This window comes from Vairimorpha necatrix, chromosome 9 (assembly GCF_036630325.1).
Source record: "Vairimorpha necatrix chromosome 9, complete sequence".
NCBI classification, from domain to species: domain Eukaryota; kingdom Fungi; phylum Microsporidia; family Nosematidae; genus Vairimorpha; species Vairimorpha necatrix.
Genome location: NC_088824.1, coordinates 564,007 through 627,329, shown reverse-complemented (window position 1 = coordinate 627,329; position 63,323 = coordinate 564,007). Strand labels below are relative to the sequence as shown.

At 32.2% G+C, this 63,323-nt stretch overlaps 6 protein-coding genes across 6 annotated transcripts; 3 read left to right on the top strand and 3 right to left on the bottom strand.

The window, feature by feature from the left end:
- Nucleotides 1–21,567: 21,567 nt before the first annotated feature.
- VNE69_09115 (endonuclease) lies at nt 21,568–24,058 on the bottom strand (the record flags this gene model as incomplete). The annotated part of the gene is made up of 2 exons (XM_065474633.1): nt 21,568–21,588; nt 21,644–24,058. The coding sequence occupies 2 exons, from the start codon at nt 24,056–24,058 to the stop codon at nt 21,568–21,570; spliced, it is 2,436 nt and encodes an 811-aa protein (XP_065330705.1).
- Nucleotides 24,059–24,111: 53 nt separating this feature from the next.
- Nucleotides 24,112–27,969, bottom strand: VNE69_09114 (reverse transcriptase; the record flags this gene model as incomplete). The annotated part of the gene is made up of 3 exons (XM_065474632.1): nt 24,112–24,310; nt 25,396–25,725; nt 27,905–27,969. The coding sequence occupies 3 exons, from the start codon at nt 27,967–27,969 to the stop codon at nt 24,112–24,114; spliced, it is 594 nt and encodes a 197-aa protein (XP_065330704.1).
- A 12,971-nt stretch (nt 27,970–40,940) lies between these two features.
- VNE69_09113 (ABC transporter) lies at nt 40,941–42,806 on the top strand (the record flags this gene model as incomplete). Its single annotated transcript, XM_065474631.1, has 1 exon — nt 40,941–42,806. One exon carries the CDS (start codon nt 40,941–40,943, stop codon nt 42,804–42,806), a length of 1,866 nt encoding a protein of 621 aa, XP_065330703.1.
- Nucleotides 42,807–48,524: 5,718 nt separating this feature from the next.
- On the top strand, nt 48,525–49,067 carry VNE69_09112 (ricin B lectin (RBL4e); the record flags this gene model as incomplete). Its single annotated transcript, XM_065474630.1, has 1 exon — nt 48,525–49,067. One exon carries the CDS (start codon nt 48,525–48,527, stop codon nt 49,065–49,067), a length of 543 nt encoding a protein of 180 aa, XP_065330702.1.
- A 950-nt stretch (nt 49,068–50,017) lies between these two features.
- Nucleotides 50,018–50,365, bottom strand: VNE69_09111 (ricin B lectin (PTP6g); the record flags this gene model as incomplete). The annotated part of the gene is made up of 1 exon (XM_065474629.1): nt 50,018–50,365. One exon carries the CDS (start codon nt 50,363–50,365, stop codon nt 50,018–50,020), a length of 348 nt encoding a protein of 115 aa, XP_065330701.1.
- An 8,550-nt stretch (nt 50,366–58,915) lies between these two features.
- Nucleotides 58,916–59,510, top strand: VNE69_09110 (uncharacterized protein; the record flags this gene model as incomplete). The annotated part of the gene is made up of 4 exons (XM_065474628.1): nt 58,916–58,978; nt 59,035–59,145; nt 59,214–59,349; nt 59,395–59,510. The coding sequence occupies 4 exons, from the start codon at nt 58,916–58,918 to the stop codon at nt 59,508–59,510; spliced, it is 426 nt and encodes a 141-aa protein (XP_065330700.1).
- Between the last annotated feature and the right edge of the window lie 3,813 nt (nt 59,511–63,323).

Below are 63,323 nucleotides of genomic sequence, written 5' to 3'. Positions count from 1 at the left end.
AACGCCTGCACGGTGTTGCAAATACTAGGGGTCAATACTTGCACGGGATTGAAGTTTCATTGAGGATCAATGCTTGCACAAGCTGAAAATCCGGATCTAGTTTGCTACGCGCCCGGAGGGAAACCTAGTTTGTTATACGCCCGGAATAAAAAATTACACATTTTTAAGAGAGAATAACTTTTCTAGCATGATAATAAAAAAGCAGCATTGTAAAAAACAGGCTTGTTTTAGAATTAATTAATTTTATTGCTTATGGCTAGTAAAGATAGAATTCTGATGAACACAGTCTGCTTAAACTCATCTCTGAACATCAGTTCAGCTAGAAGACCAGGAAGTTGTGCTTTTTGAACACCATACATTTTCTTAATCACAATCTTCATCTTATTCCAGAATGACTCTATGTTCTGGGTATGGGCTCCAGTTATCGGATCAACGAAATTTGTCTTGTGGTTTACAACCAGATGACGGAACAAGAGCTCTCTTTCGATATTCACATATGATCCCCAGCCATCAGAGTGAATGATTGTGCCAGGTCTACATATCCTAGCAATGATCGGAAGTAAAACAGCAGCTGTTCGATTGGGAACAATCTCCATATAGCACTTCGCAGGAGAGAAAGAGGTGTCTGCGATCCCCAAAACCCACACATCACTTGATGGTGCTCTACCATGATGATGTTTGATCTTGTGGGCGAACTGGCTTTCGTCGATCTGGCAAACAATACCTGGACCTCCCAATCTCATAGAATCAGCCTCGAAGTATCCTTTAAGAATAGTTCTCAGCTTGTTTATATTGACCAGAGCTGTTTCTTCTAAATCCATGCTCGGAAATGATCTCTTTAATCTGTTTTCCCTTGCTCCAAAGCATAATCATAGCGTAGATCCCGGACAATGGCAATTTAAATCCCTCAAAAAATGATCCAGTTCTAATGCTCTTTGTGCTTCTGTAGAGCCTGCACACTATATTATCACAAGTCCAGCATATAAGGTCCGGGCCTTTCTTTGATCTCTCAACCATGCCAGATGAACACTCAGAACAGGACATACTGGTCAAAAGAAGGTTTTGTTCTCGCAGAACAAAAATCATCTCTCTAGGTGGCATTCTACGGATTTGTACGTAACTTTCAAACTGCGACACACCCGTTCTCATAAGGGTAAATTTTTAAAAACCTAGTTTGTTATACGCCCGGATAGGGCGTATAACAAACTAGATCCGAAAATCCCAGGGGGTCAACGCTTGCGCGCCACAATTATTGTGCTAAATTTATAAAAAACAGTCACGGGGTGGTAGCCCACTATTTGATATAATTAGGCTCAAAGATGAGGAGGCAGATTGTTTTTGGAAAAATATGGAACAAAATGCTAAATATCGTAAGAATATTAAAGAGGTAAAACAGGCCATGAAGAGAACGGCCTTGTTGACTATCTTAAATTTGAAGGATAAGTTTATTATGACTACAGACGCATCAAACGAGAGATGTGGTGCTACATTAATAAATAATTGGAGGAAAAGAAAAAATTGTTTCTTATTACAGATCATTACACTCGAGGACAGAAAAGAATTACTCCGCAACGGAACAAGAACTATTGGCGGTTATAAAATTCATCCAAAATTTCAGAGAATATTTATTATTAGGTAGTTCACATTAAAAACTGATCATCAAGCTCTGAAATACCTGTTCAAGTCTAGAAATGGTAAAGCCAGGTTGGCTAGATGGTCATTGATTTTACAAGAATATGACTTTGGTTTTGAATATATAACAGGACCATCAAATCATACAGATCATACAAGCAGAGAATATAAAATGGAAGCAAGAATGTTATAATAATAAAAATAGTACAAAGGTGAGCAATAAAAAACGAGAAAATATTGGTATTATTGAAGTTTTATCATGATTTATTGGGCCGCGGATCAATACAAAACATGAAGTACAATATCGAACAAAAATACTCATGGAAGCATATGAATAAGGACATAGAAGACTATATTGACAATTGTGAAGTTTTTCAAAAGAAAATACCTGAGAGGAAATAAATGATATTATACCAGTGGTGGCTAATAAATTAAGAGAAATCTGGCAATTAGACATTGTGGGCCCCTGAAAGAGAGTAAGCAAGGATATAAATATATATTGTCACGAGCCCAGCTGGTTACAAAAAAAAATTTTTTTAAAAGAAACCCCCAAAAGGTATTTAAAATGCTCTGTGGAGTTGTTTAACTTGTTGGGCATAAAACCTATTTCAATAACACTCAATATTTTTAAATTGAATAAAAAAAAATATTCGAAAAAAATAAAGACATTTTTCGGTTAAGTTCTCGACTTGCCCCCCCCCCCCCCACCCCTAAAAAAATAAAAAAAAATTAAAAAAAGGGGAAAAAATAAAAAAATAAATTATTTGACCCATAATGAGAATTAAAGAATTCAGAAAACTCATCTATAAAAAAAATGAGTTAATGCAATTTTTAATTGCAAAAAACATTTTGAGGGTCCCTATGTGCAATAAATGCAATATACCAATGACTCAAAATCGGACAAACACTGAAAACTATCGTTGTTATTTAAGACGTGGTGGTACAAAATGTTCTAACAAAGGTACCATAATGAAACAAAGCGTTTTTAAGAACTCAAAATTGCCTATTGAGGATCTTTTAATATTGCTTTGCGAATGGGTAAAGGGTTCAAGTAATTTGGCCGCCACGTTAGAACTTGATATAGGTAAATGTACGGTATCAAGATGGTTTACGCGTTTTAATAACGCCGTGTACGTCTGCTATTAAACATATATAAACAATCAAACGATTGGCGGCGTCGGTTGTAATGTTGAAATTGATGAAACTTTACTTGTAAAAAGTAAAAACCATGCGGGAAGGGTTCTTCAATATCAAGTATGGGCAGTTGGAGGCGTTGTGAGGGGGGATGCGAATTCTTTTTTCTTTGAAATCGTAGAAAATAGAACAAGAGCTACTCTTGTTAAATTAATCACACGAAAAACTGCTCCGGGAACTACAATTATGACAGATTGTTGGCGCGGCTAAAGTAATATTCAAACAATCTGTGTAGAATATGAGTATCTACATTTGACTGTGAATCACAGCCAAAATTTCGTTGATAATATAACTGGTGCGCATACTCAGACTATAGAGGGAATGTAGCCGGTTCTTAAAAGAGAACTAAGAAAAAGCGGAACTAGTCATGGTACTATTATGAATCTTGTAAGGAAGATTTACATTAATAGATTCAAATTAATATATCGTATAAATCTATTAGATAAAATGTTAGAATTTTTTGAAATAGGTAATTTTAGTATTTTAGAATATGATATTATTCCTGAAATAGATTTTACAATTGTGGAATAATTTTTTTTTTAGGGGTGGGGGTTTAGTCGAGAATTAAACGTTTTTTTATTTTTTTAGGGGTGGGGGGGGGGGTAAATCGAGAACTTAACCCATTTTTCTTAAAAATTTTCACTACTTTTATTATCTAATTTTTATAAAAATTTAACTTCTATTTAGTATTTTCAAATATAACAAACTATCAAAATTTTCAATTAATATTTTTATCACTATAATTTTTATTATAATACGCATTTTAAAATTATACAAATATTTTCAATTTTTAAATTTGTTTGTTATATATTTGAATACTAATATTTTACTTAAAAAAACTATATTTAAATTAATTAAAACGGTTTACACGTCGAATTTTTTTCAATTTTATTTTAGAATAGTTTGTAATTGTGGAAAAGGTAAAAATATAATTTACACAATGAGTTAGTGAATATCAATGATTAGTCTTGAGCATCGTAAACAAAGATTATAAATCTAGATTTCTGTAATTAAATTAATTGTATAATGAAAATAGGACAATCTATAAATATTATCAGTTGTTTATATATAATTCGATATACTAATTACACATATATTTTTTATGATGAATTATATTAACGCTGGAATAGAAATATGATAAGTATTAAAAAAATCTAGTTTAAATTTAAAAGTAAATTATAAAGAATAATAACTCAATTTAACTTTGCTTAACTATTTTTTTAATTTTTTTACCAAATTTATAGACACAATTTCTTCAAAATCTTTAAACTTAACCTTTAACCTATTATTAGACAAAATTTCTATTACTTCTCCTGGTTCAGAATAAAACGAGCTTAAATTTAATTTTTTTGTTTTGTAATGAGCAAAAAATCTTTTTTTAATATTACTTAATCTTCTATAACAAAATTATTGATAGAACGATGAACGCATTTTTTGTCCATTCTTAAGAGATATTTTTCGTCTACCATAGATCTATTTTCTCGCCCAAAGTCGAAATCCAAGTCTTTATCTTTGATTTCCTCATCGTTAATACTGCTTTTAGCAGTATTATATTCCTTCGTTCCATAAAATAATTCAAATGGAGATTTTTTTGTTGCAGAATGTACTGCGACGTTGTATTGATAAACAACTGTGTCAATGAATAAGACCCAGTTTTTATTATTTGGACCAAATTCTGCGTAGAGGTGTTTTTGTAAGTATCAAGGAATTGTCTGATTTAATCTCTCAACTTGACCTTGACTCTGAGAATGCCCGAGTCTGCCATGAACTAGTAAAATTTTATTCTGATCGCAGAATTCACAAAAAAGTGAATTTCTAAATTCATTACCATTATCACACTGAAGTTCACTAGGAAGCCTGTACCGATTGAAATTAAATTTCAAATATAATAAAACTTCCGAAGCAGTTTTAGTTTCCATCACAGAAGTATATGCATACTTAGGATACACATCTAAAGCTGTTAGTAACCAACTATTTCCTTCGTATTGGTCGACATAAACCCTCATGTCTACCAGTCGATAATAATCCTCTCAAATGGCCTTTTAAGTAATATATGCTTGTAGGTTTCCTTTGTTTTTTAAGGTTGTGCCTGTGAACAAACATTGCTCTCTTTTCAAACCTCCCGCACAAGACTTCTTGAGATAGTTAAGTAAAATTGCTGACACAACTCATATAAACGATTGTGTTCATAATGATACTAACTATGTAGAGTTTGTACTGGCAATTTCATTGACTGTACCTTACTCTCTACAACTACCCTTTTATGTAAGCCTGAAATATCTCTTAGAAAGAAAATATTTTCTGCAAGAAGATACTTTTCGGCTCTTTTTCTCGGCTTATACCTTGCTTGTTTGTCGATGATTGTGGTCAAATCATCTCTTTGGAGGATTTTTACCAGAAGATCATACTCTTCTTGGGGGTTGATTCCTTTCATTGAGGGGATAAAAAAAAAATTTCCAAAAAAGTTAAAAGTTGTTTCAATATTCTAATTTTTTAAGCTATTTGGCTCAGTTGTTACTATTGCGTCTTTGACTTCGGTATATTTGGTTTTAGTCTCATATGGGTAAAAAATTTAGTAAAAAATTAAAAATGTTTCACGTGATAAAACTAACGGAAACTTGGCATAAATTATGAAAACACAGATCATAAATAAAAATTAAAAAAATGCAAGAAAATAATCTGGTAACCATTCCGGATCGGGTAATCAGTTGGGCTCGCGACATTTATTAACAATGATTGACCATTTCTCAAAAATTGCAGAGGTTGTCTCGGTTTATACAAAGGACATGAATACGTTGTTTATTTGATCGATAAACGTATAGTGAGAAAACATGGAGTTCCGAAAGCCATACTAACTTTTAATGGGAAAGAGTTAAAAATAAAATCTGTGATGAAATGCAAGGAATAAAAAATTTACTGGAAATATGGTTCCCCCTATAAACCGGCGATGACGGGGCTTGTGGAGTGATTGAATATAACAATAGGCTCAAAGTTAAGAAAAATCACAGAATTCGGGAAATTTGATTGGGCAAGATGCGTTCCTAAAATGGTCAAGGCCTATTTGCAGTCTTACATAGAGATATAGGCTGCGCCCTAGTCGAACTCATCACAGGAATGACACTTAACGATATGGACTTACAGGAAGGAATTAAGACATCAAAAGATAAGAAAAGTATCAGGAACAGGCCATTAAGAATTAAGAAGCCTATAGGCTCGAATATAACACGAGTGGAAAGAAGAATGCTGATATTAAGGACACCATAAATGTAGGAGATAGAGTCTGGTACTACTCAATTCTCCCGATAAGAAGAAAACTTGAACCTAAATGGGAAGAAAAAAGAGTGGTTGAAGAACAAAAATTTCATTCATTTAAAGTTTTTATTGGACAGTGGAAAAACAGCTACGACGAGTCGATATCATGTCAAGCTTTTAAAGGAGGGGTGGTGTGGAAAGTGCTACATGTGTCAAATATATCGTGCCATTGTTTTGATATATTTGACATTGCGCTCTTTAAATATTTTGCAATAAATAAACCCTATATTTTATTCTAACAGTATCTTTTTCCAGAAATTCTCTAAAACAGCAGAGTGAAATATGAAATTGAAGAAGATAAACAGATTTTCCCTATGTCTAGGCTAAAAAACTTTATTATTAAACAATCGATTTTAAAAAATTTTTGTTTTCTTTTTATTTCTTGTGGTATTTATAACCCCTAATAAATAGATGGTTTACATGGCAAACAAAAGCTAAAAAAAGGTAAAAAGTGAGACCCGTGTCTAAGAGAACAAAAAATTATTCAAAGAAGCTAAGAGAGTAGAAGCGATTATTAGAATGTAGAAGAAGTAAAATAAATGACACTGAAACAGGAGATAATACAATCAAGTATTGAACTTCAGGATTTTATTTTTGATAAAAAAATTATTCAGTATGATAAATTAGACTGATATTATTGATGAAGTCGGAAAATTAGTTGTTGAAGAGGAAGAGAATGAGAACAAGGAGAAGATAACTGGAAGATGTGGTGGAGGTTTTGAAAGAAAAATTAAGAAGAGCGATTTAAGGAGAATTGGCCATGAAAGTAGCAGTGCCAGGAAGACATTTTCAAAAAAAAAAGACGAGAACAACATTGTTTTGTATGTGGTAAAATGGGACTCATAGCTAGGAAGTGTTCTCAACCTAAAGGAAATGAAAAAGATCAAGTTAATAAAGAAAATAAAAGTTTGGACTATTTGCATGCTAAAAGTGGAAATCAATGTAAAAGAAGTAAAAGCAATTTGACTATGGGGCCAATTTTCACTTTATCCCCCCTTATCAATATAAATACAGAATTTTTTATTTTTAGCCCTGTTTTTTAAAAGTCGAAGCGTCCAGAGCTAAAAGGAAAAGAAAAAAATTTACATGCGTAAAAAAATAGTCATAGAAATATCTAATTTAAACATAGTTTATAAAAAAATATATTATTTGAACCAATTTAATTGTTTTCTAATAAACTATGAGTTAAATAGAAGTCTAATTTTGTAAAGATATGTTTTAACCTATTGCTTTCTTTTGTCATTATATTTAATTTTTGCCAAAGATAAACATGTTTATACATAGTTTATGTTGTTTAAAACAGATTCTAGGTTTGGTGGTATATTTATTAGTCTTGTTTTTTAGGTTTTCAATGGTTTTTTAGACAAACAGAGAATAATTTTGTTATATTTATGCTCTTTAAAGAATTATTGAATCGTATATAATGCCAATTTAATAAGATATGTTATATTTTAGCCCCCAAAGTAAAATATTACATGTTTGGAAAATTCTCTAATTCTTGAAAAATATTCATTTATAACAGCAAATGAATATTATATAATATTTTTTTTAGAGATTTTCGTTGTTATACATTGCAATGTACAATAAAGATAAATTTTGATCAGAAAGTGGAAGAAGGAAATTTTTAAAAAATTGAAAAAAACGAAAAAATAATTGTTTATTTTTGGTAAATATGCTATTTTATTACAACTTTATTTTTTTGACTTTTGCTCCTTCACATTTTTTCCGCTTCAAATTTCAAAAAAAGGGATATTTTTAAAAAATTCTTAATTTATATTGGTAAGGGGGGGGGATAAAGTGAAAATGCTCCGACTATAGAATAGTTGGAAAAAAGATATCCTGAAATATTTAAAATAAGACCAGATGAAAAGATAAAATACTTAACAAAAGGAAAATGTTTATTAAAGACAAAACAAGGGGGGAAAATAGTGAGAAAAGGGCAAGTTGTTAGACAGAGTCATAAATCAAAGTTAATTATGTATTTGTAAGATTTGAGAAAAAGAGGGATTGTTAGGAGTCGAAATCTAAGTGGCAAACCCATATTAGGGCCATTGAGAAACCTAATGGAGATGTAAGAATTGTTAGTAATTTAATGAAATTAAATGATTTGGTTGATAGAGATCCATGTGAGCTGCCAAAAATCAGAGATATTATAAGAGCAACACAGGGCTCTAGAGTTTTTACAGTGCTTGAAATTAAAGAAGCAAATTATTATGTAGAAATTGAAGAAGCGCATAAATTAAAAACTGCGTTTGAATTTTTAGGGAATGTATACGTATGGAATAGAATGGTTATGGGACATAAAAATGCACTTCAGATTATGCAGAGGACAATGAATAACATTTTAAACAATTTGAGAGGAAAAGGAGTAGAAGTTTAAATGGATGACATTGTTGTTTATTCGAGGACGTAAAAAGAGCATGATGAGATATTAAATGAGGTGTTGCGAAAAATTTAAATCCATGGGTTAAAAAGTAAATAGCAGTAAGGTACAATATAGGCCGATATTTTATTTTATTAGGAGTTAGTGTGAATTGTGATTGTAGAAAACATCTGAATTAAGCATAATGAAGCATTAATATATAAAATACCGACGAATGTTAGTAAGTTCCGTAGGTTTTTTTGGATTGACAGGATGGTTCAGAGAAATTATGGGGAATTATGCTATGATGGCAATAGCACCTACGGATGCGTTAAAGAAAAATAAGAAATGGGGTTGGATCGATGAAATGGAATGTGAATTTGATGCATTGAAAGATGAATTGAGATATACAAAAGAGTCTAAAATTCCAGATTATACAAAAATATTTTAATTGAGAACCGATGCTTAAGACACAGGAATCGGAGCTATATTGTTACAAACAAATAAGGAAGGCAAGTTGGTTCCTATTTAATGGGCTTCAAAAAAGCTATACCAGCAGAAAGAAAATATGGCTTGCAGAAAAAGAAATGTTAGCAGTGTTTTGGGGTATAAAAAAGTTTAAATATGAATTAAGAGGTAGAAATTTGAATTACAGACAGACCATAAAGCTTTAGAGGTAATGAGATCTAAAGATTGCATTAATAATAATAGAATAAATCGGTAGATCGAAAAAATTCAAGAGGTCGACTTTACAGTTAAATATAATAGAGGGGAAATAATGACAGATGAAGATGCTTTAAGCAGACAGTTTCAGGATGACGCAAATAAAGAAAAGAGATTATAAGAAAACAAATTTTAGGAAAAGGAGTGAAACATATTAAAGAAGTAAATGGAAAAAAGATCTGGGAGTTTTTATCTGACAAACAGCTATAGTATCAGATTTGGAAATAAGAGATAAGTTAGTAAAGAAAACATTTGGAGCTCAATCACAAAGGAATAAAAATTAATATTATGAGTTGAAAAAGAAATGGTATTGGTTAGGTATGAAAGAAAACATAAGTAACATATTGAGAGAATGCGAAACGTGCAGAAGTATTAACGGGTAAACAGAGGCGGGGTGGAATTTATTTCCACCATGAGAACAGGAAAGAAGTTTGGTCTTAATATCATAAAAAAAGGAAATCCAAAATGCAACGTTCTTGTAGGAATTATCTTTTATACGAGATATGCGAATAGTGCAGTATTGGATATAAGAACTAGCAATAATGCTATAAGACAAGGGAAAACTGGTTTAAAGAAGAGTGTGTACCAGAAGAGATAATTAGTGACAATGCAAAAGAATTTGTGAGTGAATAATTTGGACGATGGTGTAGTGATAATGAGATATTACATCATAAGGTAAGTGTTGAAAGCCATGGTAGTAATGGAAGGAGGAAAAGATTAATTAGAACTTTGAGAGAATCTGTATTACAGCAAAGTGAAGGTAATTTAGAAGAGAAAGTGAAGAACGCAATTGATGTATATAACAGAACGTGTCACAGTGGAATAAAATGTAGTCCAATCGAAGCAAAAGGTGAAATGTCTAGTTGCGAAAAGTTAAGAACGCTAAATGAGAAAGATGGTGAGTATTCAAAGAAGTTTAAGAAGAGATTAAGAGAATAATTTAAACTGATAGATAAGGTTCTCGTAGCTAATAGAGAAAATTTAGCAAGGCGAATGAAAGATGATAAAGGAAGATACGTAAATGAGGTATAAATAATCGAAGTATGTGAGAGTGATTTGTACTTAGCAATATATAAGGATGGTACTATAAGAAAGAAGAGAAATTTCGATTTAAAAGTCTGTGCTAAAGTGGGAAAGGTTCGTAAGGTTGATGTTAATGAGACTAACCGCCTTGAGGAGGGGATGTGGGATTTATAACCCCTAATAAATAAATGGTTTAAATTTCTTTTTTTTTTAATTTGAGTTGGGAGGGGTCAACGCTGCGCGCCACAATATATATTTTAAGAGTATGAAAAAGAATATTCAAATCTTGTTATCAACTATAAAGTGAAGATAAATCTCTTAGATTTTTCAAAAAATGGATATTTAATTGAGATATTATTTGACGATATATAAGACAATTTAGAAGTTTATATAATAAAGAACGTATTGCAATAAAAGAGGAGTCTAATATAAATTTATCTAATTTTAACTTTTTATATAATCTTTATATGCTCAATAAAAAAGTATATTTTGTGTTTTGTTATTGTCAATAACTTTATTCTTATTTTTCATCCCTCTTTTGGAAATGTTTTTAAATACAATTTGTAGCCAGTCAAATCTGTCCAATTGTACGTGTTTATTTAAGATATCTTAGGGGTCATAAAAATAGAAATTTATAAATATTCAACATCCCTCCTCTTTTATAGGCCAGTATACAAGTATTTTGAGTTGAGATGCATGTCTCTTAAGTCCTTTTCTTTTGATAGTACAATGTAAGTATTGTTTTCTGGCCGTTCTACAATCTGTCCTCTATCTTTAAACTTGGGCTGTCCTTTGGCCACTGCAAATTCATTCTTTATTATTACTTGATCGTTTTCCTTAAACACTTCTTCGACCTCTTTATGCTCGTTTGCCCAATAAAACATTATAATTTCTTCGTACTTGTGGTATAATATCTCATACCACATGTTTATGGTGACCAATAGACGATGAAACGCTAATGTGCTTTGATACACGTCAAGCATCTCTAATTGTTAGTGGACAGTTCTGAAACACTAATTTCTAATTGGTTACACACAAATATAAATAACGAAATTCATCACTTAAAAAGAATGAGAATGCCTAAGAACAACAACAGCCGCACTTCAGCTCAGGCCCATGACGCCAATAACAATAAACACTATTCAAATACATTTACACCTACCTTGGGAATTCACGGTGCACATAACCGTAGCATTATTGAATGCTTTCTTGCCACTGGCACAATTCCAGGTAAATACGCCATTTTGAGCTCAAATGGCAATAAAGGTACAAAGTCAGTTACATCTGGAGATAAACATCATCACGCGGAATTTAAAAGAACTGTTGAAGGTACAGACGTGCCAATCCAAGACTATATACTCAAGATATTTAATATCAAATCAGATCTCACTACAGCAGGTCTCAAAGAGTTTGAAACTCTTTCTGAGTATAACAAGTAAAATGACACACAAAGCGGTCAAATTTACCATAGTCTAATCTATGATTCTACTTATAAGGATAAACTTACTAGGAACAGTTACAAGGCACTGAGAAAAGAACTTCTAGACATACTGTATCCAAAGACCCAACACAGGATTCTCTCGCAAAAAATTGACAATATCAGGCAAACTGATCATTTTTCCATTAACGAGTATATGGAAACAATTTCTAAAGGATTAGAAGGCTACATTCATGTCAACGATCTTTCAAGAATGGAAGTGGAAAGAAAACAAGAAGAAATATTTTTCAAAGGTTTGGGAAGATATACCACTATCAAGATTACCGATCAAAGACTCAAAACGGCTCCATTTCAAGAAATTATCCAATTTTTAATAGAACTGGAAGAAAGCATATTATCCCAGTCCGCAGAGACCAAACAAGGCTTAATAACCCAGACAACGGGTGCGAACAAGACTAAATACGCCTTTACTAATAAGAAGTGGTGTAAATACCATCACTCGAAGTTTCACAACACTAAAGATTGTTCCCTTCATAAAACCTCACAATCAGAAGATGTCAAAAACATGATTATCACTGAACTTAAAGTCGACAATCATGAAGGGATAAAAATTCAAGGAGAATTAAATGGGACTAACCTACAGTTATTTGTTGACACGGGTGCATCTTGCAATTATATTCACGAAAAACTGTTAAAGTCCTTAAAGCTGAACACAATTGAAACTAAACCTCTAACTATGATATTTGGATGTGGTACTAAAGAAACCACTAGTCGAGCCGTCGAAACTAAAATACGTATTAAGGATAAAGACTATGATATCACATTTTATGTTTTACAGCGTTTACCAGAAGATATTATCTTGGGATATGAATTTTTATATGCTAACGAAGCAGTAGTAAACTTAAGAAAGAAAATTATTACCTTAGGAAATGGACATACTATCCCATTTATTGGGGTTGAAGTTACATCTGAGGAAATTCTTGATGAAATATTAGCTGAAAGCACTTGCTTACCCATACTCATGGAAGATAAAAAACATTATAAGTTACCAGAAGCTACAAAAACAGAGATTAACCCTATTATTGAAGAGCTTAAAGTAGTCAAGCTAGGATTCCCAGATTATAGAAGGAAATTTACACTTCAAACAGACGCTTCAGAAAAAGGAATAGGTAGCGTACTTCTACAAGAAGACATAATCATAGGTTATTATAGCAAGAAACTGGCAGGTTCTGAACTTAATTACACTATAGTCGAAAAAGAGTATCTAGCCATTCTTCTCTCCGCAATTCATTTTGAAAGCATCATTCGGGGATGTTATGTAGAGATACATACTGACAGTAACAACTGTTCGTTTGAAAATAAAAGCCTAACCACGAGGATTAACAGATGGAAACTGATCATGAATAAATTTAATCATAAGATCTTCCATATCAAAGGAAAGGATAACACAGTAGCAGACACATTATCGCGTTGTCTACTTTTACAGATCATGCCTCTCAAGATACAGTACGACAATGTCGTTAAAACTTCATGCACGTCAAACAACGGCGTATTACTCAGGAACGATAGAGGCCAACTGGTTATCAGGAATGACAAAATCAAATCTTTCCTAAAAAGCATACATGACATATCAGGTCACCGAGGAGTCACTACACTCTACAACAACATTAAAAAATACATTTACGTAAAAAACGCCCTACAAAGGATATCTTGGGTAGTAAAAAGTTGTTCTGTATGCAGAAAATTCAAGATAATTAACAATAGTCATCAAAATACGGTGAAGATGGATTCATCTAGATTATACGAGCGCATATCATCAGATATCTTCGGACCATTCAAGTATCATACTCCTTCCCCGAACTCTGAGGAGAAGATAGGATATATACTTACGATATCAGATATATATTCTAGAGAAGTAATGTTAATATTCTTTAAGACGATTAAAACTCAAGAATTAATCGATTCTATAGAAGCATGGATTAAGACGAGAGACAGGCCTAAGCATTTAATATCGGATAACGGACGACAATACATCTCCGCAGGTTTCAAAGAGTATCTAGCTAATACTGGAATAAATCACATTCTAATACCGACATACACACCCAAATCAAATGGGATATCCGAACGCTTGAACCAAACTATTGCCTTCACGCTTTCCATAAATAAATTCCGAGACATCTACGAGACTGTTAAAGAAGCAGAAAATATATTAAATATCAACTTTAATCGAGGGATTAAAGCCTCGCCTTATCTTATAGCATATGGCAGGGACTTCTACGATTTAGACGCCAAACAGCAAACAATAACGAAAACCCCAAACGCTGTAGCGTATACTTCTAAGTTCAACATGGGAGACATTGTCTACAAAAGAAATTTAAAAGCAGGAAAACTCGATCGGAAATATGGAACAAGACAAATAGTTGAAGAAGTGGGAAGCATAGGTAAATGGGTTCGCTTAAAAGATGACGAATCATGGACGCATGTCCGAAACTTGAAATTTTAGTTGGAGTTGGCAGTATGTGGTATAATATCTCATACCACATGTTTATGGTGACCAATAGACGATGAAACGCTAATGTGCTTTGATACACGTCAAGCATCTCTAATTGTTAGTGGACAGATCTGAAACACTAATTTCTAATTGGTTACACACAAATATAAATAACGAAATTCATCACTTAAAAAGAATGAGAATGCCTAAGAACAACAACAGCCGCACTTCAGCTCAGGCCCATGACGCCAATAACAATAAACACTATTCAAATACATTTACACCTACCTTGGGAATTCACGGTGCACATAACCGTAGCATTATTGAATGCTTTCTTGCCACTGGCACAATTCCAGGTAAATACGCCAGTACTGTTTCTCTTTTATTTTTGTTTCATTTTACTTTTTGCAAGCTTCATTTGGAGACATTCCTAGTTTTGAGTGGCTGATATTATTGTAAGCCTCTAACATTTCCAATAGTTTTGATTTTAGATTTAGATCTCCCCCCTGTTTGTAAATTCCTTCCTGGACAGTTCTATTAAACCTTTCTACTCGTCCATTCGACTGATGATGAAAGGGTGTTGTATAATGTACCTTCACTTTATTCTCTATGGCCCAGTTTATACTTTACTACTTTGATTCTCTTTTGATGAATCCATTATCAACTCTTTTATTGTTATTTGTTTGTTAATTTCCTTATAAAATCTACAATTTTCTGACTATCTCTAGTGGTAATAACTTTTCCAAACCCCTTTCTACTAATTAATCAATTCCTGTTATTATATATTGTTTATTTATTGGTCCTATAATATCTATAGCGACCTTTTCTCCTGTATAAAACGATTTAACGAACAAAAAGGCTTTTCCTCTTTTTGGATTATACATTTTACATCTTATACACTTTTTCAACTCTTCTTTAACTAATTTATCAATAATATCCCACGTATATTCCCTTTTAAGCTCTTTGGCTACTATTTTTGCTCCACGATGAACTAAATTTTCGTGTTTATCTTTAATAAGTTTCCTTTTTGTGTCATCATTTAAGTCTTGAATTTCATTAACGACTTGCTCTTCCTTTTGGTATAGACGAGATATGTAGTCCACATGTGCCATCTCGACACCCCTTTTATATTTTACTGTGAAATTATATTGGCTAAGTCTGTCAAGCCATCTTTGTATTCGTTGAGAGCCTATTTTTTCTTTGTTCAACACTTCCAAAGCTTTATGGTCCGTTATTACTCCAAATACATTCCCGTATAAGAAATATTTAAAATTTTCCATTCCCCATAACACTGCTAAGCATTCCTTTTCACTAAAATATTAATTTATCTTAGCCGGTAAAAGTCTTCTTGAAGCATACGAAATAGGATAAATTGTTTCGCCTTGTTTTTGTGAGAGAATTGCACCAACTCCCGAATTGCACGCGTCTGTTTCTAGTATAAAAGGTTTAGTATATTCAGGTTGGTATAATTCTATATTTGATTTTATGATGGTTTTAAGCTTATTGAAAGGCTTATCTTCATGTTCGCCCCAACTGAACTTTCTATTCTTTTTAAGTAAATCATACAAGCATCCTGCAATACTTGAACACCCGGGAATAAATTTCCTGTTAAAATTGATAAAACCAAGAAATTCTTGCAATGATCTAATATCATGTGGCGGGTTGATTTCATCAATACCTTGGCTAGGTTCCCTTTTGGGTTTAATTTTATTGTATTCTATCGTATGTCCTAAAAATTCAACTGATTTCTTTTTATAAATAGTTTTATCTTCATTTAATTGTAAAGCATTCTTCTTTAATCGTTCTTTTATAATCCTAAAATTGTTGTCATGGATTTCTTCAGTTGTTCCAAAAACTAAAATATCGTCAACATAAATGAAACACCTTTTCCCAATATCATCTTGTAAAACATCATCCATAACCCGTTGAAATATGGCCGGCGAATTTTTAAAGCCCATTGGCATTACATTCCATTCATATAAAAGATGCTTATGTCTAAAAGCTGTTTTGTGTCTGTCATCTTCTGCTAATTCTATCTGAAACCCCCATCTTTTAAATCCAACTTAGAAAAATATTTTTGATCTTTTAAATTATGTAAGATTCTTTCTATGCTCGGAAGCAAGTATCTGTACAAATCTACTAACTTATTGAGTGCAATCAAATTGGTTGCCACCCAAACCGATCCATCTGGCTTCTTAACTGGTCTAAGATTGTTTAACCACATAGGACTGGATTTCCGAATATATTTTTTCTCTAATAACTTTTCTATTTCAGCATCTATGCCCACTGTTAATTTTTGTGGCAGTCCATACGTCCTTTCTACGACCTTTTCGCCTGGTTTAGTTTTAATTTGACATATTCTGTTTTTTGGTTTTGCAAAAATTTTTATCAGCTCCTGTTTTCCGAATAATATTTTAAATTTGGCGACCCTAGGCAAAATAAAGAGTTTTGTTTTATATATCTTGTCCATATATTTAAATTCTAACTCTACTATCTCTCTTATTTGAAACTTTTCATCTAAACACGTAAAAAAGCTCAATGGCATTTTCCTCCTTAATATCTGTAATTTTAATTCTCCAACTGCACAATGTGAAATGAAATTATAACTAGAACCGATATAGAAAATAACAGGCACCTTATTACTTTTAACATAGACGTGGTTATTTTAATTTTCGTAAAATGCAGACTTTTCTTCTAATTTCTCTTCAGTATTGGCTACTACCTCATGTACCTGCTTACTTGCACCAGTGTCTTTGTTTCTATTCCGAAAATAGCAATTTGTAGAAACATGTCTGGCTTTTTACATATGAAGCAGGTTAAAGTTTTTCTTGGAGTTTCTTTTAAGCTTAAGTTTTTGAAAGAAAAGGCCAAATCGGCTTCTTTCTTCATTTCTATAATAGTTCCGTAGAATTCCTCATCCGTCTCATATTTAGTGGATAAAAACATTTTTATGAGTTTATATCGGGGGTTGATGCCGTTTTTTAAAATTTTCCTTCTATCCTTTTCTTCAACATTTAAATCTTCACACAATTTAATCGTTTCTTTTATAAATACAGAAACAGACTCATTATCCTTTTGTTTCTTGGAGCACAGGTCCACTATAGAAATTTTCGTACAAAAATACTCCAGTGCTGCTCTTCTCCAATCTTCATAGCTAAAACTTGTTTTCCTTTTATTCCCAAATTTCTCTAGATGCCCGTCTAAAACGGTTTCGTCAAACCTACTGATAAAGTCATCCATTTTGTCTTCGTCAGTCTTTTTTTCCATCTACTAAGAGCCTCTGCTCTTTTTATCTCATGAGTTATGTTGTTTTTTGTTATTTTATTGTTCATATTCTCCACCATGTTTATTAAAGATATCTTAGGGGTCATAAATTAGAAATTTATAAATATTCAACAGTACGAATATGATTAATCATTTTTTGATCGGCTACGACACCCCCTTAATTAGTCTTTGACGTATCCTTTTTAATATGACTTTTATTGACTCTCAGTTCCCCCAAAGTATTTTTTCTTTTTACTAGAAACGCATCTTCGTTTAAAATTTGAATTATGATGTAGCCTGGTATCCATTTAGCTTCCAATTTACCACCCCCCGGATAATCTCTATATATTAAAACGTTTTCTTCAACCTTAAGCTTTTCTTTTATCTCTATTAACCCTTTGACTATAGCCTTACTGTATTTTTTGAGGGTTAGGTCTCACTTTCTTAATAACTCTTGCTTAGTATAAGTCTTAGGAATGACGCCCATTCCTCGTCTACGGCAGTTTTATTTGCTGGCCGAATCTTAAGATATACGGAGAAGTTCCTATTGATCGATTAAAAGACAGATTAACTGCCAAGGTAGCTTCTTTAACGACTTTTCTCCAACTAAATCGCCATAATTTGGTAATTTTCTTATTTTGTTCGCCAGTGTCTATATGACCCTTTCGACGGCGCCCGTGGTCTGATCATGGTATGGAGAACAAAATTCCCATGATATATTATATTTATTCGCTAGTGATTGTACTTCTAAATTGTCAAACTCCAACCCGTTATCTATCAGGACTCTCTCAGGTATCCGTGTTTACTAATGATTAGTTCTTCGATCGCATCATATATTTCAGATCATTTTTTACTTTGTAAAATCTTGGTCTCTATCCACTTAGAGTAATGATCGATTGCAACAAATATATATCTACTTCCAATGCTGTCAGAGAGTTTACCTAAAAGATCGAACTCATAAAGCTAGTTGGGTCTTTCAGAGAGTATTACTTTATTTTTCGTTTTCACGCATTTATAGCCTGGGCGTAAACACATTTCACAATTTCTTACGAATTGTGATATATTTCGGTTCATGTTTCTTCATTTATGTGTCTGTGAAATCATAAATTTTATGGTATTTGACGATCCATGCCCTGAAATCTTGTGGTACTATTCTAGTATATTTTTGGTATTATTCGCTAACTGGTGTACCTCGATGTTGCACGTTTCATGCTCTTGATAGGTTCTACTAAAACCATCCGATTGTTATGTTCTCCCTTTATATATTCAAGTTCAAAGTTGTACTCTGCTAGTTTAAAAGCTCACCTGAGAATCCTACTTGTCGGATCCTTTACTGCCCATAGGTAGATCAAAGCTATATGATCTGTTCTTAGTGTAAACTTATTTCCCCAAAGATAATGCCTAAAATGTTCATTGCCTTTTACTAAACCAAGGAGTGCATTATCGGTTACCGAATAGTTTTTTGGCAATTATCTAGTCTCTTGCTGAATGCAGTTATCATCTTTTCATTTCCTCCTTCTTTCTTTTGTAAAAGTACTGCTCCAATCCCCGTTTCCGACGCGTCTGTCACTAATATAAAGGGAGCATGGAATTTTTGCTGTGTACGTATGATATTCCTACTTTAATCTTTTTTTACAGTTTTAAATGTAACTAGTTGCTCATCAATAAGGTTTATTTTTTCATTCGACGTCTGCTTTTCGCCTTTGAGTATGTCATACAAAGGAACCGCGATTCCCGCCATTTTTTCCACTAAATCTCTACAATAATTTGCTATTCCTAAAAAAATTCTCAATTCCTTTATAGTAGAAGGAATCGGATACGCTTATATATCTTTGATACGCGTTTCATCTATCTTTATAATTCCGTGTCCCATTACATTTCCCAAAATTTTTATCTCAGATCTAATGCACTTAAACTTATTTTATTCAGCGGTAGATCTGCAGCTCTAATTTTTCCTAGTACTATCATCACGTGTTTCATATGATCTTCTCTGTTTTTTGAATATACTATAGTGTAGTCTTCATATGGTATCACGAAATTATGAATTTCTTTTCTAAATATGTTGTCCATTGCTCTTTGAAAAGTTGTTATGGCGTTTCAAAGACCGAAAGGCATACGATTAAATTCGTATAGTTGTCCCTTATATGAAAATGCAGTTTTTTCTCTATCTTCTTATTGTAGGGGTATTTGGTGAACCCCGCTCGTGGCGTCCAATACTGTAAAAATAGTCACATTTGATAAACTTTCAAATATTTCGTCTATTCTTGGAGTCATATATGCATATTTTATAGTTATACTGTTAAGCCCTCTATAGTCGACGCACATTCTCCATGTTTTATCGGGGGTTGGTACCATAAGTATTCTACTGCGCCAAGGACTTCTTCTTTTTTTAGTGACGTATCCATGCTGGTAAAAATGTTCCAGCGTGCTTATAAAATTAATGTTAGCATTTTTAATAGTTTTATTGTTAGGTGTTTTTGTTTGTTTATTGTTAGCTGTAAAATGTGTGTTTGAGTTTCTGTTCATGGATTCGTGCCTACGACATAATTTTGCTATTTATAGTTGTGGCTCACCAATCACTTTTGAATGTTTCATAATGAACCATAACTTTTCTAAATATTGGTTTGTTTTAAACTGCTTGACGTTTTCGTATTGATTGGTCACTCTAGAAACATGTGGTTATACCACAGACTACCCCTCCAAGCAAGACGAAATGAATTTTATGTCATTCCTGTTTATCCACTCATCTTTCTCATTTATTCGGAAACACATATTTTACTTACTTATTTCTACAATTTTATATAGTACAATAAACTTGTCTTGAAGTTTATTCTGTGTAAAATTTCTTATATAAATACTATCTCCTAGCTTTTCGTTTCGCTTTTCTAATGCTGCCTCATCAATCTTATTTACCTGTGTTTTCGGTATGTATATGATTTTCCTTTTCTTTTTATCGAAGTATGAACAGCCATATACAATGGCGTTTGGAAACATTCCCAGTGTCCTATGATAATTTATATTTAATCTCTTGTTGAATAATACTGCGACCTTCTTAATCTTCACATTTTTATAAATCCTTAAAACTTCCGCTAATATCTTGTTCAGTCTTTTACTAATGCCGTTCGGGGCTGGATGGTACAATGGTGTACATTCGTGAGTTATTTGGTGTTCTGCTAAAAATCTTGAAAAATCTTTGCCCATATATTGCTTACCATTGTCCGAGATAATTTTTGTTGATACTTTATATTTGTTAAACCAATCTTTGAATGTTTTTATTTGTTCTTTTTGCTTTATTGCTGTCATTAATATTGCCTCTGTGTATCTGCTGTACACATCAGTAATTGTTAGTAAACATTTATTCTAGAATAGGGGCTATAAATAATTATTATTTCACTCAACATCCCCCTCATTCAAAATAATCCTCTACTATTAGCTTAAGTTGCGAGCCATGTCGCTTTATAGTTTTATTATGGACCTTAACGTTATAAGAATTATTTCCTAAAATATTAATAATTATACCTTGCGATTCAAATCTAGGTTTTCCCTTTGTTAAATCGGTTTCTCTTCTAATTATAACTCTATCTCCCTCTTTAAAAATAAATTCAGCTCCTCTTTTCTTCTGTCGTTGGTTGAATTTTACGATTTCTTCGAATTGTTTTAGTTTAATCTCCTGAGCTCTCTTAGGATTACATGCTTCGTCTGGCGACATGCCAAGAGCGGAGTGTCTAACATTATTGTATACATCTAGTACACGCTTAGTTTTTGTCTTCAAATTTCCAAAACTATTATCTTTATATATACCTTCCTGTATTGTCCTATTAAATCTTTCTATTCTTCCGTTTGATTGGTGATGAAAAGGGGAAATATAATGAATTTGAACATTATTTCTCGTTGCCCATTGTTTTACCTCAATACTCAAATTTTCTTTTGACTGATCAAGAATTAGTATTTTAATCTTTATGTCATTATAAACTTCATCAAAAAATTTCACTAGCTTATTACTCTCTCTAGTAGTAATGACTTTAGCCCATGCTTTCCTTGTAAAATAGTCGATCGCCGTAATTATATAGCTTCCATTGATTGGTCCTATAATATCGGCAGCTACCTTTTCGCCAGGTTCGTATGCTTTCACAAATATAAATTTTTTTCCTCTTTGTGGATTGTACATCTTACATCTTAGACATTTATTAATTTCCGTTTTTACCATATGCGACATATCTTTCCAATGATATTTTTTCCTTAATTCATTTTCAATAACTTTTGATCCTCTGTGAACTAATTCTATATGTTTATTCCTTATGATAGACCTTTTTTCTTCTTCGCTAAATTCAATCATATTTATTTCATCCGTATTTAACTCATTAAGATAAGATCTTGACAAACAATCGACGTGAGGAATATCTGTCCCCCTTTTGTACTCGATCGTGTAATTATACTCACTCAATTTATCAAGCCACCTTTGTATACGTAACGATTTTATTTCGCCTTTATTTAGGACCTCTAGAGCTTTGTGATCAGTTATTACTTTAAACTCATTTCCATATAAAAAATATCTAAAATTTTCCATTCCCCATAGGACACCCAAGCATTCTTTCTCGCTGATACTGTAATTTCTTTCCGCTGGAACCAATCTTCTAGAAGCGTACGCGATTGGGTACACATGCCCTTCATTTTCTTGTGACAAGATCGCTCCCAGACCAGAGTCACATGCATCCGTTTCTAATATGTAAGGTTTACTAAAATCTGGCTGTTTAAGCACACTGCTCGACAATACAATTTTCTTTAATGTATTAAAAGCAGCATCCTGTTCCTTCCCCCAATTAAATTGAATATCATTTTTTGTAAGATCATATAAACATCCTCCGATTTTTGAACAATTAGAAATAAATTTTCTATAATAATTAATAAGTCCCAGAAATTCTTGCAGTGATTTTTTATTGATTGGTCTTTTCATATCGTTAATTGCTTGGTCCCGTGTAATTTTTGGCTTAATTTCGTTATATGCTATTAAATGTCCCAAAAAGGTAAGTTCTTTAACCTTATATATTGTTTTATCCTCATTAATACCTAAGTTATAGCTTTTAAGCTTTGTTATGATCTTCTCATAATTAAAATCATGTTCTTCCTCGTTTTCTCCAAAAACCAGTATGTCATCCACATACACGAAGCAACTTTTCCCTATTTCTTCTTGTAAAACATCATCTATAAATCTTTGAAAAATTGCCGGAGCATTTTTAAACCCCATTGGCATAACGTTCCATTCATATAATAGGTGCTTAAATCTAAAAGCGGTCTTATATCTATCCTTTTCCGCTAATTCTATACAAAAAAATGCATCTTTTAAATCCAATTTACTAAAATATTTTTTTCCACGAAGCCCGTATAAAAGCTTATCAATGTGTGGTAAGGAGTAATTATCTAGCTCTACCAATTTGTTTAACGAAACTAAATTTGTAGTAACTCTTATAGAACCATCTGGTTTAATTACTGGTCTTAAATTATTCAACCACGTTGATTTTGATTTTCTTATGTAATTTTTCCTTAGTAGTTCTTTGATAGATTTTTCCACTCCTTCTTCTAACTTTTTTGGTAGTGTATAGACCTTTTCAACAATTTTTTCTCCTTTTATCGTATTTATTTCACAAATTCTATTGCTAGACACCCTTTTCAATATTTCTTGTAATGTCTTTTTTCCTACAAGTATTTTAAATTTTTCCACCTTAGGGAATATAAAAAATTTAGAACGATAACTTTTACCACCATAAGAGAAATCTAATATCACATATTCTGTAATCCCGAATCTTTCTTCTAAACATGTTAAAAAATATATTTCCTCTGTACTTCTATAAATTTTTAAAGTTAGTTCAGAAGCAGCCTTTTTACTTATAAAATTATAGTAAGAACCCGAGTCAAAAGTTACATTAATTTTTTCATTATAAACATATATTAAATCTTCTTTATTGTTAATAAAGTTTGCATCCAACATTCCGCCTTCTTGGTGGATCTCATTTATCCTTTTATACTGTAGTTGTTTACCATCAGTTATTTTCTTCTTCGCAAAACAGTCTTTAGCGATATGCCCATCCTTGTGGCAAAAATAACATGAATATCTTTTGTTGATGTTATTGGAGGCAGGTTGTCTTATTTTTGTTATATCGTTATTTTCCTTTTCCATTTCATCAATTATTTCAAGGAATTCTTTATTAATTTCATATTGCCCCGTTAATACCATTTTTATAGCCTTATATCTTGATAGGATTCCATTTCTTATTATCTTCCTTTTATCCGTATTTCTGATATTTTCCTTTAGACATTTCTTTTCTACATCTTTGATAAATTCCACAATACTTTGGTTTTCTTTTTGTTTTAAAGTATATAATTCGTACAATCCAGTACCGCAGTCAAATTCCGTTTCTGCCAACTCTTTCCACATTTCAAATGTTAAGGAACATTTCCGTTTCTCCTTCATTAACTTACTATGCCAATCTAGTATCTCAATGTTGGCTTTATGAATAAAATAATCAATTTTTTCCTCATTTGATAATTTATTAAAACTGGAAAGTAAAGAAGCTCTTTGTAGCTCCTGCAAGATATTTTCACTACTAATCTCTGTTTTCATATTCTCCACCATAAACATTTATTCTAGAATAGGGGCTATAAATAATTATTATTTCACTCAACAGTTAGAAAAAATCCTTTGTTTTGTATCTCATTATGTACGTAGTCTGTTAACTCGAATGGGCCGAAAATATCTGTACACAAGATTTGAAATGAACTGCGTGCCTGTATATTAGATTTTGTTTTATCGGATTTTTTGTTGTTTTTGCATCTTATGCATTTTTCGCACTTATTTATTGTCTCTTTTATTATTCTTGAGAGATAGGGTATCTTGTAATAGTCTTTTATGTTATAATATAGTGTAGATATGCCTGCATGTACTTATTTATTATGTTATTTTTTTTTCAGTTCTCTCTGGTGATTTTCGTTGCCCGTAGTTCATTCTGTTTGAATTATTCTGAGCATCTTGATAAGCTGTCTGCGATCTTATTTTCGTCTCCGGGGATTTTTAATAGTAATGTTGAATTCATTTAGAATCATCTTCCATCTCTCCAACCTTTTCGAAACCTGTTTATTCTCAAAAATACAATTCTGGCTGTCGGTATGTACAATTACGTGGAAACCAAGCATGATGTTTCTATAAAAATCTAGGATTTTTACGATCGCGTACATTTCTTTTTCCATGATTGAATAGTTTTGTCTGTTTCGTTAAATTTTTTACTGTAGTAATTTATTACTCCATGGTCCTGGAATAGAACCGTCCCCATTCCTTCCATTGATGCATCGAACTCTATGTGAAATGCTTTTTTAAAATCTTGTAGTTTTAGTGTCGCTTTAGTTGCGATTTCTTATTTTATTTGTTCTAATGCTTCGATATGTTTTTGTTCCCAATTTATAGTTGTTTCTTTTCATAATAATTTGGTGATACATGATAGTTTTCTTCTGACATCTTGTATAAAGTTTCTATACATGCTATAATTCCTAATAATTTCTGAATATCTTTTGTTTTTTGGTACAGAATTTGAATTTAGTATTTTTTCAATGTTTTTGTTGTCAATTTTTATTTGTCCGTTTTCAATAACGTTGCCTAGTAATTTTAGTTTTTGCGTTAAAAATGTGCTTTTCTCAAAATTGATTTTTACGTTAAATCCCCTTAGTGCGTTCAATACCTCATTCACTGTGCGTATAAGCTCCTCTAAGGTATTTGTGTAAACTACTATGTCGTAAATATAAACTGCACAATTCCTTACCCCTTATAATTTCTTGTTTATCGTCATTTGAAAAATCTCGGGGCCTGACTTTAAACCGAACGGTATTCTTGTATATCTGTACTGCTGTCCTAAAATTGTAAATGATGTTAACTTTCTGCTTTTCTCGTCGATACTAATCTGGTTAAACCCGTTTTCTTTTATGTATCTTGTTATATTGTTTTTAAGTGTTGTTTCCTCAAGCTGGTCGATTTCTCTTATGCAACAGAGTCTAGAATATAAAATGCTTTCCATTTCTATTGGTTCCAATTCCTGGTTATTTGCCACTGATGTAATTTGGTTGTTAAGTATTATGGCTTTGTTCTTGAAGTCTAAAATCATGTCATTATTGATGATGAATCTTGCTCCCAGTATTATGTCTTCAGGGAGGGGTTCTACTATGTATACTTCCTCATTGAAATCTTGTTTAATGTTCCTAATTTTAAATTTGATATTTACAACTTGACTGATTGTTTCTTTACTTCAGTTCCCGTATATATTTGTTATTCCCTTGCCTTGAATGGGTTGTAAATTTAAGCTTTTTGCTTTGGCTTGACTAATATAATTTTTCTTTGCTCCCGTGTCGAGTAAGAATTCGATTTTTTATTCTTGAATAGTTCTCGTTATTGCAATTTTTGACAATTCTGTTTGAGGTTCTTTTATTATATTTAAGTGTTGCTCTTTATCTTTCTGTTGAATGTAAAAATCCTTATCGTACTTCTTGCATTCTTCTGTCGAATGGAGTCCCCATTTATGAAATCTGCAAAATTTGTTTTCATATGATCTTGTATGTATTTGAGATTCCTTGGGCTTATTCTTTAGTTCTTGAAATCTAGCTGTCAGTTTTTGCTCTACGTCGTTTAAAAACTCATAGCATCCATAAAAGGTGTCAAAGGCTATTTCGACGATTTTTCCGTAAGAATATCTACCTAATCCGTTATAAAATGTTAACCATTTATTTATTAAGGGTTCTAAACCCTACATCCCCCCTCCAGACGGGTAGTCTCTCCATCTTCTAAACAACTCTTCCTTATCTCTTTCAAATCATAATGCCTTTTTTTAACAATTTTACCATCCAGTAGTCTCACAATATATGAATCATTTTCACTTATAGCTACGATCCTTCCGCGACCCGTGAATCTTCCCTTGTCTGTTTTCGCACGTGTACCTAAATTTTCTCTCCTAGCGATTCTTACCTCTTGGCCTACTGTAAATGTCTCTCTGTGTCTTCTCTTGAACCGATCAGCATATTTTCCATTTTCATCATTTTCAATTATAACTTCAGCAGTTTGATCTCTCCACGCTTCCATCGGCGTACATTTTATTGCTGTATGTAGTGTATTATTATATCCTTTGATTGCTCTTTCTATCTTTTCAGAAATATTCCCATCATTTTGCTTTATCAATGTCTCTCTTATAGTTCTGATGCATCTCTCGATTCTACCATTACTCCTATGAGCTTCTAAGCCCACTTTCCTATGTTTAATATCATTAATACTACACCATTCTTTAAATCTATTACTTACAAACTCTTTTCCGTTGTCTGTCACATATTCCTCTGGAAATCCATCTTCCCTTATCCACTTTTGTAATACCTCTATAACTTCACTACTCTCTTTACATCTCAAATTCGAACCCACAACCTTCTAGTAAAGTAATCAATACCCAGTAACACATACCTATTCTCTCCACCTATGTCCATTAAATCCAACGCCACTTTCTCCAATTTCTTTCTAGTTACTACGAAATCACATCCTCCTGTGTTTTTCCTATTGTTAATCCCACATATTTCACAATTCTTAATTACCTTATTAATATGATCTTTCATACCAGGCCAATACCATCTTTGTTTAATGTTATAATTAGTGCCTTTGACACCTCTATGGTTTAACTCCTCATGTACTCTTGTTATTTCATGTTCTCTACTATCTAGGCTCAATATCTCTTTCACCTCACCTGTGGAAAATTCCCAATACTGTTTACCGTCCTTTTCTTTAATATGTTTCTGCTTTTTTCCCAAAATTTGTTTTTCGATCACTTCTTTTCTCTTGTTGTCCTTTTCTTTTTGTTCATCCGAAACTTCTACCTGATCATACTGCCTGCTTAACGCATCTGCATCTGTCATCAACTCCCCTTTCACATACTCTATTGTAAAGTCAAACTCTTGTATCTGTTCTACCCATCTGTTTATTCTGTTATTATTGAAGTATGGCTTATTTCTGATCTCTGCTAATGCTTTATGATCCGTCATCAAATGAAATTTCCTTCCTCTCAAATCACTTTCAAACTTCTTTATTCCAAAAAACACCGCCAACATCTCCTTCTCACTTATCGTATATCTTCGCTCGGTAGGAGTCAACATTTTCGATGCCCATTGTATCGGAATCCACTCACCCTCTTTATTTTCTTGTAATAGAATTGCTCCGATCCCCGTATCACACGCATCAGTTCTTACTCTAAATAGCTTTTTTCCGTCCGGAATCTTCAACTTTTTCATATCTCTCAAGCCTTGCTTCATATCCTCAAAAGCTCTTTCCATATCCTCCGTCCAATTCCACTTAACATCTTTCTTTAAAGCCTCAGTAAGCCTTACTGTTCTATACGCATAGTTGGGAATAAAGTCTCTAAACCAACCAGTTAGTCCTAAAAATCTTCTTAACTCTCTAACATTCTCAGGTTTTCTATATTCCAATGTCTCCTGCTTTTTAATCTCATTCGGTCCCATGACCTCCCCATTAATTGTTACTCCCAGCAACATCACCTCATCTTTTTTGTATTGTATCTTTGTTTGGTTTATTCTCAACCCACACTCTTTAAACTTTTTAATTACCCTCTCTAGTAACTCGTCATGCACTCTTACGTCTTTACCATGAATAACTATATCATCCATATATACTTCCACGCCTTTACCTCTGAATTCATCTAAAACTCTGTTCATTACTCTCTGCATTATATGGGGCGAATTCTTAAACCCCATAACCATACTATTCCATTCGTATACTCGACCATTCACTTCAAATGCTGTTTTGTGCTTATGGTGCTCCTCAATCTCAATATGATAAAACCCTTCTTTTAAGTCGATTGCCGTAAATACTTTTGACCCCTGTGTGGCTCTCATAATATCCTTAATTAACGGTAATGAGTACGGGTCCTTGTCAACCAAATCGTTTAACGCCATCAAATTGCTTACCAATCTTACGTCCCCATTTGGTTTTTCAAGTGCTCTTATTGGACTCCTCCACTCACTTTTGGAACGTCTTATAACCCCTCTATTTTCCAACTTATTCAAGTACTCCTCAAATTTCACCCTAAGGTAGTATGGCACATTCTGCCCTCTTTTCACAACCTTTTCACCTTGCTTAGTATTTATTGGACACTTCTCTCCTGTGAGATATTTTATCTTTTCTTCTGATTCTTTAAATACTTCCGGATACTTTTCAATTAAATTTTCTAACTTATTTACTGTTTTACATCTTTTCCCTTCATTGTTGATAATTGGTTCTTTCTGTAAAACTTGTTCCTTTTTAATTTTATATTTTTCCCTACCAGCTACACTTTCATGACATTCTCTAGCGTAATGCCCTTCTTTCTTACATATAAAACATTTTGTAGTTTCTCTGATTTCTCTTCTTTTCCTATACATCCTAAGATTTTCTTTTCTTTCTTCCCTAAACTCTTTCAACACTTTATCCATAATCTCTTTAATCATTTCTTGTCTTTCTTCTGACTCTCTCTCAAATTCTGCTCCTTTTTGTAAGCCTTTATAAATTTCCTCCCAACTGCTCCTTCCGTCACAAAAATTTTCAAAAATATAATCCTGCAAAATCGCAGATGCCAAATCCATAACATCTTTCCACTCAACTTTCTCAACTTTCAATATTAACTTTAGTCTCTTATCTATCCTAATTGCCTCTTTCTCTAATGTTCTAGCCTCTTGACTACGGGACTCTCTTGTTTCCCTGTTCATCCTTATGTTCGCCATGTTAACCATTTATTTATTAAGGGTTCTAAACCCTACATAAAATACCGAATCAAACTTCCGTTGATATTCTTGCTCTGTTAGATTGGCTATGATTTTGTAGATATCGAGGTTTTTCTTAATTGATGTATAATATTCCTTAATAATTTTAAAATTGATTTGATAGGTTTTTTCTATTCTCCTGAGATACAATCTCTCCTCTGTTGGTAATCAAACAAGTTTTAATAAAAATCCTTTTAGATCTTTCCATTCCTTTGTATTTTCTTCACTAGGTATTCTTGCATCCTTTAATAGCTATTTGAGCATAAGTGTTGTTATGTTTTTTGTCCATTTGTTATTTTGTTTTAGTTCTTCAAATTGTTTTAGCCAGCTGCACATGTCAACGCCCGTGACATCGTCTATGGTGGGTATATGCTGTTTTAATGTATTTGATAATCCTTCTATATTTACTTCAAAGGTCAGTGATTGTGGGGTTTTTATTTTTGTCAATATTTTTCGTTCTTGTGGATACTTCTTTGTCTATTGAATTCAATCTGACGTATCCGTGCTGGTAAAAATGTTCCAGCACGCTTATAGAATTAGTTTTAGTATTTTTAATTGTTTTATTGTTAGGTGTTTTTGTTTGTTTATTGTTAGGCAAAAAATGTCTGTTTGATTTTCTGTTCATGGATGCGTGTCTACGTCATAATTTTGCTATTTATAGTTGTGGTCCACCAACCACCTTTGAATGTTTCATAATGGACCATTAGCCTTTGTTATATATCGGCGTGTTTTGAAACTGCTTGACGTTTCCTTATTGATTGGTCACTCTAGAAACATGTGGTTATACAACATTTAGTATGCCAAGCTTTAATAGTTTGCTTATTTCGTCGTTGACAGCTTCCTCTTGTGCTATTGGGATTCTTCCATTTCTTTGACAAATGATCTTAGTACTGTTTGTCAGTATTCGATGTTTTCTCGCAGTGAAGAGATTATAGTCTCCAATTTCGGATTTAAATACGTCTTCAAACTTTTTAAGACTCTATTTTCTTCTGAGTGTTCCGATAAATTAGATTTTTGATTTATTCTACGATTTGGAGCGTTTAAAATGTCTAGAATTAGTTTTAAGTTCTACATATTACGTTTGCTTCTATTATAACGACTTATTGTCTCTAATTATTATGGGAGAAGTTCACGCGTTTGCCGGGAATTTCGATTGTACAGTCTTTTAAGTATCCTTCTGCTTTTAAAATTTCTTTACCTATGCCTCTTACTACCCCGTTATATTTTATGATCTTATCCCGTTCTTCCAGTGGGATTTCATTGTAATCTATAGCAGAAACATCGGCACCAGTATCCAATAAAGCTTTTATATTTTTATTAAACATACGGCTTTGAACAAAAAACGGATTAGAATTATTTTTTAAACGGTGCAAGTAAAATTCATTTTCTTTATTTATAGTCGTTTCTTCTTCGCTTTATAATCCTCTAGCGCGTTAATACCTTTTCTTTTTAGATTGTTTCTCTCCATAGCGATGATATCGGTTAGCACTTTGCAATCCCTTGAGTAGTGATTGCATTCTCCATGAAGTGTGCAATGTTTATTGTTATATCTCGGTGATTTTTCGTAAGTTCTGTTTTCTTTGCGTCTTCTCTCGTGACTATTTGTAAAGTAAGGCCCTTTGCCCGTGTTGCTGTGGATCCCAGTCCTAGCTTGCATCTTATCCGAATATGGAATCCAAGGTATTTCTTCGGCCTTTTGTATGAATTCCTGCCAAGTCTAAACTATAGTGGCGGTCTGATATAATAGAGCTTTGATCTCTATAGGCGATTTATTGATTATCATTTGGCATAACGCATCAAGGTTGATAAGCGCCTGCTCAAATATCACGTTGCTTCCTGCAACATCTGTGAATAATCTTCTCTAGTCTCTGGGACTGTTAATGCTAAGAATCTGGTTAAAGTTATGTCATTATTCCTGGATGAGCTAAATCTCTTCTTCAAACCAGTAATTATCTCTTTCATTTCATTGATTCTGTTTTCCCTCCTAATGTTTGGATAGCCCAAGATAAACCCTTTCCTATAAGTTTACTAATGATGGCTATTTTGTACTGCTTTTCGGCCCAGCTGGATACTTTACCTAGCAGCATGATGTCTCTTAACCAGGCGTCAATGTCCTCCTCGGTCTCTCCTGTGTAATAGCTGACATTGTTTATCGTTGTCGCCATGTCAATAACTTTATTCTTATTTTCCACCTCCTTTTGGAAATGTTTTTAAATACTTTTTGTAGCCAATCAAATCTGTCCATTTGTACGAATATGATTGGTCAGTATTTGATCGGCTACGACATTAAATAAATTTTTTTTTAATGTCTAAGTATTTAATTATTTATTTCTCTACGGGGTATGAATAACGTCCTAGACGACTATACTTTGGCGGAGGCTCTATTTGGACCAATAAATTAAAAAAAGAAAACAAAAGATACAAACCAAGAAGCTATACGCCAGTTAAAGATTATGTGCTCTTCAAAACTTTGAAAGAGTTCAATGGCCATCATTGAATTTAGTAGAAGACTTGAGCGTGCTTCTCGATTTTAATATAAATTCAATTAAGAAGTGGTTCTAAAAGAAAAGAATAAATTTGGCACCTGAAGCTAGAAAAAATAAAAACTGCGACGATGTAGATCGCAAATATTTGCTGCACTTATACAAGTGGGCAAATATAATGAATTCTAAAAAAATAATTTTTTCGTAGAATTTACTTTTGTGATATTTTTTGTACCGAGGCAAGTTGTTCCGCTTTCTTTTATAAACTATATCATCTCTAATTATCAAAACTCCAAAAGTTATTCGATACCGAAAATATAAATGAAAGATTAGATTAAAATTATACAATTTTATATGTGATCTTGCCGCCGAAGAGTTGGTCTTACTGTAAATAGCATCCAAGAATGCTTATTTCTACATTCAAATTAGTTTTAATTATGTTATTTTTATTGGTATCCCGTGTGGGCGATAGTCCGTCCTCTTGTGAGGGGGTAAGTCTCTTTGAGACCTCAAGTAGTTCTTTATGTTGTTCTTTTGATATTTCATCCTTTTATGTGGGGTAAAAAAAAATCGAAAATATTTTTCTAGAAAATTCACTTGGAGGGAAAACAAAAATAAATCAAAAATGTGGCCATTAATATCACAATATAGTGTTGTCAATACTTTAGTAAGCATACTGTGGTATAATGGACCATATCACATGATTTATAAAGACCAATTAATACTAAAACGCTTATTTTTCTTCGGAACGATCAGTTATGGTCGACTATTATTGGCCAGCCAAATCTTATTTCGGATCTAGTTTGTTATACGCCCTATCCGGGCGTATAACAAACTAGGTTTTTAAAAATTTACCCTTGTGAGAACGGGTGTGTCGCAGTTTGAAAGTTACGTACAAATCCGCAGAATGCCACCAAGAGAGATGATTTCTGTTCTGCGAGAACAAAACCTTCTTTTGACCAGTATGTCCTGTTCTGAGTGTTCATCTGGCATGGTTGAGAGATCAAAGAAAGGCCCGGACCTTATATGCTGGACATGTGATAATAAAGTGTGCAGGCTCTACAGAAGCACAAAGAGCATTAGAACTGGATCATTTTTTGAGGGATTTAAATTGCCATTGTCCGAGATCTACGCTATGATTATGCTTTGGAGCAAGGGAAAACAAATTAAAGAGATCATTTTCGAGCATGGATTTAGAAGAAACAGCATCGTGGCAATTATAAACAAGCTGAGAACTATTCTTAAAGGATACTTCGAGGCTGATTCTATGAGATTGGGAGGTCCAGGTATTGTTTTCCAGATCGACGAAAGCCAGTTCGTCCACAAGATCAAACATCATCATGGTAGAGCACCATCAAGTGATGTGTGGGTTTTGGGGATCGCAGACACCTCTTTCTCTCCTGCGAAGTGCTATATGGGAATTGTTCCCAATCGAACAGCTGCTGTTTTGCTTCCGATCATTGCAAGGATATGTAGACCTGGCACAATCATTCACTCTGATGGCTGGGGATCATATGTGAATATCGAAAGATGTCTCGGGTTCCGTCATCTGGTTGTAAACCACAAGACAAATTTCGTTGATCCGATAACTGGAGCCCATACCCAGAACATAGAGTCATTCTGGAATTAGATGAAGATTGTGATTAAGAAAATGTATGGTGTTAAAAAAGCACAACTTCCTGGTCTTCTAGCTGAACTGATGTTCAGAGATGAGTAAAGCAGACTGTGTTCATCAGAATTCTATCTTTACTAGCCATAAGCAATAAAATTAATTAATTCTAAAACAAGCCTGTTTTTTTACAATGCTGCTTTTTTATTATCATGCTAGAAAAGTTTTTCTCTTAAAAATGTGTAATTTTTTATTCCGGGCGTATAACAAACTAGGTTTCCCTCCGGGCGCGTAGCAAACTAGGATCCTTATTTCTTTCTATTGGTTACTATGTAATATAAAAGAGAAATTCCATGAACAACATGGTACAACATCCGAACAATAACAAACACTCTTCCTTTTACAAAACAGATAAACAAAATTCTTTTTATAACAATGAACAATCTTTTCCTTCAAGTTATCTAAACTCCGGTTTTCGCGGCAATCTAGACCGTAGCATCATTGAATGCTTCCTCGCCATAGGCAAGCTTCTCGGTAAACACGCCACATACTAAAAGGAGGGGGTTCAAATTTAAGTCTGTTTTTCTGCCAGATCACTCTTTCTTACTGTTAGACATAATTATAAAATTTAGGTAAATTTTTATTTTATACATATACTCAACATCTTTGCTCTAAATTTGGAACTGAGCGATTTAATAAACTTTACAACTTTGTACGCCTACAACAAGGCTTGTAAAATGAAAGTGAATATGCAGGTCAACTGGCCCGTGGTGCGTTCCACTCTTTGCATCTTACCAACGCTTCTTGTATTGGTATTTACGGCACTTTCTTCCCTGTTATAATACAGTAAGTCTAAAAATAAGATTTTTCTTTAGATTTGTCTTCTTAACAATAAAATTGGATTAATTCGTCGAATTAGTTCTGCAACTACAATACAATTTCCTTCGATTTTCTTCTCTTTTACAATTTCTCTGAAATTTTTATCACTAGTGGATCAGCTACCTCGCTACAATAGTTTCAAATCTAATTGTTGGTGCATACCACTGCACTCAATCTAAGCTTTCTTTAATCTAGATTTTATTACAGCCAATGTTGTTTTTTTATTGCTCTTCATAGCTCCTCTACGTCTCGAAATCCGTGTCCATGCTGATGCGAATCTTCAACTTGCTTCTGTCGACAACTAACGATCCCATTCTAACCTATACTGCGTTTTTTACGTTCATGCCTCGCTAAAACTTCCAACCTCTTATTTTGTTTTTTGTTTGGGTTTAATTTTTTTTATTCTCCACCATGTTAGAGATTTTTTTTCCTTGCAAGTAAGAGCTAGGGAGAAACCTTACATAGGGACCAGTTGGATTTGGGTGTGATCCTCATCCAATTGGTACTGTGAGATTCTTTCTCACTAAAACTCCCCTATACAACTTGCCGGTGCAGCGAGCTTCGCCGTATCCATTGGACTTTGGCTCCAGGAGAACACTTTCCATTTATACCTCAAATCGCGTCAAGAGTGACCTCACAGCGGATATACTTAACGAGCATGGTTATCTATAACCCGAGGAGAGGCATCATCGTACTGACTCAAAGGTCCCTACAATCATCTGTATTGCCCACACGGCTCCTTACACGACCACATCACCAGCCTAGCATTTTTATTGGGCTGCGTTGACCACCACTCTTGCACTAGTTCGGCCACCGTGTTACAGAATCTTAAAGAATAGGGTCCACGAGGCCTTCTATTGTCATACTTCGTCTAGTCTCTTGGCTAGCTCTAGGATCCCTCTCTAGAGTGCACCAGCCATGGGCTCCAACTTTGCCGTACCCATTAGATACTTTTATGGGCGCTACTTCATTTTCTTACCCCCCCCCCTAAAAAAAACGTCAATGAAAAGATACAAAATCGTGTTTTTTTTCAAATCTAAACATTTTTTTTTTGAGGGGGGCAAGAAAATGAAGTTAAGGTATTTTTTGTCGATTTAATTTTTTTATGCCTCCTTCAGATTCCTCATTAAGGGGTTAAAAAATTTTAATTTTTTTACCCCTTAATTAGGAATCTGCAGGAAGCTATTCGAGAGCTAAATATCTGCGAAGATGCGTGCTTTAGGAACTATGTTGCAGCAATTTTTTTTTAGATAATGGTCTTCTAAAAAGATCGATTGCTTGCAGACATTGTAAGACATCAGAACGAACTGTTCTTATGAACAATAGTGGATGTTCCGGCTACATTGACGGTAAAGCTTATCGTTGTGTTAATAAAAAGTGTAGTTCGAAGAGCTCACTTAAAAATGGTACGATGTTTAAAGGAATAAGCGTTCTATTTCACAAAATCCTTAGAGCTTTCTATTACTGGGTATTTAATTATACTACTTACCAAGCAATAGTTCTTTGCAAAATATGTAAAAAATTCATATATTAAAATCAAGGATACAGTGATGGAAATCATTGCTTCTAAAAGCGATGATAGCTACCAAATTGGAGGAACTTCTGTTTGTGTACAATTTGATGAAACCTCCATATGCAACGGTGTAATTGTATCTGATCCTTCTTCAACTTTGGATTCCATGCCTGGAATTCAATGGATTATAGGCGGCATAGTAGAAGGTAATTGTAGAGAATTTGTTCTTGAATTGCTACCTAATCGACAATCTAGTACTATTGAAGACCTTTTTAGACGCAGAGTAAAACGTGGCTCTATTGTAATTACTGATGGATACCCTTCATACCCTCCAGCCTCTAGAAATTTTGGGAGTGAACATTACATAATAAATCATTCGCTTGGATTTAAAAATGCAGAAGGAGACCACACAAATAATATAGTAAATTTGTGGTCCCATTTGAAGAATGAATATAGATCGAGAAGTGGGCTCAAAAGGCATAGGATTAATTTATTTCTAAATGAATTTACTTGGAAAAAAAGAAATATCAATCATTCTAATAATGATGATCATAGTTGTGCTTATATAAAAATTTTAGAACTTTGTAAGTAGAAATAAATAAAATTTCTTCTAAATAGTTTTTTTTAGGGGGGGCAAGGAATTGAAGTAGCGCAAAATTTCCAATAATTCAAACCATTCTCTACGATTACATGTTTCTTCCACTTACCTTACTGTTGCTTAATTGCACAATCTTCCATCTGTTTCATCTTACTAACTTCTTCCGTATATATGCGGCTCAAGGAATCTGCAACAACCATTATCTTCGGGTTTCTGTATTCTATAGTAAAGTCAAATTTTATATCTCCCCTATCCACCTATTAATCCTAATATTACTAAAATTTGCCCTATTCCTAATTTTACTCAAGGCCTTGTGGTCTGTCTCAATCTTAAATTTTCTTCCTCTGAGTTCGTATTCAAACTTTTTAATTCCCCAGAGTACTGCGTACATTCCTTTTTCTGATATCGAGTATCTACTTTCCGTTGGAGTAAACTTTTTTGAAGCCCACTGTACCGGAACCCGCTCATTCAATCCGTTTCTCTGCAATAACACGGCTCCCATGCCAACGTTGCTCGCATCTGTTCGCAGCAAAAATCCTTTACTATAATCAGCTATCTTTAGACTTTTCAAATTTCTTAAACATTCTTTCAAACTTTCAAACTCTTTTTGCATTTCCTCCGTCCACTTGAAGTTATTCCCATTTCCCTTAAGCGCATTTGTTAAATGGTATGTCAACTTAGCGTAATCTTTAATAAAACTTCTAAACCATCCAGTTTATCCCAAAAATCTTTTTAATTCTGATACATTTGCTGGCGCTGGGTATTCTTTCGCTTCATTCTTTTTAATTTCGCACGCCCGAGAACCCTCTCCATTTAGTGTCGCCCCTAATAGCTTTACTTCCTTTTTACAGAATTGTATCTGCTAATATTTATTTTCATGTTATTTTTCTTAAATCGTTTTAAAACTTCTTTTAGCAGCTCATCGTGCTTTCTTTTCGTTTTTGCGTGAATTACTACATCATCCATATACACCTCTATTCCTTCTCCTAACAGGTCGTCAAAAATCGTATTCATTGTTCTTTGTAATATTTGGGGCGAGTTCTTAAACCCCATTACCATACTATTCCACTCGTAAACTCTCCCATTGAATTCAAATGCTGTTTTATGTTTATCCTCTTCGCAAATCTCAATGTGGTAAAAACTGTCTTTAATATCTATCACAGTAAAAAACCTTGATCTCTGCCTTCCTCGATTACACCTCTAATTGGTGCCAATTCATACGGATCCTTATCAACTATATCATTTAAAGCCATTAAGTTCCTTACCAGTCTTATCTTTCCATTTGGCTTCCTAAGCGCCCTTACTGGGTTCCGCCATTCCGACACTGATCTTCTAATTATTTATCCTCTTTCTAAACTCTTAATGTGTTCTACTGTGTCCGCAATAAGCGCTTGTTCAACCATTTGTCCTTTCTTCTTTACGACCTTTCCCTCTTCGGTTTTAATTCGGCATTTTTCCAACTTAAAATATTTAATTTCCTCCTCTTCGTCCGAAAATACCTCATAATACTTCCGTCTCAATCCATCTAATCCCATATATTCAACTCTCTCATCTATAATCTCCCTGCTTCTCGTCTATTCCTGCTCTTTTTTACCCTTCTTATAATTATCCTCACTTAAACATTCTTCATGATCTATCGCTGACCTTTTAGAAACTAAATACTTGGAATCACTTTTATTAAACCTATTATATTGGCAATTTCTAAAAATATGTCCTGTTCGGCCACACTCATAACATCTAAAAAGCCTTCTCTTAAATCCAGTTCTTTCTGCACATTTCGCTTCCATAGCTTTCTTAACTGTTTCCGTAATCATCAATATCATGTTCCTTATCTCTACTTCTCTTCTCACTTCCATTTTCTTCCTTTCTTTCTCTTCAATCAACTTTTTTCTTATTTCTTCGACTCCTCCTTCAATCGGAACATTCAAAACAATAAAATTTTTCAAATCTTCACTTCCTCTTCTGCAGACTTCTCTCTTCCATTTCCTCTAATCTTAAATCATACATTATCCTCTCAAACTCACTATGATTTCTGAACTCTTGTCCACAGTCAACTCTTGTCAACTCATCATTAGGTTGGGCCCCCATGTATTTATTTATCGTAATGAGGGGTCAAAATATCTAAATATATAACATTAAATTTACAGGGTTTTGCATTTTTTTAGTCCAACTTTTGCATTTTTTATAGTCCAACTTTTGCATTTTTTATAGTCCAACTTTTGCATTTTTATAGTCCAACTTTTGCATTTTTATAGTCCAACTTTTGCATTTTTATAGTCCAACTTTTGCATTTTTATAGTCCAACTTTTGCATTTTTATAGTCCAACTTTTGCATTTTTATAGTCCAACTTTTGCATTTTTATAGTCCAACTTTTGCATTTCAATGGCCTTTTTTTTGAAAAAAAAAACCCCCTAATGCCTAGAAAAGCGAGATCTTCGGTCACTCCTGATGTCTTAAAGCTCATTGAAAGACATATAAAAAACGAAAACTTGACCCTAAAAGATATTGCTACAACATTAGATTTAAGTTATAAAACAATTTGGAGGATCCATAGGAAAATGTTAGAGGAAGAATCCATTGTTTCTACAATAACAACAAATCGTTCTAAAGTTTAAGCTCATAGAGTTTTAAAGCCTATCGACATTGTGCTTAAAAACGTCATTGCACGTAGTAATGACAAGACTCTAAGTGAAATCAAAGAAGAACTTTATACAATAGCAAATGTTTCAATGTCTTTGTCAACTATTTCGAGAAAGTTGAAATATCTAAATATTACAAGAAAAAGACTGTCTCTAATTCCTGCAGAGCGTAATTCGCAGGACAAAATTGATAAAAGAGCAGAATATGCTATGGAAATATCAGGATATTCACTAGAAAATTTGATTTTTTTGGATGAAACTGGATTTAATGCTCATACCACAAGGCATTATGGGTTTTCATATAAAAATAAAAAAGCATTTAAAACAGTCCCTGCAAATCGAGGCAAAAATTTAAGTTGTCTTTGCGTAATTTCAAAATCGAATATTATAGCATACGAAATGAAAAGGGGCGCATATAATTCTGCTCTATTTGTCGAATTTATTGAAGGACATCTTGTAGAATTTTTCCAAAGAAATCCTCAAAAGATTTTAATCATGGATAATGCTAAATTTCATCATTCAAGAGAAGTTTTAGGAAAGCTAAGAGAATTAGGCATATCTTATGTTTTTTTGCCTCCGTATTCCCCACAGCTTAATCCAATTAAAGAGTTTTTTTCTATGATAAAATCAAGGTTTTGTGCTATAAGGAACTCAAATAATGCTGTTGAAACGGATTTGGAACAAGTGCTGAACGATGATTTCAGCCTTTCGTGTAATGGATTCTACACTAATATGTTAAGATGGTTAGAAATGGCAAGGCAGAAAAACGAGTTTATCTAATTAAATGAGTTTGTATATATTTTTTGCATAATTCTATTGATTTTTGATTTTTTATCAAATCTTGGTTTTTTTTCAAAAAATGGACTATAAAAATGCAAAAGTTGGACTATAAAAATGCAAAAGTTGGACTATAAAAATGCAAAAGTTGGACTATAAAAATGCAAAAGTTGGACTATAAAAATGCAAAAGTTGGACTATAAAAATGCAAAAGTTGGACTATAAAAAATGCAAAAGTTGGACTATAAAAAATGCAAAAGTTGGACTTTAAAAATGCAAAAGTTGGACTAAAAAAATGCAAAACCCTGTAAAAACATCTTCGAATTCATGAAGATGGGCAATAATTAAAGAATACTGTTTAACCTCATATTTTGTCTAATGTCAACATTCTACAATTTTTTTTTCCAAACTATAAACTAATAAAAATGTACAATTTTAATTAAAATTAAATAATTACACGTTCTAAAAAGGTTTAAGTTCTTTTAAACAGAATTAACAAGTAACCGAAATTTTGACTGTTTTATATGCAGTTGCGAAATATGTAGAATTCTTATTTTAAAATATTTCATGTTCATTCTTCTCTGTAATCAAATTAGCTATTTTACTAAACGTTAAAAATTGAACAAAGACACCTACTATCATAAGTACAATATAAATCAGAACGTTTAGAAAGTATCAAATTTTTATGGATATGATTTAATTAGTATTTTGTTGCATTAAATTTTTTTGTCTCTTCCTTAAATTTATTTTCGACGTTTTGGAAAAAAGAGGACAAAATACAAAAAACCCCGATATCGAAATTTTTCTGCCAAAGCCGACATGACCCCAAATTTATAACCTATCGTGTTCTTTAACCATACTTTTTATAGAAAACATCATTAAAAAGATAAAATATTGCATATTTTTAAATAACGGGTATTAGCTTATTATAATCTCAAATTTCTTGCCCTCCTGTCAAATTTCGAAATGCATCAATCAACTCGCCTGTCAATTAATAATTCATTCGGATTTTATTTTAACCATTAGTATCTTAGCTCTGGCATCTTAAAATTATATTTATCAATTAAAATGTTTTTTATTTTTAAAAAATAATATTCTCGAATCTCCTATAACTTTTCTGAATGCCAGTTCATTTCTCCGTTTTTTTTGAAATAAAGATTTTATATGACGCCCTCAATGAACAAAGATACAAAGATATTATTTAATTTCCTAAATGACTACAAATTATATAAAATTTTTATATTTATTGTTTTGACTTTAATTTTTATTTTCGCATACATTGAAGTTACAGTTTGCTTTGATGAGATTGAATTGTTGAAAAATATTGGAAATAAATCAAAGCTGGATAAATGTATTACACTCATGATAATAATTTTTCTCAAGAAGTTAGGAGTTTACGTTGTAATGCACTTATTACCAATAATTTCTCTTTATTTTTTGACAAAAGCTTACAGAATTTGTATTTGTTTTTATATTCTAAAAGCATTGAATCTGAATCAATTGACTTATTTTAAAATTGGACCAAATTCAATTAGAAGTATATTAGACAGAAAAGTGTTTCAAACTGTTAATGGTTTGCATCGTTTTTTATTTGAATTTTCATACAGTATTACTTCTATTATTTCAATTATTATTGTGATGTATATTTATTTTAATATATATCTTACACTTTTTTCTATAGGTATTATGTTTTTAGTATTAATTTTGGTTGTGCCAATTGCCAAGGTCAGAACTATTATTAGAAATAGATATACAAGCCAGTATGATTTAGTTATTAATAATTTATACAGAATTACATATAATTATGATATTATTAAATCTAGTAAAAATGAAGATCTCGAATTGGTGACTCTTGCTTCACAATGCAGAAATATAAAATATTATGGTATTCGCTCCGCAATTTTATCAGCATTTACAGGATTTCTCTCAAAAAGTATGGTGACATTACACCATTCCTTAGTTTTTTATCTAATTTTGAATAAAAACAAGTATTTTAATGTACACACTGTAGCAGGATTTATACTTTTTAACAAGTTATTTTGTGGTTTGAGATTTCAATTTAACAGATTTAGAAATGAATACAACACTCTTTTACAATATTATACTGACATTATAAATAATGATTGGGATGAAATACGTTATGATATTGAAAATTTGAAACTATATTATGAATATAAAAATTTTGATAATAAAGACAAAGAAATAAAAATTAAAGTTGAAAATGACAAATTAAAAGATCAAAAAATGTTTCAGGTCGATAAAAATAAAGAAATAAGTGATTATATGGATTTTGAGATAATCAAAAGTACAATAATAGAGACACAAAAGGGTGATTTAATACGAGATGGAACTAAGAAATTTATTTTTAATGATAATATCTCTTTTCAAGATTTTGTGTTGACTATTGAAGATAAAATTTTGACAACACCCGCTAATTTTAGAATTAAAAAGGGAGAAAAAGTTGGAATAGTTGGCAAAAACGGAGTTGGGAAATCTACCTTAGTTAATGTCTTTTTAAGATTTAAAGATTATAAAGGATCAATTTACATTGATAACGTAGAAATGAGAAATATTTATAAGATCGACCAAAGGGATAAAGTTTCCTTCATTCCTCAGGAACCTGGAATTTTATATGGTACTATAGCGGATAATTTATTGTATAACAGTCAAAATATGAGTGTGCCCGACATTCCTAAACTTTGTACTATGTACAATATGAACTTTAAAGATTATAAAATGGACGTAGGCGACAATGGTAAATTTTTAAGTGGTGGCGAAAAACAAAGAATTTCTTTTTTAAGAGGCGTAATCAAAAATGGAGATATATTTATTTTAGATGAACCTACTGCTAACATGGATCCGAAATCAGAGAAAAATCTTATCGATATGATGCATAATTTTTTACTTGATAAGACAATTTTTGCAATAATCCATAAACATCATCTTTTAAAAAAATTTGACAAAATTGTTGGGATTTACGATAAGGAAATAATAGTTTATAATAGTTATGAGAAATTTCTCGAAAATTCACATTTATATTAGATAAAAAATAGATCACCATCAGGAAATTAATTTGTTTTAATAAAACATATTTATCGTAAATCGTCTTTCCAAAAATTTACATTTAATAAAAACATTAAGTAATACCCTAATTTTTTATGCATAGAAACGCTATAAAACGAGTCAAAACAAACATAAGTGAAAAAATATAGTAAAAAGCTGATGCAATTGTTCTGTATCCATTAAGCGTTTTTATGATGTGAATAGAACAAATGACGACATTTTATTTTTTTGGTCGAAAATTTTTTCTCGTAAAGATTTGTGTTATTTTTACTTAATAAAGTATTAGAGCTTTTCAAAAATCCACAAATTACCAAATAAAAGTGTTAATTTTTAGAATATATTTTTTATAGCGATATGACTGGTCCTGAACTTATAAATAAAAAAGTAGAGCCAAAATATGAGTTATGTGATGTAAATATTAGAAAAACAAATTGTACGAAAAAATAATAATTAATTATGTTGCATCAGGAAGAGGCATGAGAATATTAGCCTATTATTAATGTGATAAAAATAAAATAATTAAACTAGTTTTAAATACGTAATAATTAATTTAATCTTATATTTAAGAATAAAATTTTCCATTATAGAAATATTAGTTAGCGTATAGTATTTTAAAGGAATTAAATAATACCGGGATATTATAATTGTGGTATTTATATATATTTGTATAAAAACTTTACCTCTTCGATCTATTTTGTATTTATTACTTTTTTCAATGCACATATAAAGAATCGATTAGTGTAGCATAGGGCTCATGCCAGTTTTGTAAAAATTCTGTTTGAGATCAAATATTAAACATGTAAATGAACATTCATTACTTATTAAGAATCTTAATAAGTAGTTTGATCATTCTATGCAGAAATTACATATACGGATCTATTGAAGTTATGGGTATCAAATAAAAATAAATAACATTTTTTTAGCTTACTATGTTTCTCTAAACAACAATACCAAATAAACGTTCAAATTGATCACAAAATTTTTAAAATATATAATTTTTTCAATCTTGGAAAATAAGTGTAAAAATATTTCGTTTTTGCTATAATGTTAGATTCTATAACCTCTTATATCAATATATTTGCATTAGAAATATAGCCACTAAAAATATTTTTATTAAATTAAAAGAAGGATATTACAATAATAGTAAAATTTTTTTTTAAAATATAAAGGGTTATGTTGTTATTACAAGAACCTTAATTACATTAAATCATAATCAATCGCCGTATTGTGAGAAATTAATCGCTACGATTTTTTAGATGAGATTAAAGCTCAATAATAAAATTTATTCTATTTCGAAATTGTCTATCGTTTACTTAGGCTAGATATTTTCCAAATGTAAAAAAAATATAAATCTGACTATTATCTTTGATATGTATATCGATAGAATAATGTTTTTTCCCCTTTGTGTTATGTGAAATACATAACGTTGCGCTAAAAGCTCTTCTAAACATTATAATCTATAAACGGGATTTAAAAAATCGCGAACTATATTCACCAGAAACAAGTATGGTCAATGATATAAAATAAAATGGAGGCTTAAGCAGTGATTTGTATTAATGAATACTCCCCGTATGTAGAAAACATTTTTAATAAAGAATTTATTTATGGCTTTCATTGGCGGTTAAGGGTCCACGATTTTTTTAAGATTCTTCATTCCTTTATTAAATATAGTTGATTGGACACATGTTAAAAGGGTATCCCTCTTTGCATGATTTAATTTGCTTGTGTGTGTATAAAAAACATACATAAAAAAAATTCTAAAAATGAATAAAATAATACTGTGTTTAAGATTTCTTATGGTATTTGTCAATAACTTTATTCTTATTTTCCATCCCCTCTTTCGGAAAAGTTTTTAAATACTTTTTGTAGCCAATCAAATCTGTCAATTTGTAAGAAGATGATTGGTCAGTATGAGATCGGCTACGACAATATTTACAGCCATTACGTTCAGCATGTAGTTTTTAAAAAACATGATAACATTGTTAATATATTTATATATAATTTTTTTATTTAAATCCTTTCATTAAACATATATTTTGATACAAAAGGGGGCTCTAGGAGCTTGTACTGAATTATGTGACCGTCTCAATCTTCGTTATATTTTTTTTAGATGTTAGTGTTTTTATACATGAACTATGTTTCAAAAAAAAAACTGTATTAATAAAGCACAAAATTATATTTTAGAAAAATTTATAAAAAAAATTTGTTCGCCTCATAATATACATAAAAAATCGAATAAGAAGAAAAAAGGCACATTTAATATTGGATATTATGAGAAATGATTGAGCATAAATAAACTAGACACGTAAATTTTTACAATTCAAGGAATTAACTACAAAAAATCGATATTCTTGAGTTTACAAAAAAAGATTAATTTGAATGTTTGCAGTTGGAATAGTAAACCAATATCGAATAAAATCGAGATAACGATATTAAAAATCAGTTTTGTTGCAAGTTAACAATTTAAAACACAAAGGGCGCACAGAAAGATCTCTTATGTGATGGCACGATATATATATGATTTATAAATACAACAAAATTGCACAATAAATCCGACTTTTCCTTTTTCTAAGATTTTATTATAGATTGGGCTAAGAACATTAAAAGTCTATCCCTTTAAAAATTAATAAGAATATGACGAAGGAACTGTAAATGAAAAAGTATCTAAAATTGTAATGCTAAGCTGGAAATGATACTGCACCAAAAGATGTGTGTAGCACCAGATGTTGGGTAAATTATTTTACCATGAGCATAAATACTTTTTATCGAAAGACCACCGTAAAGAGCTAACTTCCACAAACCTGAAAAGAAATGTGTATATAAAAAACATTTTAAACAATGTATTAAACTCATTGAAATAATACTGTTCCAACCAAAAACTAAAGAAAATTGATGTATCTAGAAAAATTTTATCGCAACCCACATAAGAAGTATATAGTTCGATATATAAATATAACATTTTAAATTTTTTCTACCAAATTTTAGCTATTTGTTAAAATACTTTTCCATCTAAATATATGCCTATACCATATTTAATTTAATTAATCTCTTAATAAATAAATTCAAATCTAGATAATTTGCAATGGCAACGTGCTAAAATTACCATATATTGAACTTCAAAACAAAAGGTTTAAGTAGTTTTCTAGCCGAAGTCTGTGTTTGAAATGATATTAATAATTTGTCTTCAATATAGTTTTTCGATTGTATCATAAATAAAATACTTAAGTTTTGGCAATTTTAATTTATGTACGCCGAATTTCCGAGATTGAATATAATTTAAAGTTTCAAAAATTTCATCTTTTCTTGTAGTATGTCTGCCTCGGCAACATTTTTTTAATCTATTTTTATCTTAATTGTCGGTTATTTTTTTTGTTGTTTTTATATAAAATATAGACCATTATTTTTTTGCCATTTATACGAGGCTACGGGGTATGCTAGTATAAATTTTTTAAAGAAAAAACGTTTTTTGCAACATGTTAATATTGTGCAAAGTATTATCGGAGTATCATGATTTTATAATTTCTTATAATTTAAAGTCAAAATATGTTTTTTACTTTTCTCAATGTTGAATGTGTATGTGCTCCTTTATAATTATTGAAGCACCTCTATTTTATGCGGCAAATCGCAGAAAGATAAAAAAAAAGAAATTAAAGATTGTAACTACATTTCATTATACATAAACATTAAGATAAATATGGTTTTTTAATTAATTATTTACAATGTTTTTTTTCTTAGGAACACTTCCCTTCAATATAATTAATTTATTATCTGTCAAACGGTATAAAAGATAAAAAAAAATCCAAAATATTAGTACATTATATATTTTAAAGTTACTTAGAAAATTTAAACATGTCAATCAGACATGGACATAAAACTAATTAAGAAGGAACATATGAGAACCCAATCTGTGAGGTGCTCACAGCCCGGTGCTAGAAGGCGATGCTTCCATTGAGCAATGGCTGGGTTAGATTATCAGGAGTACAGAAATTGTTCCTACTTTATATGATGCAGTTGAAACAACTGGGCGATGAAAATGTCCGCGAAGATTATTAAGTTGATTCAATGAAATTTATGTGTGTACAGCCACAAGGAGATTAGCATCTAGTGTAGAAACGCACCTCAACGCCAAAAACAGTATCACCCATGTGGTTACTAAATGATACATAAATGTATCTAAGAAAATGGCCTAGTTGGAGCCCATACCTGATGCTCTCTAAAGTGGTATCATAGAGTTAACTAAGAGACAAGACGAAGTAGGGCAATAGAAGGTCTCATGGATCCTATCTTACAAGATTCTGTAACATTGTGGCCGAAACTAGTGAGAGACTGGTGGTCAACGCAGCCCAATAAAAATGCCGGGTTGGTGAGTGGTTGTGTATGGAGCCGTGTGTGCAATACAGATGATTTTAGGGACCTTTGAGTCAGTACGATGTTGTCTCTCCTCGATTTATAGATAACCATGACCGTTAAGTATATCCTCTGTGGGGTCACCCTGGACGTGATTTGAGGTATAAATGGAAGTGATCTCTTGGAGACAAAGTCCAATACATACGGCGGAGCTTGCTGCACCGGCAAGTTGTATGGAGGGAGTTTAAGTGAGTAAGAATCTCACAGTACCTGTTGAATGAGGATCACAACAAATCTTTTTGGTCCCTATGTAAGGTTTCTCCCTACCTCTTACTTGCAAGAAAAAAAAGGAAAAAACTATGCAATTTTTTTAAAAATCGACAAATACCAAAATCAAAATTCCATCGATAAGGGCTATTTCAGTCTGCAATACTTGTAAAATCAGTATGAATTTGAATAAATACACCTTAAAATTATTTTGACCGATAAATCATTTTTTTTTAAAAAATTTGACAACGTAGTTGATACCAAATAATCTAAGTTGCTTCGGTTAAAAACTATTCTCTTAGGAACTATTACCGCCCAATAGTTATTTTGTTGTTGTTCTAGACGTTTTTGCTACATTGAACATTCTATTTTAAGGATTTTAAAAAACTCACATAAAGATACTTGATATCGTTTTCGGTGAAAACGACGATTAAAGACTTATATACAGAATAAAGAATAGAAAATTTTTTGAGGAGTTTTTTTTTTGTATAAGGAAAAAAAAATTGGTTCTTTAAAAAAAAATAGATATATAAATTGTATTTTGGAATATAAAATAGATGTTTTTTTATAATTACACTTTTTTAGTGCATTAATACCATCAAACCCTTACCTGCAGCTTATAAAATCATACCAATATAAATATATTACAATAAAACATGGTTAACATATTAAAATTGCCTTTGTTGAATAAAGTCATTTTTTTGTCAATTTCGAATGATTGGAATTAATAAAGAGTTAAAAAAGATGATATTTTATTTTTACATTTCCCATATGAAATCTAAAAAAATTGATTAAATGTTTTACAGTATACAGTGCATTTTTGTTTTGAATTGTTACATTTTTATTGCACACACATCATAGATAAATTGTATAAGGGTTTTAGAATTTTAAAATGTTTTAGGATTGATCTAGACTATAGTTTCAATATCGAATTTTTCTAATGCCGAATTTTCGGTTTTCTATCATAGATCAATATTAATTACTCATATATCTGTTCCATGATATCTTTGATTTTATTGTTTCATATTTTATTTGTTCATTAGGATAAGATTAATTAAATATCGATTTTTATATAATTTTAATATGTACTTTTTAATTTTACAATTCTTTTCTAATTTATGCTATTCTGCAGAAGTAATATTTACAAACGACGATTCAGAACTAAATTTGTGTAGTAAAGATGGCAACAATGTTTTTGGATGCAATGATAAGGATGATATAATAAGAACAGAAATAAATCAAAACGAAGACGGTCAAATTTTTCTCAATGTATTGAAATATGACAAGGTATTTACCATTAAAGAAAATAAACTGATTTTATTTTCAAAGACTGGAGGATCAAATCAGATATTTGATGTCTTTTTTTACTATGGAAGTAGTTTTTTGATTAAAAACAAAGACAAATGCATATATTATGACAAAGAAAAAAATATATTTCGTACAGGCAAATGTGAGGAGGGAAGTACTGTGTTTAGTCTAAGGTTTGAATCCAAAAGTAATTATGATATTAAAAAGAAAGCCGATAAATCCTCTCAAAACAGAAATGGTACTAATAACAATAAAGACTGTACATCTAAAGAAATACCATGCCAATATGTAAGCACAAATCTACCACTTTGTCAATAAATAAGTATCATAATTAATTATTTCTACTATTACTACAAAGGCATAAGTAATCAAGAGAAGAGAATTAGAGATTTTTTGTATTATGTCAATAAATAATAAAATAGTTTTATGAAAATTCGAATTTTATTAATTTCAATATATTGTCATAATGTAACATGATTTAAAAATTTTACAAAACTAATCCCCAAAAACTTAAATTTTATCGTATAAATTAATTTAATTAAGTTTTCTTAACAAACTTACACAGCGATTTTGGAGTTGCGCAAATAAGCCCAATTTTTAAATCAAAAATTATTCAATCAACATTTATGTTAAATCCTGAAACTAAAGTTCCAAGCAGTGGGAAGATTAAGCATATAGGTCTTTTAAGATAATTACTTTGGCGGCTAATATTTTTCTTTAGTTGTCTCATATTATAATCTTCATATGCTAATACTCCTAAGATTTACAATGGGATAAAATTTTTTTACTCTGAATCGCCGAAAAATTATTTCATTCTTTTAATACATCAAAAATGGTATATTTTTGGTATTACTGTGTGTTCTATGATTACGAATAAAAACAATTTACATAAAGATATTTTTGTATGTTTAATTTTTGATTAATTTGCAAAAATTAGAATCTAGATAGGTTTCAAAATCCCAAGGAAACTATTAATATTGATCACAGTACACTTTATATTTTGCATAAAACAAATACTATAGATATTACAAATTACAAGATTAATATTTGTTTATGCATGCGCATACCTATATTGTAAGTTTTTAGTCGGGGCATCTTTTTATTTATACATATTTCATATTTTTTACGTAACAGTTATTATAATTATGGATTTATTTATTTGGCTATTTTACGTTTTTATTGAGAATATAGATTTTTAATATTTTTTTACTATAAATGTTTTTATTTATTCATTATATATTAATTCTGTTTGGTATTTTCCCTATGATTTATATACTTTCGTCTTTATCCTTAACAAGTAAAAACTTTTGATTATCTGATGAACTACATTTTTTAGAATAATACTTATCACTATTCTTATCATATTCAACACATTTATCTCTATTCCTAAAAATAAACGTCTTAGGTCCAATTAATGATAATCCAATTAGTTGTGATTCTTTATTGGGCTTAGAGTCCTTATATTTCAGTTTTGATCCATCTCCTATACTCAATACTTTTTTATTTTTAGTTGACCATATATTTTGTTTTGATGCTTTTCGTGAACCCGACAAGAAAAAATCGTCATCTGTGTTTACATTAGATTTATCAACAGAGTGAGCGGTACCATCTGACATTGAGCCTTTTATAAATTTATTGTCTGTATAGTGTTTTATGAAATATTGCAGGGATACACAAAAAAATATGAAAACCATAAGATATTCTGAAATTTTGAAATTTAAATATGTGATGAAACAACAAAATGACTATCAACATAATCATTACCGGCATTATTTGATTGGATAAACATATAATGATTTTTTTCATGAAATTTTTGCATCAATATAATACAACAAACCAAACATTTTTTCTTTGTTATAATGTTTACCAATGTGAAATAATTATCCTTTTTTATTAATATTTTGCTCATAAATAGATTTTAAATAATGTAAGTGGAATATATTATTACCACCTTTTCATAAAAATTTTTAATCCGATTTGATTTGAAGATATCAAGTTTATATATGTCCATTGATGTACTCATACAAAATAACGTACAAAATAAAAGTAAAAACGCACCATCGTCAGATAAAGACTAAGTTAAAATAATATCTACATATTAATACATGGAATCATAAACAAAATAAAGAACCCTTGTGAAGCTTTTAAATGTACGTAATAGATTTTTTTGATGGTTTTCGTTGAAATACAAGTTCACTGTAAGAAGGTTAAAAGATGCTCCTAAAGCGTTTTCAACCTATAATTTTTTTTAAAAAAGCAACCCTTTTTGGGGAAATGCTAAACGCATAAAGGGAAAAAATAAGTAAAAAAATATTTGGAAACAAAACACTTAAAAGTTAATTCTTAGCATACATTCGATTTATGAATCTGAAATCGGCGTTCTGTTTTGGGTCTTGCTGATTTCTCGGTTTTTACTCCACTCAGATTTTTTTCTTTGCAAGTAATAGGTGGGGAACCTTGCATAGACACCAGAGGGATTTGGGCATGATCCCTATACAACTAGGGATATAAGATTTTTTCTCACGAAAACTCTATATATATATATATAATTGCCGGTTCAGCAAGCTCCGCCTATTCATTGGACTTTGGCTCCAGCCACACTGTTCAAGTATACCTCAAATCGAGTGCAGGGGCCCCCACAGCGGATATACTTAACGAGGATTGTTATCTATAACCTTGGAAGTGACAGCATCACAATATCTAAAAGGTCCCGCCAATCATCTGTATAGCACACACGGCTTCTTACACCTCTCCAACACAAGTCCGACATGTTTATTGGGCTGCGTTAACCACCAGTCTCCCACTAGATTCGGCTTCGTGTTTCAGAATCTTGTGGAAAAGGCCCAAAGAGACCTATATTACCTTATTTCGTCTAGTCTCTTAGTTAGCTCTAGAATCCCACTCTAGAGTGCACTAGCGAAAGATACCAACTAGGCGTACCCACTGATACTTTTATGTGTCATTATGTCACCACAAAGGCGATACTCTTGTCAGCCTTTAGAGGCCTTTCTACACTAGATGCTAATCCCCTTGTGGCTGGACACACACAAGTTTCATTTTCTAAACTTGATAATTTCTTTGGACATTTTCCTCATCCGAATCGTTTCAATTACATCATAAAAGTAGATACAAATTTTGGTACCCTTGGGACGAGAACACAGCTATTGTTCAATAAAAGCATCGTGTTCGACTTCTGAATCAAGATCACCCTTTCAAATTTTTTCAAATGTCTCAGTATGTGAGATATTGAAATTGTCTACAAACTCTAGTGAATGATTAACCGTTTATGCATCAGCAAAGTAATCTTTGTTTTGAGTTTGTGATGTACTGAGTACATCACATAGACAGGTGTCGGAAATATCGCCTGTCACATCTATCCAAATATATGTATATCATTTCAAAGATTGTACACGATGATTCACTCAAACAAACAAACAAAAGTTGCTTAATTTTTACTGCATTCGTAAATACCCCAATGTTCATAGTTAAGTGCTGACAAGATATAAACGTATTAAAAGATTATTTATATAATTTTTCATTATTATTTATATAGCACTGCTTTCCTGGGTATCGTTCATGAGTTTCAGCTCTTCATCGACTTTGGTTTCTGTAAATTTATTACTTTTTTCCAGTTTAAATTTTCAGCTTCATTTCCCTTTACCGACACCACCTCTTTAACAGTCGCTTTGTCGTTGTGCGCCTACATCTCTAGCCACTTCTTCCTCTCCCGCATCTTCCTGGTCGTATCCTCATCTTCATTTTATAGAGATGGACTCTAGAGTATTCTTCAGCGCAATAGACAGGATGTATGCTTCAAGGTGGTGTTGGATTGCCAGAATCCCGATTTACTTTCTGTGTTATTTGGTCACCACTCCATTCATTGTCATTACATAATGTAATATTCTTGTTCGATATTTATGTTTAGTCCAGTTCATTTGCAAATAGGTCATATTTTCTTAGTTTTCGTTCTCGACTATAGTAAGTCGATCCTGATTGGTTATATCAACTTTAACTATTAAATTTTTTTTTCTTTTTGTTAAACACATGAAAATCAGGCTTTTTATGTGCCACCTTTATTTTTTTTGATATTCTCGTATCTACTCTTTTTTCGACACGATCATTTTCCATGATCTCTTGTACTGAGTGTCCACGTATTTTCTTTGCCTTTTTAAACCCACATTTAATACTTAGTAATAGATGAATGCATCTAACTACCTCGTTATGTCTTTTCATATAATCAAAAACCAACATTTGATCACATTTGAAGCATAATGATCCACGGTCTTCCTATGAGATCCACAATGGAGACATTGTCCCTCTTGTCCACAGAAGATATTTCTATCCTGTAGGAAGCAGTAAATTGCTGCGGATCTAGCCTGATTGTTTCCTTTAACCAGCCAAGTAGAAGAGTCCCTAATGCTTACTAAATCATTGTCCTTGGCTTTAAACAACTTTCCATGGTTTGTCCTTATGTTAATTTTGTTGTAAAGCGCTTCTTTTTGGGATTCTATTAGCATCTTCTGGGTTATATCTCCTACAAAGCTATACCTAATCCTTAGATACTCGTTAATTGTAACCAAATGGGATTTGCTCTCTTCCTCTACTTAAAGTATCGCTGCCCGCCTTAGTGAGCTATTTCTAGACCCATCTAACGTTTTATAAATATTAGAAGCATACATTCGCTTCTATCTTCGATACTTATGAGGCCTCTGCCCATTTCGGATCTAGGAAGGTATAGTCTTTCCTTGCAGGCTGGCTGTAGATGGACCTGGTACTTGATAAGTACCTGTCGGATATCAAAATCGAGACTTTTGAAATCTATTGGTTCTAATTTTAATAATCCTATATGATAGTTTATCACTGATATTGCATGCTCGTTTATAGCTCGAATCATATTCTTACCATTTAATTGAGTCTTGCACAGTTTTTCAACCCTCTGTAGGATATCACTTCTTACTTTTTCAAAAGTCTCTCTTTTGATAGCACTAGAGGCATCTTCTGTTATTCCAAGGTATTTGTATCCTTGATGCCCTTCTAGTACTACTTCATCTATACTACAATCATTACAGTTAGTTGCAGACTTACTACTGTTCATTTCTAAACCTACAGATCGAAAAACTTTTTAGTTTTCTCTTTCATCAGTTTTAAAACGACATTTTTCTCTGCGAAGAGCTATAAATAATCAAAAAATAGAAGAAGGTTTGTTACATAAACACTTCCGTGGGTCTGTATTCCTACTTTTAGGTAAATTGAATTCGGTTTCTTTCTCAGCGGTTCCATACATTGTACAAACAAAAGCGGCGACAGGGAATCCCTTTGTGATTTGCCCCTTTCAATCTTCTTATTCAGTATCGTTTCCGATCCTGATTTTATCACAATAAGCCACCTTTTAACGGCGACTTCTAAGAATTCATTTATCATTGAGTGAGATTTAACTTGATAATACACGTTAATAGATAAGAATGGTCTACGGAGTCGTAGTCTTTCTTTGCATCTATACTTATGGTTCAGCTCGTTTCCATGCTCCTTATTCACTGCTATATTAATCATTGCTTGTTCTTTTGCTCCTTAGACTTGTCTAACTGTCCATAGTTAGTTCTCTGCTAGTAGTCCTCTACTTTCTATAACTAGCTTGATTACTTTCGTAACGCATTTCGTTGTAAGCTTGTTTAGATTCGACATACAGGTAATAGGCCTGAAGTCATTTCCACTAGTGGGGTTACCTTGGGGTATTAAATAAGTAATCCTCCTGTAGAACCAAGCTCCGGGTTCTTTCTTATCTAGCATATTACCAAACAACCTTAAAGAAATGAATGTATAGCTTCACACTACGAAACCACAGCGCGCAAGAAATAATAGCCAATGAAAACGCAGAAATTTGGGTATACATCGAGATCAACACTATTGTATAGATACAATTTAAAAGCTTTTAATTTTGTACTGGATGAGAAGAATAAAAAAGTAACGCCAATTGAAATAAGAGTAACCTCCCAGGATTTTTTACAGAAAGTAGAACAGGAAAAACTTACAAAGTACGACACTTTAGCAAATGAATTGAGCCTAATGCACAAATGCAAACTTTAAATACTACCATACATCATGACATGGACAGAATTGTGACAAAAACAACAGCAATTATATTAATGCCATCGTCCTACGACTAGCATCGAAGCTTATATCCAAATGGGAATTATAAAAAGACACTAAAATCATCTCCTTTGAACACAACATGGACTCGGCAAAGGAGGATATGGAACTAAGAACATAAAGAGGGAGCTAGAAGGTGGTGTGATTAGATAGAATGGCGGCCATGGAGTTAAATTAAAGAAAATAAACCTAATAATAGCTTCAAAAAAAAATTATAGCTTTACACTTGTCTATAATAAAATTGAAAATTATATCGCAGCCTGCAGGCTTCTAATTTATTAAATTTGAATAATATCTACAAATTTTCTCAAGTTCGGGGAAGTGATCTGATCTTGGCTATCCGGAATGTACTCAAGAAGATACTTGAAACTATTGGAGTCTTTGGATTGTTCTTTCTTATTCATCCTATTGGACAGAATGAACTAATATCTTCTTTGCTTACATTGTGAGTTACTTAAACGGCACATTTTAGTATTCTATAATAGATGCTTCTATAGATATGAAAATTCTGGTTTTCACGCCTATACTTTCTCCTTCATTCAGCCACCTCTAGCCTTCTTGAGTATATGGCTTTCCTCTTGTTGAGTATAGCAATGGCTTAAGAAGTATCTTGGTGCAAACATACAAGCATGTTAAGTTCACGCATTACTTTATTGGCTTCACGCTTTTCCTCATTTGAAAGTTTATAAAAAGCCCTGGTTTTTTTGATGAGGTTAAGCTTGTCTTCAATCTCAGCAATCTTTTTCAAGATACTAGCCTTCCATACGAAGGGTTGAACTTATTACTGGCCATTTCCTGATAGCAGATCTGTGCAGTTGGCAGTATTCCGACCAACTCAGTCATGTTATGAGATGGGTGGGATCTAACGTGGCTATCTACCGCCTTGACTGTAGCATCAAATTCAACAGATTAACCTTCAAGAAAGAAATCTTACCGAACCTTCGACCTGGTCCACACATATATTCTGGATTAAAATGTGTTTTTCCAGTAACAATTTTTGTGTTTTTTAGAAGAGCTTGGTTTCGAAGAGACTACTCTCTTCTTTCAAGCCGGTTTAAACCTTTTTTCTTTTATTAGGGTTCACTAAAAATTCACGGGCTGTCATTTGTCTACCACTATTACAAGTGAGTGCTTTTTTCACTTTGCTCATAAATTTTTTGTGAACCCATGTTAGGCCCTAATTTTTCACAGAAGAACTCGGTTGCTTTATTTCACCTCCTCTTGACATTTTACCTGTCAGACATCGAACCAACGCCGACCATATGAATCCCTAAATGTGAGAGATTTTCATTTAAAAAAATGTGAAGGATGATATAAGAGATAGATGATTAAAAAATATTAGGTATGAGCATTTACATTGTACTGTTTGTCAATTTACTCATTTCAAAAGAGAACATCAATATAACCTACTCTAAATGTCGATATTAGAGTGTTTATTAGTTTTTTCATCTTTTCCTTCCATCTTGCTTGGGGGTAAAATATAAAAATTAAAATATTGGGTACATGACCGTTTGGAACCCGCATTGGGAAAATGAACCCGCATTGGGAAAATGAACCCGCATTGAAAAATTCAAAAAAAGGAAAAATAAAAAAATCATAAAAAAAGGACTTAACGATTTATTTTAAATAATGACAGAAGACAATTTATCCGGCGATTTTTGGGAATTTGGAAAGCCCAATGAAACTGTAAAAGGTACTCATAGTGTTCTTCTTTGTTTATGTTAAGATCGAATATCTTTTATAGAAATGAGCCAAAACCAACAAAATTATATGGTGTTGTGACTCAGAATCGCTAGAGGTATCAGCATTTATGGAGTGATTCTTAGTACTGTGCTCCATCCCTTTGCTTAGCTAATGTGGCATCATATGCTACTCATTGATTAGAGATCAAAATAGAAACAGGTTATACATTTTCTTGTTATACCTCAAGGAAAAAGCAGTATTTCTACTAGTTACAGAAACGAGCAAGGCGCACGCCGATTCGGCATCAAATGTTTCCAAAATAGACTTTTCTTTATATTCCACGTATAAATACATTACATCACTAAAAACCTCATCTGCTTTAACATACATTGTTTTTGCCAATTTTGCCTTTTTTTTAAAGGGGGGTCCTTTAAAATTTCAATGCGGGTTTATTTTCCCAAAGCGGGTTCATTTTCCCAAAGCGGGTTCATTTTCCCAATGCGGGTTCATTTTCCCAATGCGGGTTCCAAACGGCCATGTACCAAATATTGAGAAGTGTAAACTTTTTAAACATGTAGTAGCCCTTGGGCTCTTACGACACTTAATATTTTCTATTTAAATATTTTTCAGCCTTACCCTTCAACTTGGGTCTAAACATAACTCAAATAAATCTTTTTGTAACATTCCGTCTTCTATTTCAGATTAGACCTTGTGCCTGATCACAAATGGCGGCAACGAAGCGATTATAGAAGATGAAATAATGGATTTGGCGTTAAACAGGTCGAGAGAACCGCTGGTGGTTGATAAGTGGTTGGAATATAAAGGACTAAAGAGAGAGGATCGAAAGCTTTATTAGCCAATTTATTGAATATGAGAAATAAAGAACGCAAAGTGCACTATATCAAAAGGTAACTGCGAAGCTAAAATGCAAGGCTGAACTGTGGTTAAGAAAAACCAAGAAGACATGCCAACTTTCGGGCTTTCTGGCTAAAGTGAGCTTTAGGTAACAAAAATCTATATAGGGGGTTTTTGTTTTTTTTGCCGCTTTTTTCAAAAATGGAGAGAAAATTTGAAGAAAGTAACAAAAATAAAAATTAGAACAATGAATTTAATAATGCATCAAAAACAGAATTAGTGGAATTTCTTTGAAGCATGTACCCAAATAAATAAAGTTTAGCACTATTTGTTGACCTTTTTCTATTAGGTATAGAATTTTTGAGGGGACGTTAATTACCTTCTATGGTATTGGTATGAACCCCAGTACTGGGATCTCGAAAGTGTAATGAGTGGTTAACCATGTGGTATTCATTGAATATCGTATTCGAAAAATGGGAAGCCCTTCACATATCACTATATATAGTACTTTCGAACTTACAAATTTCAATAAAAGAGCTGTTAACGTTTCTTTATCTCTTTTTTTAATATATATAAGTATAATTTTGCGTTCTGGAGAACGTTCTATCATACCAAAACACCAAAACTCCTTTACTAATTACCTCTATGATATTTGTTTTTTCCAATTTTAGTTTCATCTATTTCTACTATAACTTCTTCTCTCCTATCTTGTTCAAAGATGATAAATATTTATCATAAATGTTTATTTCTTTTAATTTTTTTAAATGAAGGATATAGAACGTTTAGAACAACCTAAAATTTGACAAATATTCTTACGAGGATAGCCAAGAACCCACAAATTAAATACCTGTAAAATTGTGATATGATCAAGTCTACTGTTTTCAAAGAAAGTGTCTTTCCATATAGACACTGTCTCCTTACAGTCCTTCCAAGTACATTTAATGAGGTAATCCCGTTTACTAACCAACCTCATCCTATCATGACACACAGTATAGATTTAATCTTTTTTTTTATTAAACAAATTATTATATATAGTTTCGATTTCTTATCTTGTCAGAATTCTTTCCTCCATTTTAAAAAAAGGGGCAAAAAAAACAAAAAACCCTTATATCGATTTTTGTTACCTAAAGCTCACTTTAGCCGGCTTTCTTAGAGAGATTTAAGAATAAGTACATAAAAAAGAGACAAGTACTCAGAAAGCGGAAATGTTTTGTAATTGCATAAAAGAAGGCTCCAAATACCCAAACGTACTTTCATACGCTCACAACTTAAAAATATACGCTTAAAAGTGGAAACACTATTAATTAGAAGTAGAGACGGCTAATGGAATTATCTGAAGATATATAATTGAGATTATACAGAAAGGTGTAATGACTTATGATCTTGAAGAATGTTAGAGTGAAAGAAAAAGTTCTAAATAAGAAGTTAAGACCATTCCGCAAGAAAAACCCCTTTGAAACAAAAAAAATAATGAAGGAAATATGGATCCCGTGAAGATTAAGACAACCGAAGATGAGAAACCTAAATGTGACCCCAGGAGAGGAGTGTTAAACATATCGCTACAGTCAGAAAAGAAAATGACAATAGGCCAAGACTATAGCTCACTGACAGCGAACATTTTGTAGAAGAGTTGATAGATAAAGAAACTACAGTGACAGTTAGAGGACGAAAGAAAGCTCAAAGCATAGGAATGAAAAATACCAAACAGCGGGTCAAATAAGAAAATTATCTGGTAATCGAAAAGTGTTAGGATTTGGCAATCTCCGAATAAGAAGAGAGGATACACTACAAGAAGATGTAACAAATGTGCTAGTGATCGAAGATATGGAAAAGTCATTAATTTTAGCATCGACGATGTTACTCGAAGTTAGTTCCATTTATAACGGCAAAGAAAAAAACCTAGACAAAAATGGAAGTTATTATGGAAGCGAGAGTTGCGTATAAGAAAAATTGCCACGAGATGATACTACCGGGTTAGTTATTGACATGGACTGCAGAGATTCGAACTTAAAAAAAAGATTACAAGAAGATCTACAAGATTACTCTGAGGTATTCACAGATGGGGTAGGCCTATAAGCATTGACATTGAGCAGCAATAGACTTGATTGTTACGGTAAAATCACAACACGCCCGAAACATAAAAGATTCTGAAGAACTCAAAGTTATCAAGAACAAGTAAAAAATTTTAAGACAAGGTGTTATAGAAGAAGTGAAAGCAAATACGTCTCACCAGTGGTCTTGTATAAGAAGAAGAATAGTGGGATAAGATTTTGCAGTGGTTTTAGAAGAATAAACAAGGTAACAATTTTTTTAGAGCATCCAGTATAATGAATCGATGATACCTTAGACCAGTTGCAAGTGGCTAAAATCTTTAGTGCCATGGAGGTTTAAGCAGCCTATAACCAAGTAGTGTACGCGTAGAGGAAGAGGATAAATAAAAGACGGATTTTTATACGAGAACTGGAATTTATCAAAAAAAAGATGCTGTTTAGACTAATTAACGCGTTATTTACGTTTCAAAAATTATGAAAAAAAAAATTTAAGTATATGTACAAATTCGTTATGATATACTTATACGATATATTTGTCTACTTGAAAGACCACGAATCACATATGGAACATTGGAAACTTGTATTAAAGATAATCAAGAACATAGTATTTATATTAAAGAAAGATAAATGCAAATTCGTGCAGAGCAAGGTAGAATTTTTAAAATTTACAGTGGTAGACTGATTGGTGACAATACCGTTACAACATTAGTTGAAAACTATGGAATAAATAACTCCAAGATAAAATAAGGCCGTCAGAGCCTTTAATAGATTCTTGCATTTTTTAGCAAAATCTCAAAAACTATGCGGAAAAGACGACTCTATTATACATTACAATTCGAGAAAAAACATTGTAAGTAAGAAATGACAAAGGCAGCCAATGTGCAATTTGAGAAAATAAACAGGACTTAAGAGATGCATCTGGGCTAAGTTACCAAACTTTGAGGAAAGAATTTACCTTATAACGACGCGTTAAACCTAGCGATAGGGGCGGGTTATCTCAAGAGGATGAGGATGGCTAAATAGAACCAATCGACTGTATATCGAGAAGACTTCAAGCTGCAGAAATAAAATATATCGTTAATGAAAAGAAATGTTTAGCGATTGTATGGGCGTTTAAAAAACACAGAATCTATCTAACGAGAGAATTTACAATACGGACCGATCATCAAGCTCTTAAATGGCTCTTAAGCTTAAAAGATAATAGGGGAGACCAATGAGGTGGATACTGGCCTTACAGAAGTATAATTATAAAACCAAACACATCCCAGGAACCAATAATATGTTGGCAAATGCATTAAGTAATTGTAATGCCATCGAAAGGTATGAAGAAGGACAGGGAGTTCACAGCTGAAAACAAACCCCGAGGTTGTATTGAGAAACAACCTAGAATGCGGGCATGGAGGAGAAGATGTCTTTATGTTCTAACATCACGTGAAATCAGTTGGAAGGGGATGTTTAAAAACATTTAAGGATACTTAAAGATGTAGTACATGTAATAGACACAGCAGGTGACCAACATATTGCAGAATAAAGTTCGCCTCTGACAATATCCCTTGATATAATAGGAATAGACTTAGTAGTACCCCAACGAAAAGCTTTTATGGTAACAGATACATTGTGATGGCGACAGATTACGTCACAGGATCGTGCGAAGCCGATGCAATCAAAACTAAATCGTCTAACATGATAGCAAAATTCTTAGTTGAAGAAAAAAATTTTGACCCATGGATCCACGAGAAGATTTTATCTGACCAAGATAAAGAATTTACCAACAAGTTAGTTGAGAAGATCTGTGAAATGATCAAAACCAAAAAATCATCCACATCAAGCTATAACCCATAATGCAACGGGTTGGCCGAGAGTACAAACAAAACACTGGTTGGAAAGATTGCTAAACTTGTAGATGGAAGATGTGGGACGAGTTCCTTGTATATGCAGTCTATGCATACTGAATTTTCAAAAGAAGAAGCACACATAATTCACTGTTCGAGGGGATCTACGTAAAAAACAGACAGTTATAATCAGGAGGAATTAGAAATCTTGGAAGAAAACAGATTAATTGCTGAGAGGCTTAATGAATTCAGAAAGATGCTGATTGCGAAAGAGAGCAGATTAGAGAGAAGGAGCTTAAAATAATGAAAAAAAAGTTGAGACGCAAAGGATATCAACGTGAACGAATATGTCAGAAGAATTATTACCAACAGAATAAATGAACAAACTTGGCTACGATTCTTAAAGTATCTATAAAGTTATAAAGAAAGTCTGAAAAGGATCTACGAAATAGAGGCTCTTTATGGAAAATTATTACAGTCAATAAAAAAGATATCTTGAAGATAGAGGATTCAGATCAATTAAATCGATATCTTCTGAGAAGGAGACAGTGTTAGGCTACGAACCAACGCCTACCATAAACATTCCTAAATAAAAGAGATTCTTATTTAATATTAATGTGAAGGATAATGTAAGTGACAGGTATTGATTATTATCGGATGTGAGCATTTGAAGAGTTACTTTTAGTTTAAGAACCTACTCTTTTCGGATAAGACCTTCGAATGGTCTTATCCAAATATTTTCTATTAATTTTCCAGCCCCTACCCTTCATCATGAGTCTAAACCATAACTCAATAAATCTATTTTTAATACTCTATCTTCTATTTCGGATTAGACATCGTGTCTAAACACACTACCAAATCTATTTATGACTGTTAGAAATACTCTTTGAGCCGTTCTACTTCACTCGCTTCGGTACTCACAAGTACTGCTGCAACATTCTCAGAGGTGGGTTTGGTGGGCACACTATGTGTTCTGGCCCCTGTTCTTTTTCTCTGTGGCAACTCTTCCCTTTCCGCTTAAAGGGGTTGTTTTGTTGTTTTGTTGTTTTTTCCTGCTGCTCTTTCTTGACCCTCATTTAGTAAATCCAATAAAAATAATAATTTTGTGGTATTGATAATGTCACAGTTTGGAGCGATAACCCGGGGTAAATATTATAAATTCTCCTGGGTGATCGGCGAACAGAAAATAAGAACAAATAAATGTTCGTCTTTAATGGCTGCCCAAATTTCGATTCGATTTTTTAGAGTTATAATTTTGCTTTATTTCTATAATTTTGGGCGAGAAAAATGAAAAAAAATAGAAAAATAACATAAATAAAATTTTTAGTACTTTATTCGTTACCGATAAACCTTAAATCTCAAGTACACATTGCCTCTATAATAATTTTATTATCATCTTCTCTGCATGATCATCTGTATTAAATTGTATTATGCCCGTTACAACAAGGAATTCTGCATCTAAACGTCCATAAAGATAATGTTTTTTGTATTAAGGATTTTGTCCAAATATGGTCCTATGAGGACTATATCTTCTTTTTTTCACTCTAAAAAATCATTTCAATAGATACTTCTTTATATTATTCTATCTGCAGCAGTTTGTGCGCGGATTTATATTAGCATCATGATAATTCTCAATAAAAAAAAGATTCTGTTGTTTAAAGCATAGGGTTGCGGAATTACTTCATTAGTATTTGAATATAGAACATCAAATAAACTTTATTCGGCTCGTTATTCGTCCTCACATTCTTGTTCATGATTTTCGCCATAGATCGATTCTAATTTCATTGATTAAGACTCGCCCATTATTTCTCAAAGAGCCTACCAAACATTAGAGAGAATGAACGTTAATCGTAGTAGAGTGTCTTAAATTGTCATATGACCAGGTAACTTCTTCCGTACCCTGTTCATTGACCCAAAATATTTTTTGTCCCGGATTTGATCCAACCATCAAATTTATTGCTTGATTGCATCGTTCTACCTGTCCTTGCATTCATGGACATCTAGTT